The sequence below is a fragment of the Podarcis muralis genome, chromosome W, assembly GCF_964188315.1.
Source record: "Podarcis muralis chromosome W, rPodMur119.hap1.1, whole genome shotgun sequence".
Lineage (NCBI taxonomy): Eukaryota > Metazoa > Chordata > Lepidosauria > Squamata > Lacertidae > Podarcis > Podarcis muralis.
The window spans coordinates 15,486,419-15,558,507 of NC_135674.1; the positions used below are offsets into that span (position 1 = coordinate 15,486,419).

At 44.3% G+C, this 72,089-nt stretch overlaps 1 protein-coding gene across 1 annotated transcript; it reads left to right on the forward strand.

The window, feature by feature from the left end:
• The first annotated feature begins 9,768 nt into the window (after positions 1-9,768).
• On the forward strand, positions 9,769-51,345 carry LOC114588873 (nuclear pore complex protein Nup214-like). Its single transcript, XM_077922855.1, has 13 exons — positions 9,769-10,020; positions 14,367-14,562; positions 20,525-20,676; positions 21,596-21,785; positions 22,270-22,340; positions 30,718-30,781; positions 32,186-32,289; positions 37,490-37,578; positions 38,908-38,925; positions 39,083-39,149; positions 40,327-40,453; positions 41,138-41,299; positions 50,888-51,345. The coding sequence occupies exons 1-13, from the start codon at positions 9,979-9,981 to the stop codon at positions 51,343-51,345; spliced, it is 1,740 nt and encodes a 579-aa protein (XP_077778981.1). The 5' UTR covers positions 9,769-9,978.
• Positions 51,346-72,089: the final 20,744 nt, after the last annotated feature.

The following is a 72,089-nucleotide window of genomic DNA, read 5'->3' on the forward strand; positions in this document are numbered from 1 at the left end:
GCCGGCCATTTGTTCATTTTTGCTTTTCTTGAGTTCACTCTGAAGATTTTCTCTGTCTGTTCTATTATGTCTTTTTCCTGTAGATGTAGCCACTTTGCTAAAGTTTCAATCATCTTCTTCCAAATATCCTCCTTCTCCTCTTCTGGAACATTTCTGAATCTCAAAGTCTTCTCTTTAATCTGCATCTGTATCATTGCTAGCGCATCCCCAGTAGCTTCCTGGATTGCTTTTTGTTCCTCCATCTCCTTTTTCAATTTGTCCATTTCTTTTCTTTGTTCCCTTTGTTCTTTGCTAATTTTCTTCACCATCTCATCCATTTGTTGATTCTTATTCTTAATTTCTTGCACTTTCTTATCTGTCTCCTTCATTCCTTCTAAAACTTCTGTTAATTTTTCCTTTATTTCTTCATTTTCTTTTTCATTTTTTTTCATTGTGTTTTCTAATTTTTCCAATTTCCCATCAATTGTGTTGATTTTTTCTTCCAACTCTTTTCTCAATCCTCCCAAGTCCAATTTCAAACTGATAATAAGCTCCCTCAAGTCCATTTCTTCAAGGCCTGAATTTCTTCTTAATTGTTGCTGTTGACTTCCAGTTCCAGTCTGTTTTTTAATTGCATGAGACATTTTGCGTTCTCTTTTCCAACCACCAGATGTCCTTCTATTGTTCCAATTTTCCTTTGTTACTGCTTTTCCTACTTTGTCCACTGGGTGTCACTGTGTTCTTATTGACTCAGCTTGCCAGCTTCTGCCCTCCTTTAATCCTCTCTTTCACTATTTTGTCTTCGTCACTTCCTCCTTCTTCCTCCTTCTTGATGATTACTCAGCGTCTTCAGACCCGTGACACCATCTTATCTTATCTGTGAAATTCCCCTCCTTTCCCCCACAGCGTTCCTTATTCCTTTGTCCTTATCTTTCCTTCAAGGACATTCAGTTTCAAAGCAGCTGCTTTACTCCACCCAGCTCCAACAACAGGCAGCCTGCACCGCTTTGCCCTTTGTAGTAAGTCCGTTTTCAGATAGTGTGCTTTTCAAATAGTTTAATTGCAATCTGAGTGATTTCTTTACATTCTTTCCATATATATATATCTTGTTCTTCTGTCTTCCCTTTACTTTTGTGGTAGCATTACTTCTCCTCCGCTATTTGTACTCTTTATCTTGTTTTGGGTTTACTCACTCCGTGAGGGATTCCCCCTCCTGGGTTCCCTTTTTTCCCCTTTGTCTTATTTCCTTTTAGGTTTTATTACTACTGCTACCACTTTACGTTTATTTTGCTATAGAAATAGAGATTTTACCATCTTGTCGCTGCTTCAGTGATGTGAGGCTTTTCACCGGTCTGTTTGATGTTCTTCTCTGTGCCTGGATTCCCCCCCACCTCAGCCGTTTTTTCTTCAGCGAGGGGTGCCGGGACTCCAAAAAGACACTGCCGAAGTTCCTTTGACTTGAGCTTCCTTCCAAGCCTTTTCAGGGGTCGTGTAGCCAAACGTTGCCCCTCACAGTACCGGTGTATGCCCCGACCTGCTTACTGCAGTCAGAGCTCACACTGTTGCAGCTGTGGTAAAAGATCTTCTTGATGTAAAAGAGATTAAATCAGATTTTGGGTAGGGGGGAGATACCCACCACTTGGCCTTAATTATCCCATTCCAGTTGGCGGCTGTACGTGCATTAAAGTCACCACCCATTATCGATGGAATATTAGGGAACATAACATAGCATGCCAATAAATGATCTTCCAGAGAATCCCATCTATAATGAAGGTGTGATATAAGTCCACCTGGAGGAAGATAAACATTGGTGATTAATAGTGAGAATTTTTCACTTGAAATCAGACCAGTAAAAGCAAAAGGAGGGAAGGTCTGAACTAGCAAGAGTTTAGCTCTCATTTTAAGCGATATGGTGATTGCAAGACCGCCTCTGGACCGGCCACCTTTCTGGGAGGGGATAGCTGGAAGTGATATCAATTCAAAGCCATTTATATCTATTTTATCTTCTTCCCATGTTTCTTGCAAAAGGATTATCTGAAAAGAGTTTATATAGGACAGAAATTCGGGATCTAATCTTTTCCTTTTCCAGCCAGCAATGTTCCAACTTAGGACTGCTAGCTGGGGACTTCTGTGTTGTTCTTTTAACAGTCAAAACGGAGGGGGGGGGGGCAGACTTTCTGTTAAAGACAGAAGATGTAACAAAAAAGTCAGTTATTTTACTTTGGGAAGATGGTAACTGTGAGGAGCCCTCCAAATTAAAGTTTTTAACAATTTGGTTCGACTGTTGGCACACCGTGGATGATCCACTGAAAGTAGATCCCTGAACAGGAAGTCTCTTCATTTCGAAATTCTTGGTACAACTTGACAGAGAAATACCCAGGGAGGGAGAAATTGAGTCCGTCAGAGTAAACCCTCTCGCAGATTTATCATCCGACATTCAGATGATTTTATTGATGCGTCCCATCGGGTCTCCAATCATTTCCAACGGCGGGTCCCGAGGTGTAACATTCGCAGTTTCCTTTGAAGGAGGTAATTGAGGGGGCATCACGGGGGTGGGAATTGCGGAAGACTCTCTCAGGGGCATCACTTGTGGACTACTTCTATATCTGGTCGAAACTGGAGAAGATTCTAGCTCTGGCATAGATGAGTGAGTTAAAGAGGGATTTGAGTCAAGCAGGGAAATCAGAATTTCGTCCTTAGGTATGTTGGTCAATGAATATAGATGAAGGTTCAGTGAGGATGGCAGAGCCTGGTCGTCTCGTGATGTAGCGCACGGGGCAGAAACAACTTGAAGATTTGAGTCTTGTCGGATGGTTTTTGATTTCAGAGTGGGGCTGAGCTGAAGAAGGTCAACCACTTCTGTCCGGTGAGCCCTAGTGGGATTATTTGAGACATCGTTAGTATCTTCCCCTCTATGTTGGATTTGCAAAAGCTGAGATTTAAGCATGTCAAATCTTTGCATCATCACCGACTGTTCTTTCGGAGGGAGGGCTCTGAACGAATCAATAAGTTCCCTTTCGTCAAGGGCAGTCTGCAGATTATCGTCCTCATATATGGCTGTTTGAGAGGGTATCGAGTTTGGTCGAGGATGGCACGCTACAGAGTCATCGCGGTTGGGCCTGACAGTATTTTGAAGTAAGGCAGAGTCTCTTGTCCTAATGTCCTCACCGCCAGGGCACCTATTTAGAAGGGGTTTGATCTTGCTGTCTGTAAAAACCCTCGTTGCTACGATGTCGGCCATGGACAAAAGCGTTTTCCTCCTAACAATAATAGATGGTATCTTTTCAGAGTGGAACGCAAGTATCACCTTCAAGAAGTTGGTCTGCCGGAGAAGGGGCATCACAGCATATAGGTCAATCTGATGTTTCTTAATTTTTAAAAGTTTGCTTAAACAGTCTTTAGCCCCTTCTAGCGTTGACCATCTTCCTATTTCCGACCTGACAGAAAGGCAACTTTTCTTGGGTTGCAGAGTTAATATCTGATTGTTCAATTGGGAATTTAAGATATCTTTAATTTTAGTCTCCTTTATTTTATCTGAATTGGGGTGAGGCAATAAGTTTTTGACCTCACAAACTGAAGATTGTGTTGTTGATTCAAGTTTTTCGATTTTCAGCAGGATATTGGATAATTGTGAAGATACCTCGTCCAGCCTTTTAAAAATACAGTGAAGGGTCTTAATTACTAAGTGTAACTGCTCACAACCGGGGAACTCCCCCATATCAGATGCCAAACCATCTTCCTGTGATGAGAGTTTTTCTTTCGTATTCTCCTTTACAGGCTTTACTTTTGAAACATTTTGAGTCATTGGAATTGGAGTCGCTTCTAAATCAATTAGAGGTAGGAAGCGATTTTGGGTTTCCACTGCAAAGCACTGCTCGGCATGGTCACTCCCTCCTCTATTCTGGTGTGGCACCAACCTTGATAGTTTTGGTTTAGGGGATGATAGGGGCTCGTCAAAGTCTCTCAAGCGTTTTTTCTGACCCATGCTTTCCTCAGGCCAGGGATTATACGATTCTTAAAATAACATAACACTTGACACGCAATTAAGATAATGGCGTTCTCAACTCTTTTAGCAGCTAAGGCCGGCCCGCTGATAAGAGAGAAACAAAGAGCAGCCTGCAACAGTCTGGAGCAGGGCCAAATCTCTCAGAGAGTTTCCAAAGCATGCGGCTGCAGCAATTATAAAATACTTCAAAAACTGACTGGGTCAGTTAAGATAAAAATATAAAAGATTAAAAGAAGATTAAAAGAAGTCCGAAGAGCACCGGTAAGCGCGTCTTACCTCGGCGCCATGTTGGCTCCTCCCATCCAACTCCAAGCACGCCTGGAAGAAGCGGACCATTTGGATCCCTTCCAGTCGGGATTCAGGCCTCATAATGGGACTGAAACTGTCTTGGTCGCACTGGTTGATGATCTCCGGCAGGCTAGGGACAAAGGTGAGAGCTGTTTCCTAGTTCTGCTGGATCTCTCAGCGGCTTTTGATACCATCAATCATAACTGTGATGGCCTGGGAATCCGATTCAGAGGCTGAACCGGAGAAACCCCAGCCTGCACAGGAGTCCCTGCCTCCAGGGCCGGCTGAGCTGGGGCAGGGCCTTGGATCTGAAGCGCTTGCACCTGTGCCGGATCCTCAGGAGCAGGCACCAGGTGATTCCACTCTGGCTCCGGAGGTGATTGAGGACACAGTGCCTACAGGTGCGCCTCTCCCAGCCCTGTCAGGGGAAGGTGAGTCTCCCCCTGGGTCCAGTAACCCTCCAGCCTCTCCTGAGCTGCAGAGGCTCAGGGCAGAGAGGCAGAGGGAACTGGTTTCTCCCAGGAGGAGTGCTCGCCTTAAGGCCAGGAGAGGCGGGTCTCCTGGGGGCCGGGACCACCCCTGGCCTCAGAGAAGACAAAGGCCAGTCAGCCCGGTCCCAGGTTGCGGGAGCAATGGCATTGAATACCTGCTTCTGCCCAGACCCAGACCTGTCCTTCCAGAGTTCCCGTCCCCGCCCGGCTTCCTGCTTCGGACCCCACCTCGCTCCTTGTGAACTGTTTCCAGACTCGTGACCCACGACCGGACTTTGACCATGCCAACGGTAACCTTCCCCCCGGGACCAGCACAATAACATCCTTCTGGACCGCCTAGAGGGGCTGGGAGCTGGGGGAACTGTTATACAGTGGTTCCGTTCCTTCCTCCTGGGCTGTGTTCAGAAAGTGGTGGGGGGGGGTGAATGTTCAGACCCCTGGGCTCTCACTTGTGGGGTGCCTCAGGGTTCTGTCCTCTCCCCCATGCTTTTCCACATCTACATGCAGCCGCTGGGAGAGATCATCAGGGGGTTTGGGCTGGGTGTTCATCAGTACGCGGCTGATACCCAGCTCTACCTGTCTTTCAAATCGGAACCAGTGAAGGCGGTGAAGGTCCTGTGTGAGTGTCTGGAGGCGGTTGGAGGATGGATGGCGGTTAACAGATTGAGGTTAAATCCTGACAAGACAGAAATACTGTTTTTGGGGGACAGGAGATGGTGTTGACCTTTAAAGCCCTAAACGGCCTCGGCCCAGTATACCTGAAGGAGTGTCTCCACCCCCATCGTTCTGCCCGGACGCTGTGGTCCAGCGCCGAGGGCCTTCTGGCGGTTCCCTCATTGCGAGAAACAAAGCTACAGGGAACTAGGCAGAGGGCCTTCTCGGTAGTGGCGCCCGCCCTGTGGAACACCCTCCCATTAGATGTCAAAGCGATAAATAACTACCTGACATTCAGAATACACCTTAAGGCAGCCCTGTTCAGGGAAGTTTTTAATCTGTGATATTTTAGTGTATTTTTGGTTTCTATGGAAGCCACCCAGAGTGGCTGGGGAAACCCAGCCAGATGGGTGGGGTACAAATAATAAATTATTATTATTATTATTATTATTATTATTATTATTATTATTATTATTACAATCTACAAGAACCACCACTGCAGGTTTACAAGGAAGGCGACAGTCGACAGCTGAAATAGACCCAAATGTTGACCTGAAATAATTAATTGTTGGAATGAACAAGACCATAAATGATAAACTGAACTCAATGGATATTAAGATAGAACAAAATTCAAAACTAATAATGGATCTTTCAGGTCAGTTAAAAGTTGACCATCAAAAACAAGGAATTAGATAAATCAGTACAAGAATGTAAAGGCACGTCTAATAAGCAAGAGGAAATACCAATAAAATTCAAAATGAGAATAAAGAACTGAAAAAACCAGGACATAATAATGAAATGAAATGACAGAATTAAAGAAAGCTCAGGAGGAGACATTGGACCAGGTAGCCATTCTTGAAATACACCAAAGAGAACTTATACTGCATCTTTGAGGAGTACCAGAATCCAGGATGAACACATCAAAAACAAAATACAGTGGTACCTCGGGTTACATACACTTCAGGTTACATACTGTCAGGGGCTCAGGGACTGAGCCACAGGAGAAGGAGGAGATGGAGAGCGAAGGGGAACAATCGGAGGGGAGCACAGGAGGGTGTGACAGTGACCAGAGAGATTCCCTGAGTCTCTCCAGCGAATCAGAAGATTCCCAGAAGGAGGCCCCCAGGGTCAGGGCAAGGGGGGCCAGTGGGGAGTCGCCAAGCGGCAGCTGGAAATCAGGGCTAGCTTCCCCACCAGAGCGCAGCGGGGGGGAAGAATCCCACAGATTAGAACAGAAGCCTCCTCCTGCAGGAGGAGAGAGTGAGGCAGGACTGACCACGCCTCCGTCAGAGAGTGGAGGGGCGGAGGAGAGAGCAGGGCCGGCCAGCCTCCCTGAAGGAGAAAGCAGTGAAGGGAGCAGTGTAGCCGTTAGGAGGAAAGTGGGCGGCTGGGTGCGCGCGCCAAGTTCAAATGTAGAGGCGCGAGGGACAGCAGAAAATCCGGATTGGGAGCCAGGTCCCAAAGCCCGCCGGAGACAGGGGGAGGAGTCAGAAGAATCCGCCTCCGAAGAGTCCAGGAGGGTTGGGACCCCAGAGGGCAGGAGGACCCGGAGGCGAAAGGAGCAGAGGGAGGAAAGGAAGAGGTGGAGCAAAGCTCGGGTATTGAACTGGTGTAAAGGAGGGGCGGAGTCAGACGGGACTTCGCCGGTCTAAGGACTCAGATGCGCGCCAGGAATGTCAAACCAACAATGAACCACAATAAAGACTTTTGTTTATAAAGAGCAACTGGCGTTGGTCCTTTGTAAGCTGGGACCTGAGGCAGCCGCTGACACATACGCTTCAGGTTACAGACTCCGCTAACCCAGAAATATTACCTTGGGTTAAGAACCTCGGGTGCTCAACCAGAGACAGGTGCGATGGGCACAGGAGTTCTCCAAGTTTTTCTTCGAGATTCGGTACGTGCCGGGAGAGGAAAACATAAGAGCAGATGCTCTCTCCCGGAAGCTGGAGTACATGGAAGGAGAAGGACCGCCAGAAGTCAGACACGTGATCTCCGAGAACCGATGGGTGTGTGGGGGAGTGTTGGTCGGGAGACGAGAACTAGCCGGACTTACGAGAGACGACGGGTTCGCTCAAACCAAAATCAGGGAACTCAGGGAAGCAGGGGAAAACCATGGCGGTTTTGAGGAGAAGGAAGGGGTACTGTATTACAAGGGAGCACTGTACGTACCGGGGGAGAACTTGAGGGGAAGGGTACTCAAACAACTCCACGACAACCCGACGGCGGGGCATTTTGGTCAACACAAAACCATGTTGCTTGTCACCAGGCAGTTCTGGTGGCCAAGAGTGAGGGAAGATGTACGAGAATATGTACGGGGGTGCGACCACTGCCAGCGGGCAAAGGGGGAGAGGGCTGCACCCGCAGGGTTACTGGAACCCTTACCCACGCCGGAAAGACCATGGGAGGTGGTATCCATAGATTTTATGACCGATTTGCCCAAGTCAAGGGGGAAAACGGCAGTCATGGTGGTAGTCGATCTACTAACAAAAATGTGCCATTTCATCGCTTGCTCGCATGCGGTGACGGCAGAGGAAACAGCCAGGTTGTTTGTGGATCACATCTTCAGGCTGCATGGCGCCCCCTTGAGGGTTTTATCCGACCGCGGGAAACAATTTACTTCCCGGTTCTGGAGGAAGCTCATGAGCCTGCTGCAAGTCGAGGTGAGCTTCTCGACGGCGAGACACCCGGAGACCAACGGGCAAGCGGAAAGAGCGAACAGTATACTCCAACAATACCTACGCTGCTACGTCAGCGAGAGGCAGAACGATTGGGTGGAGAAACTAGCGATGGCCGAATTTGCATACAATAACGCTGAACATGTGTCCACGGGAATGAGCCCTTTCATGGCTAATTATGGGTGTCACCCCAGGGCCTTCCCGGGGAAAGGGGAGGAAGGGTGGAGCGTACCGGCGGCAGAGCAGTTTGTGGAAGAAATGGAGGCCTTACACCAGCAACTTAAGATGAACTTGGAACGGGCCAATGAAATTTACAAGAGGCAGGCAGACAAGCACCGTAGGGAAGGGGAAACCATACGGGTTGGGGATCGGGTGTGGTTGTCAACCCAAGGGTTACCTTTTAAGGGAGGGTGAAAGAAGTTGCGGCCAAGGCGACTAGGACCTTTTGAGGTAACACAGCAGGTGAACCCCGTGGCATTTAAGCTCAAGTTGCCGGCCAGCATGAAATTACACCATAGGTCTCTACTCTCACCATACAGGGAGGGGCGGGAATTTCCGGGGCGAGAGGGAGAAGTCCCCACACACCCGCAGGTGGAGGAGAGGGAACTTCACAGTCAAGCGACGGAAATACTTGATTCAAGATGGCGAGGGCGCCAGGTGGAGTACCTGGTGGCTTGGGAGGGCGAACCCGAGTCAGAAAACATGTGGGTTCCCGAGGAGGCCATCAGGGATGAGTATCTTAGGGAGGAGTTTCACAGCAGGTTCCCAAGGAAACCCAAACCACTAGCGAGATTCTGGGAGGAGCAATTTGGAATCACAGAAGATGAAGAGGATTTTGTGGGTTTTTCGGCCTCCAAAGAGGAGGGAGGAGAGGTGTCAGAGGGAGAGGAATCGGACTGGGAAGATTACCCCACAGGAAGAGATAGGAGCAGGTGGGAAGCAGTGTTTGAATCATCAGAGGATGGGGGCAGCTCCTTCCGGGGATTCCCCGCATCATCGGCCGAGGAAAGGGACAAAATTGGGTCAAAGGAGCGGGCCGGAGGTGGAGGGGGTCCTGGGGGGGAGGTGGATGTCAGGGAACTGCCATCGGAGCCAGGAGTGGAGGCAAGGCTCCCAAGCAATGCAGGAGAAGGGCACAGCAGGGAGAGAGGGGACTCATCGGCCGGGGAAGGAAATCAGCGTGACACCAGGGAGAAAGGGGGGCAGAGGCGGGCTTCGGAGAGATGGCTCCAGGACTCTTCGCCAGAGCACGGGTCCTCCGCTGCCCACACCCACCCTGCGCAGACTTCCGCGCAGGGAGGCTAGGTGGAGACTTGGCGTCAAAGAACTTTTATACTGGAAGAAGTTCAGGAAACGCCCACTGACGGATTCTGCCAGTGACTGAGACAGCCGCGGAGTCAGGGCTGTCCAGCCAGGGAAAGGTTTAACCAGGCAACCTTGCCAAGAGTGGCGGCAACTTACGCACGAGCAACCCCAATTTCCATTACACCAGGCCTAATACGTCACCGGAATTGAGGTAACAGAACTGCATCACTTTCTGACCAGGCTATCGGTGCCTTAGCCCCAGCTCCCACAGGCCGGGCGCCTTCCCAAAACATGGTAATGGGCGCAAAGACTCATGTTTGCTCTGCACCTAACTTCCCACCCGCTCTCGTTCTTGACATAGAGGCTTCGAGCAAAGGAACCAAGACGGCAGGTACACGCCTAGAACGTCGCCGGAAGTGCCCGTTGTGGGCTTCATCTGTTCCCCGAAAGCGGATGTTTCCCCTCCTTCGCTTCCCATCCTGGTTTATAAGAAGCAGGGAATGTGATTTGAGGTTGCGCACGCGAAGTCCTCCTGTCGTACCGGTTGGCTTCGTTGTAAGTCTTCATCCGAGGCTCTGTCATGGGGGACAGCATGGATGTAATCCCTGAGAGGGAGATGAAGGTGAGTCGGAAGGGGGGGGGGGGCAACCTGTTATGCACCTGTTATGTTAATATTGTATTTTACCCTGTTGTGTTTTTGCCGGCAGTACTTACGTTAAAATAAGTGGCCTACCTTACAGGGATGTTGTGAAAGTTCATAACGCTTAGAAAGCGTAGGTAATTTTAGTCTGTTTCAGTTTTTTAATTTTTGAAATTGTGTCTGTGTCAGGAAATTCAGAGCACGTTATGTAAACCAGCCATGCATTTAAGCGCTATCCGGGAATGGATAACGTTTTTAAAATATATATTTTTATTTATTTTCAATAATAATAGCTAGGTGTAGAATAATAAAAGAAAATGTCTTCAGCAGTACAGATACTAATGGAGAACTTATGTGGTCGTCCAAACAGGTGTCTTGTGGGATTGCAACTACTACCATCTCTGGCCTTGCATATTGGGGGCTGGTGGGAGTGGGAGCCCAGCAATACCTGCAGGACCAACGTGGGCTCCCTGCCATTGCTGCAGGTGACCAGAAATGGCATGAAGTTGAAGGAGTGGACCAGCCAAAGTGCCTCTCCTGCATGCCCAGCTTAGAAACCAAAACAGCTTTTAGAGGAGGGAAAGTTCCCTTCTTAGATGGCTTTGAAAGCAGACCAGGCTAATGCATCAGGGACAGTGCCTGGTACCCATGGTGTCTGTTCTACCTCTACTGTCTGGAGTCATTATGCCTCATAATACCAGTTGCTGGAAACCACAGAAGAGAATAGTTGCTTTTGTGATCAAGTGCTGCTTACCAATTAACTCTTGGAGTATCTGGTTGGCCACTGTGAGAACAGGATGCTGGGCTAGATGGACTACTGGCCTGATCCAGCTTGTTTTATGTTCTTATACCCTTCACTTCCACTGGAAATACTGCACTCTGTTTCTCCTCTGCCCAGGCCCCAAGAGACTAGTAAAATAATTGGCAGGCTAGTAAGTTCTGTGGGTCTGTTTACAAGACAGCTATAAGTGTTTCATTATTGCAGCCTTGTAAATAAGGCTGGATGTCAGGGAACTGCCATCAGCTCAGAGGCGAGAGGTAGAAGGGCAGTTGTGTTACAGGGAGCCTCCGAAGATCTTGTGAAGCAGTTCTTCCTCTGGCGAGGAGGGAAGCCCCGCCTCCAGTGGGGAACGAGCGCAGGGATCAGAAGATGCTAGGGAGAGCTCAACACCGAGCCTGAGCAAAGCAGAGGGGAGGCAAGTCCCCCTTTGCCAGTGCCCACTCTGCACAGTAGGTTTGGGCGCAGAGAGGGGAGGAGAAGGATGGGGGGTCACACGACTGTTATGCTGGGGAAGGTATAAGGACCGCCCACTCTCAGATTCTGCTAGCGACTGAGCAGACATGGACTTGCGACGCTCTGCACTGTAAATAGTTTTGTACAGATAATAAAGCCTGGAAAAGACAGGTTGGAGTCTTGCCTGTTTGCTCTCGAGCAACCACACCAGCACCTGACACCATAGAAATTTGTTCAGGCATTGATTTCATTTCCACACACCCCAGTATATTTCTTCTGTGCTATAGGTTGCTCTGAGTGCTCTACCAAGAGAAGATTGGAGCAATGTCTAAGACAACCTTGTAAAAGAGCTTCCAAAAGTTACTAGCCTGTTGGACTTCCGGGTTGGCGCGTCTGGCTAATGGCGGATTCCCTCCGAGCTCCGGAGGGAATCGGCTCAGCAGGGGATCGGGTCTTACCGTGCCGGTGACACGGGGACCCTCACAAACCACGTACACGGGGTACGTGGACATGGTGACTCGGCGGGCATCGTAAGCGCCCCCCCGACCCGTGAAAGAGCCTTTTTAAAGGCTAAGGATCGGGTGCCTGGGAGCGGCGTGGTGCTGTGAGTCTTCTGCTACCCCTGCCGAGCGAAGCCACATGCCATTCTTCAGTCAGCGCTAACTTCTTCCTGCTAAATTTGGACTTAAAACTAAGAGCAACAACCCGTGAGTAATTTGAAAATTGGATTATAAATTTTTTCGGTTTGGATTTGGTACGAACGGAGGAGATGAAAAAAAAGGGAAGTCCGTCTCCTCCATATTGTTAACAGTGCAAGCAAGGATTTGACAACTAAAGTTGCGGGAAAATTTGTGAGATTGGATAAAAAATACAAACCTCACGGATTTAAAAGACCTAAGTTAAGGTGCTGGAGGACAAGAGATTATTTTGTTTGAAATTAAGTATCACCCTACTCAAGCCCGGGAGCAACCCGAGTTAAGAGCCTGCTGAGACATAGATACTTTTGACAGCTGTCAAACTAGCTGTCAAAGTTGAAAGAACTGAAAATTGAAACTTTAACCGATTAAATCGCTACAAAATATTACAAATAAGGAAAGATCGACACAAACAAGTCTGACTTTTGGATCGGAGAGGGAAAGATCACTAAAACCAGAATCCCTCTAGAGGGGACTCTTGGACATTGCAAGAATGGAACTAAAACAAGGAATACAGGAAATACGTGCTGGCTTGAAGGAGCTGATCTCTCTTGTGGGAAAATTGATACAGAGGAATGAGAAAGGCCTTGTTTTGTCTACGAGCCCACCAGACCCGAAGCTATCTGAAAATACACTAACTGACTTGGAAAGGGACTCGTTGGTTAAAACACAGGCAGCTGGACAAGGGAAAGAACCCAAGATTGTGGAGGAAAAGACACCTGCCAAACAAAAGGAGCTGAAGGAAGGGAAGGCTGAGACACCATATAAAGGAGAGGAGAGACCAAGATCTGCTAAGAAGAAACCTAAACTGACCAAGGTGAAAACAGGACTATTTGGGACATATAGATTTATGAAACAGTGTTGGAATATGGGACATAAGCAAACAGGCCTAACTGAAAGAATCACCGCCAACATTGAGAAAACAAGTCTTCGATCCTGGGAGTTAAGCATGAGAGACTTTCGAAGAAATCGGCTGAAAGGGACTGTGAGAGATCTGCGCGCCTCGGACGTGAGATCACCAGGCTAGAAAGATGGACTAAATGTACTTTGATTAAGGATTGAAACCGGGGGAGAAGGGTGGGACTTAACAGTCCGAAGGGGGTTGAAGTTCTTTTTTTTACCTTTTGATTTTTATAGAATAAAGAATATTTCATAAGAATGGGGAATCCGTGGGAGGGAAAGGGTGGCAATTTTAGGAAAGGTATCTTTTTTTTCTTTTTTTAGAAACATGCTTATATTCTTTTCTGCTCTTTTATTCTTATATAGAGGATTAAGGGATATATGTTAATAAAATGCTAGCACAACAATGAACTAAAGTATAATTTTATAATTAAAATGAATTTAATCAAACTAGGGTTAAGTAATTTTAATAAAATAAGGTACAGGATGTCTAGGGGGAAAACTTGCTAGAATAAATAAACTGGAGTTGGGAAACAATAGGAGGAGACGTGGGGAAGTCCTGAAAAGAAGTTATTGAAAATAAGTGGGAAGAGGTGAACCTCTTTTTCTTTTTTCTTTTTTTCTTTTTTTGGATGTAAGTTTCTATGTTTCTGAGTTTTGATTCTTAATGTAACCTTTTTGGAAAATTAATAAAGATTATTTAAAAAAAAAAAAAAAAGTTACTAGCCTGTTGTTGCTTTTAGTTGGCATGGTAAGAGGCTAGTGGCCTCCATTTATGTGCTAACTGCAGCATTGGGGAAAGCCCTTCATCTTTAGCTATTATCTGATTTTGACAAAACACAGCCTATAGTGAGGAAATTTAAACCACAGGATAAAGCTTTAAAACTGAAACAGTCAATATAAAACAGAAATCTAGAATTTTGAACAGTTTATCATCACAAACTAAAGGGCTAGGTATTTTCTAAGTTTGCTAAATCAGTTGTATGAGCAAAAACAAGGAACCATTCAGTAGACTGTGTTATCTTTTCAGACATGATGCTAAACTATGAATTGACACTGGGACTCAAATGCACTCCCCTTCCCTCTTCCTTTACTGTGATGTAAGAAGGAGAGTGGACACTTCCTCCTTTAAACTAATCAGAGTTTCCTGTTGTGTTTGAACTTGGAGGGGGGGGCTGTTAATTTAAGCTATGGTTAATTCAAACAAGCCAGGTTCAAATCATAATTTATGATCCCTAGCTGCCTTGAACTAACCACAGTTTCCCCAACTTTAGATGTAACAAAGAGCTCCAGTTAGATTCAAAGCAAGTAGATGCTTCCAGTCTCCTTTTAGTAGCTGGTTCACTGAGGAATGGGGAGCAAATAAGTCTGAGAATCATTTGTGTAATTAAATGTGATTAAATAATCAAGGTTTTGGTTGAGTTCTGTGGTGTATTTGAATAAACTGATGCATTTAGATTTAGCCTGCACAGATTTTTTAATCTATGAATGTGCCACAGGATTTTAAGTTCAGAGCATTGAAGAAAGTACGAATCTTTGATGCTCCTGATGAACTCCCCAAAGAGCGTTCCAGTCTTCTTGCTGTATCCAACAAATATGGATTACTGTTTGCTGGCTGTGCAGCTGCACTGCAGATCTTCGAGACAAAAAACCTTCTAATGCAGATTCCAGTGGGGGATTCTCCTAATAAAATAGGCAAGTTTTTTCTCTTTCCTCACCCTCATCCCCAGCCTTCCTTAATTTTTATCTATAGAGCTGTATTTTTTAGCATTAAGCATAAACTCACTTGTTCTGCTTTTAATACCCATCAAAAGCTTTGGGGTGGCAAGTATCCTTTGCAAATTATAGGGCTGGGATTTTTTTACCTATTTGGGCTCATGTAGCATAGTGGATAAGGGACAGCTAAACATCTGGAAGTCTGCATTCAACTGTCGCCTCATTCATTAACTTGGTTGCCCTAAGTAAGTCTCCATTTTCTTTTTTTCTTTTTTCCTTTTGGATTTTTACAATTTTATATTCAGTCAAACAACACAATATAACATTTGTCATATATAAGAAAAAGAACCACCCCCTCTGTGACTTCCCTCAACTTCCCCTTCTGGTTCTTTAAATATTTACTGCTTGTTGTTGTTGTTTAGTCATTTAGTTGTGTCCGACTCTTCGTGACCCCATGGACCAGAGCACGCCAGGCACTCCTGTCTTCCACTGCCTCCCGCAGTTTGTTCAAACTCATGCTGGTAGCTTCGAGAACACTATCCAACCATCTCGTCCTCTGTCGTCCCCTTCTCCTTGTGCCCTCCATCTTTCCCAACATCAGGTTCTTTTCCAGGGAGTCTTCTCTTCTCATGAGGTGGCCAAAGTATTGGAGTCTCAGCTTCACGATCTGTCCTTCCAGTGAGCACTCAGGGCTGATTTCCTTCAGAATGGGGAGGTTTGATCTTCTTGCAGTCCATGGGACTCTCAAGAGTCTCCTCCAGCACCATAATTCAAAAGCATCAATTCTTCGGCGATCAGCCTTCTTTATGGTCCAGCTCTCACTTCCATACATCACTACTGGGAAAACCATGGCTTTAACTATACGGACCTTTGTTGGCAAGGTGATGTCTCTGCTTTTTAAGATGCTGTCTAGGTTTGCCATCGCCTTTCTCCCAAGGAGCAGGGGTCTTTTAATTTCGTGACTGCTGTCACCATCTGCAGTGATCATGGAGCCCAAGAAAGTAAAATCTGTCACTGCCTCCATTTCTTCCCCTTCTATTTGCCAGGAGGTGATGGGACCAGTGGCCGTGATCTTCGTTTTTTTGATGTTGAGCTTCAGACCATATTTTGCGTTCTCCTCTTTCACCCTCATTAAAAGGTTCTTTAATTCCTCCTCACTTTCTGCCATCAATGTTCTGTCATCTGCATATCTGAGGTTGTTGATATTTCTTCCGGCAATCTTAATTCCAGCTAGGGATTCATCCAGCCCAGCCTTTCGCATGATGAATTCTGCATATAAGTTAAATAAGCAGGGAGACAATATACAGCCTTGTCGTACTCCTTTCCCAATTTTGAACCAATCAGTTGTTCCATATCCAGTTCTAACTGTAGCTTCTTGTTCCACATAGAGATTTCTCAGGAGACAGATGAGGTGATCAGGCACTCCCATTTCTTTAAGAACTTGCCATAGTTTGCTGTGGTCGACACAGTCAAAGGCTTTTACATAGTCAATGAAGCAGAAGTAGATGTCTTTCTGGAACTCTCTAGCTTTCTCCATAATCCAGTGCATGTTTGCAATTTGGTCTCTGGTTCCTCTGCCTCTTCTAAATCCAGCTTGCACTTCTGGGAGTTCTTGGTCCACATACTGCTTGAGCCTACCTTGTAGAATTTTAAGCATAACCTTGCTAGCGTGTGCAATGAGTGCAATTGTGCGGTAGTTGGAGCATTCTTTGGCACTGCCCTTCTTTGGGATTGGGATGTAGACTGATCTTCTCAATCCTCTGGCCACTGGCCACGGCAAGGCAGTGATCCCCCTTCATGGATCACTGCCTTGCCGTGGCGAAGAGGCTTGAATAACTCACAGAAGCTATGAACTATGCCGAGCAGGGCACCCAAGATGGACAGGTCATAGTGGAGAGTTTTGACCAAACGTGATCCTGGAGCAGGAAACTCCATGGACAAAGACAACTGGCATTTACTGCTACTAATTATTATCTTATTTTTATAATTTTATACCTTAATACTCTTATTTTCTTATCAGTTTTATACCAAATTTTCCTTCATGATTACATCTTACAGTCAATTTCATTCCATGTTGTCCTTACTTAACCTTTGATCTTCTTTTCTTACTTGTAAGTGTTTAATCAAACCCTGCTAGTGATTCCATATCTTTACAGTATTTCTGTAAATACAACACAAAAGGTTCCCAGTCTTTTTAAAATTCTACATTATCATTGTCTCTTATTCTTTCCATTAGTTTCACCATTTCTGCATATTCCATAAGGTTTACTTGCCATTCTTCTTTCATTGGTATCTTGTCGTCCTTCCATTTTTGGGCTAGTAGTATCCAAGCCGCCGTTGTAGTATACATAAACAACTTCTTCTGCTTTTTTGGTAGTTCCTGTCCTATTATACCCAACAGAAAAGCTTCTGGTTTTTTAACAAAGGTTATTTTAAACATCTTCTTCAGTTCATTATGTATCATTTGCCAATAACTTTTAATTACTTTACAATTCCACCACATGTGGTAAAGCGTACCTTCTTTCTCTTTACACTTCCAGCACTTATTAGCGCTTGTTCTATACATTTTTGCCAGTTTGACAGGAGTTAAATACCATCGGTACATCATTTTCATATAATTCTCTTTCAAAGTTGTATATGCGGTGAATTTTAAATCAACTTTCCATAATTTTTCCCAGTCTTTCATTTGTAAGTTATATCCTACATCTTGTGCCTGTTTAATCATTACACATTTAACCTCTTCATCTTTGGTTTCCCATTTTAATAATAAATTATACATCTTCTTCAATAATTTGGTATTATCCTCTACAATTTCTCTTTGAAATCTAGATAAATTATAATTAAATCCTTTCTTTTTATCTTCTTTGAAGACCTCATTTACTTGAAAATATTGTAACCAGTCATTAACATGTTCTCTGATCTCTTCAAATTCTTTCATTTTTAATTTCCCTTCTGTTTCTATTAATAGATCTCTATTTGTAAGCCATTTTCCTCTCCTATTTATTTTTTTAATCGATGTTGCTTCCATTGGAGACAACCACCATGGAGTCTTCTGTTCTAATAAATCTTTGTACCTTTCCTTTGTACCTTTGTACTTTTAAGATCTGGAAGGGAAAAACCACCTCTATCTTTACTGTCTGTAAGTAATTTATGTTTTATTATTGGTTTTTCCCTTTCCAGATGAATTTTGTAATATCCATTTGTCATTTCTTGAAGCATGCTGCATTACCTATAACCGGTACTGACTGGAATAAAAATAACATTTTTGGCAATATGTTCATATTGATCACTTCATATTTATCACTTCCTAACAGTGATAAATTCATTCTTCCCCATACTTCTAGATTCCTTTTTATTTCATTCCATTTTTTTCATAATTATCTTTAAGCATGTTAGTATTTTTGGTTGTCAACCAAACTCCTAAATATTTAACTTTTTTATGAACCTCTGTTTCTATATTTTGCTGTAATTCCCCCCCCCCCTTTTTTTTTTCTGGTACATTTTTCACTATCAGCTTTGTCTTATTTTTGTTCAACTTAAAACCTGCCACCTGCCCAAAGTTCTGTATTTTTTCTAAGACTTTCGGCAGAGAGTTCTTAGGGTCCTCCACTGTTACTACAAGATCATCTGCATATGCTTTTAATTTATATGTTCCCCGTCCCCCACCATGATTCCTCTGGGTTTTGTTTTTTTTACCTACTTGGGCTCATGTAGCATAGTGGGTAAGGGACAGCTAAACATCTGGAAGTCTGCATTCAACTGTTGCCTCATTCAATAACTTGGTTGCCCTAAGTAAGTCTGCATTTTCTAACCTGCCAAACTGGTGCAGGGGAAATAGCATTGGCCAACTATCTACAGTCGTTGTAATGCTTACTGAGACAATGTGTGTGAATCACTGTGAATACCAGTTGCTGGGAATCACAAAAGGGGAGAGTGTGTAGTTCCTAGTTTAGCGTTGTCTTAGAATGCTGGGATCAGGGGTTTATTATGTATCTCTGTATTTATTTTCCTTTACTTATATCCTAACCTTCCCAACAGGAGCATGGCTGGGCGATGCAGTTTACAAATACAGCACAACAATAAATAACATTAACAACACATATAGTAGTGGCATTGGCAGAAGGTATATTACATTCCAAAGGCTTGAGTAAACCATAAAGGTTTTCACATTGTGACACATTCCATTTGCAAGGGAGTTCTATATACTATGAGGGTGCCATTCAGAATGTCTTGCATTAACAGTGCCTGCCCGGTAGGGCTGGGCGATATATCAGAGCATTGCCCCAAACTGGTTTGAAGTCCAGATCATGATAACAGTTTCAGAATTTTTCACCTGGCAATATATCATGAATCCTTGCTCACTCCTTGACTGCCACCAGCACTGCACATTTCACTCTCGAATGACACTTGCAAGTCTGTCTGATGTTCACCCACAGTGAGAGGCCCAATTCCTCCCTCTGCAGCCCAGCTGCCAGCCTTGGCAGAGGGAACTTGAGAAGGTGCTTGCCTGCCTGTCTGCACCTTCACCCAAGCAAGTGGGCTGCCTCATCCCTCCCTCCAGATTAGAACACTAGGGCTGGGCAATGTATCATCCAAAACCAGTTTGAAGTACCGTATTTTTCCCTCTATAACACGCAGATTTTTTTCTCCTATAAAGGGAGGGGAAATGTCTGTGCGTGTTATTGAGCGAATGTGTGGGCCCTGGAGCCGACTGGGGCAAGTGGAGGCAAAAAAAATCAGGCAAAAATCAAATCGCGACTCTCGGAGAAGGGAAGCCTGAAAAGAGGAAGCGGCTGCTTTCCTGCATTCTGCCTCAGGGTCTTACTGCCCACCCTCCTCTGTTTCCTTGCTGTGTTTGCTCAAACGGAACAAAGAGCAGGGAAAGCCCCTCCCCTCCAGGCAAGCAGAGGGGAAAGAGAGCGTCCTTCATTCTAATTCCTCTCCGTGAAAACATGCAGGAGGGAGAGAGAGAGAGAGCGCACAAGCCGGCTGGCTTGGGTGGGTGAGTGAGTGGGGGAAAACTTTTGCCTTCCTTTCCTCCCTCTCGTTATACCCCTCTCCTGCATTCTTAGCCAGCTGCTTCTCTGCACACCCCTCTCGTGCTCCTTTTCCCTTCTGTGTTTTTCCTTCCCTCCCCACTTAAAATGTGGTTACAAAGCATGGATCCACATGGATCCTCAGGATCTTTGCATTGGGTCAGCCCAAATTCACCATCAGAGCACATAGCATGTCCATGGCTACAGCCTGCCCCCCCCCCCAAAAATCACGCACCCACTGTTGCCTGGGGCTGCAATGGTGCAAAAATGTGGTTAAAAAGCATAGATCCACATGGATCCTCAGGATCTTTTCATTGAGTCACCCCAAATTCACCATCAGATCACATAGCATGTCCATGGCTACAGCCTGCCCCCCAAAAATCACGTACCCACTGTTGCCTGGGGCTGCAATGGTGCAAAAATGTGGTTACAAAGCATGAATCCACAGGGATTCTCAGGATTTTTGCATTGGGTCACCCCAAATTCACCATCAGATCACATGTCTGTGGCCACAGCATGAAGCACAAAAATGATACATCCACTGTTTCATTCAGAATGTTTTTTCCCTTGTTTTCCTCCTCTAAAAACGATGTGCGTGTTATGGTCAGGTGCGTGTTATAGAGCGAAAAATACGGTATATATCCAGGAGTCAACATGTGGCTGCTTCTTCCTTCCTACCTTATTTGCTCCTTTCTTCTTATTTCAGACATTGGTATATTGCGATGTTGAAAACCAGATATCGCCCAGCTCTACTGCCCAGCAGGTTGAAATAACAAGCAGGGCATCGCCAGCTGATCTTAACAGACGAATAGGGCAGTATTGGATTAGTTCAGGCCTCTAACTACCTTTTAAATAATTTATTGTTTTTCCCCCCTCCCTGGTGCGCCTCTTCATTTTTTTTTAAGTTGAGAATGTCCAGAGTCTCTTCGTTCCCACCAAGTTCTTTGTGCATCACTTGGCACTCAGCTGTGATAACCTCACACTCTCTGTCTGCATGGCCTCCAGTGAAGCTGGGTCCTTCATTGGCTTTTTTGATGTTTGCACCTTTGTGAATCAGGTAAGTTGCATGGTTTAAAAACAAACTTGGAACCCCCCACAACCCTCGCTCCAGGGTGTGCTTTGCTATGAGTTTTGAAACTGGAGAGCTTTAGCAAGCCCTAATGAAGCATAACCACACTTAAGGATTCAGATGTAATGCTATACCATGGTTAATTAAAAATTGGGAGGAACACTACCACAGTATAGTATTCATGTGCGATAGTAAACTGCGGTTAATCAAAAAGGGAGCAGAAGATTCCAGTCTCTTCCTTGTGGCTGTGCCGGCAGGGGGGATGAAGTGTGTGAGGCTGAGGTTCGCTGTGACTCGTATCCTCTCTATCTGACCCTCAAAGCTCTCCCCAGGCCACACTCCTCACCAGCCTTGCTCAGCATTCTCCTTGAGTGCTTTTTCCTGGCTGGAAGTTGTCCATGAACTGTGATAATGACTCTTGCTTGCATGGCTGAAGATACAGGGGGCAGCACATGTAAAAGGCTCTGACTTTTGCATGGCTAGGATGTAGCCCACTGTATATATCCATTACTCTGTGCGCGTTTGCCTCAAGCCATGCCCACTACTGATACATGCCCCCTGGAATGTTGTCCATAATGTAATGTGGCCCCTGTATAAAAAGGTCCTCCAGTGCTACAATAATCTGTAGCTCATCATTACTTCTGAACTCTACCACTGATAGGAGCTTAGGCTAGTGAAAACATCTCTTTCCTTCAGGTCTTGGAGAGTATGGTATAGAGTATGTATTTTAGTGTTTTGTTGGGCGCGGTATAAATAATAAATTATTGTTATTATTATTGTTATTATTATTATTATTATTTATTATTTATTATACTGAGCTTGGTGGGCCAGTGATTTGACTCTACTGAAGGCAGGTGTCTTTGCTCATATGGATACGATCTAACAAACGTCCATTTCCTTCTAATAGGCTAAGCAGCAAAAACGCCCCTTTGCCTATCAGAAGATGGCTGGGGCGATGGTCATTGACCTGAAATGGAACCCAGTGAATGCCTCCATGCTGGCCGTCTGTCTGTCTGATGGAAGCCTCTCTGTCCTGCAGGTGGCAGATTCCGTGAAGATCTATGCAACTCTCCCTGCTTCAGTGGCTGTTACATCAGGTTAGTAGCATGACTTTTAGACTGATGCAAAAAAATCCTGTTATAAATCAGTTGAATTGGAGTTCCGATTTACATATATTTTAGAGGTACAGCTCAAAGTAAGCCTGATTGCACCATATGGACTATTGCAAACAAGGGTATCTCATAAGGAACCTTTGGCCCTCCCAATGTTGCTGAACTCCAACTACCACCCACCCCTGGCCATTGGCTGTGCTTGCTAAGCTGATGGGAGCTGCTGTTCAGCAGCATCTAGAGGGCCAACATTTCCCCTCTCCTACTCTAGGGTATGCTCTCCTGAGACCATCGTTGGCTGCACCTTCATGTTGAATGGACATTCTATTGCATTCCAAATTTGAGATTGTCGTGTTTGAATAACACTTGTGAGGGCAATTTAAGCCATTTGCCAAATTGCACTGGTTGGTTTTGTTGCTATTTCCTTTGCAACTGCTTAATGATGCCTGCTTGCTTCCCCCCCCCCCTTTAGTGTGTTGGAGTCCTAAAGGAAAGCAGCTGGCTGTAGGCAAGCAGAATGGCACAGTGGTCCAGTATCTGCCTGTAAGTCTGTTTTGTTCTATTTGGCCTATAATGATCTGCCTCCTCCTGCGTCTCCCTCTTGGTTCTTTCCTGTTTTGTTCTCCCAATTCACAGTTCAGAAGATGGAGTCTTAAGCATAAGGGTAGCAGAAGTACATGTCTGGGAATGGCTGTAGTCTAGAGCTTGAGCATCCATTTTGCATGCACTAGTCCCCAGGTTCAGTCACTGTCAGGTAGAATGAGAATTTTGATTTTGTATAATAAGCTAGTTTGTTCATGCCTTCACACTCCTCTCTATTCACCATCCAGGCAATCAAGAAGTTTAGGAGCACAGACTTCCGGGTTGGCGCGACTGGCTAATGGCGGATTCCCTCCGAGCTCCGGAGGGAATCAGCTCAGCAGGGGATCGGGTCTTACCGTGCCGGCGACACGGGGGCCCTCAAAAACCACGGACACGGAGGCCGTGGACATGGTGACTCAGCGGGCACCGTAAGCGCCCCCCGACTCGTGAAAGAGCCTTTTTAAAGGCTACGGATCGGGTGCCAGGGAGCGGCGTGGTGCTGTGAGTCTTCCGCTCCCCCTGCTGAGCGAAGCCGCATGCCATTCTTCAGTCAGCGCTGACTTCTTCCTGCTAAATTTGGACTTAAAAGCAAGAGCAACAACCCGTGAGTAATTTGAAAATTGGATTATAAATTTTTCGGTTTGGATTTGGTACGAACGGGGGAGCCGAAAAAAAAGGGAAGTCCGTCTCCTCCATATTGTTAACAGTGCAAAGCAAGGACCTGTCAACTAAAGTTGCGGGAAAAACTTGTGTGATTGGATAAAAGATATAAACCTCACGGATTTAAAAGAACTAAGCTAAGGTGCTGGAGGACAAGAGATTACTTTGTTTGAATAAAGTACCACCCTACTCAAGCCCGGGAGCAACCCGAGTTAAGAGCCTGCTGAGACATAGATACTTTTGACAGCTGTCAAACTAGCTGTCAAAGCTGAAAGAACTGAAAATTGAAACTTTAACCGACTAAATCGTTACAAAATATTGCAAATAAGGAAAGATTGTTACAAACAAATTTGACTTTTGGATCGGAGAGGGAAAGATTACTAAGTAACCGGAATCCCTCTAGAGGGGATTCTTGGACATTGCAAGAATGGAACTAAAACAAGGAATACAGGAAATACGTGCTGGCTTGGAGAAGCTGACCTCCCTCGTGGGAAAATTGTTACAGATGAATGAGAAAGGCCTTGTTTTGTCTACGAGCCCACCAAACCCGAAGCTATCTGAAAACACACTAACTGACTTGGAAAGGGACTCGCTGTTCAAAACACAGGCAGCTGGACAAGGAAAAGAACCTAAGATTGAGGAGGAAAATACACCTGCCAAGCAAGAGGAGCTGAAGGAAGTGAAGGCCGAGACACTACATAAGAGAGAAGAGAGACAGGCCCAAGCAGGCCCAGCTGAAAGAACCACGGCCAGCATTGAGAAAATAACTCTTCGATCCTGGGAGCTAAGTATGAAAGACTTTCAAAGAAATCGGCTGAAAGGAATTGTGAGAGATTTGCGTGCCTCGGACGTGAGATCACCAGGCTAAAAAGATGGACTAAATGTACTTTGATTAAGGATTGAAACCGGGGGGAGAAGGGTGGGATTTAACAGTCCGAAGGGGGCTTGGAATTTTCTTCTTTTTTTTATTTTCTATAGAATAAAGATTAGCATTATAAGAATGGGGAATCCGTGGGAGGGAAATAGTGGCAATCTTAGGAAAGGTATCTCTTTTTTAGATCTATGCTTATATCTTTGTTTGTTCTTTCATTTTTATATAGAGGGTTAAGGTATATACGCTAATAAAATGTTAAAGTACAATAATGAACTAAAGTATAACTTCATAACTAAAATGAATCTAATTAAATTAGGGTTAAGTAATTTTAATAAAATAAGGTACAGGATGTTTAGGGGAAAAACTTGCTAGAATAAATAAACTGGAGTTGGAAAACAACAGGAGGAGATGTGGGGAAGTTGTGAAAAGAAGTTATTGAAAATAAGCGTGAAGAGGTGAATCTCTTTTTCTTTTTCTTTTTCTCTGTGTGTTGTATGTTTTTATGTTTTTGAGTTTTGATTTTTTGTTGTTTTTTTTACTTTATGTAACCTTTTGGAAAATTAATAAAGATTATTTAAAAAAAAAAAGAAGAAGTTTAGGAGCACAAGGCTGCATATGCACTATACATTTAAAACACATGATTTCTTCCCCCCTTCCCCAAGGAATCATGGGAACTGTGGTTCTGTTGGGGTAAACTATGGTTCTAAGGATTCTTAGCGATAAGCCATGTGCTATGAATGCATGGCTGTGCACCTAGCCAGGCAAAAACACAAAGGGGGAAAGAGGGCTAGTAAGGGGTGTGGCTTGAGGTGAACCCTGAGGACAAAATAGAGGCTTGGAGGACTGCATTTGATCCCTGGGCCTAAGATTAATCAATTTTCATTCATTTTATTTGTTTGCTGCTCTTCTACAAAAAAATCATGCTCAAAGCAGCTTACAACAAAGAAACAGCATTTCGAACGAACACTACTAAAACCTTCATAATAACACAGCACAACAAAAATATATCATACCAAAACTCCACATTTCAGTACTATAAATATAACAAGATTACTTAAGCACCATGCAGCATGCAATAGCAAAAACAAGGAAGCAGCATAGTTTCACCTTAGTCCTAGAAGCACCACTCCTATGATGTTGCTTACAGTCCCTCTCCTGTAGCAGCAGCTTATAAGGCTTATAAGCAGCTTATAAGGCTTCCAAGGGCAAAGGATGGGATTGCTGGAAACACCTCTCCAATGATGATGTTCATCTCTGATATAAGTGAGTTGGGACCATGCCCATAATTAAGCGGGAGGTTAAGAGTGCCCACATTTGACTGCCAACAATCTCTCCTTAGAGGGATCTTTGGCTACAAAATGCCTGTGCCTGAAATCTTGGAGCATTGTTCCCATTGAGAGCAGATTAGGGATAGGGAACTCATAGCCCTCCAGCTGTTGTTGTATTCCATGGGTAGGCAAACTAAGGCCCGGGGGCCGGATCCGGCCCAATCGCCTTCTCAATCCGGCCTGCAGACGGTTCGGGGATCAGCGTGTTTTTACATGAGTAGAATGTGTGCTTTTATTTAAAATGCATCTCTGGGTTATTTGTGGGGCATAGGAATTTGTTCATTTCCCCCCAAAAAATATAGTCTGTGTTGGAGGGGGATTTCCAGCCGGTGGCAGAGGACAGAGTGACTCCAGGAGACATAGGTGTAAAAACCCAAACTAAAACGAAGACTTTATTACTAAGCAAATAAACACAAACTCTGGTGGATGTTATTCCTGCAGGCAAGCAACAAAACTCAGCTTTTTTCCTTTATAGCAACGGTCACCTGCAGCCAATTAATCCCAGAAACTTCTTAAAGGTATACACACATGTTTCTGTGCCGAATGTCCTCTAACACCCCCTCTCATTCAAACAGAAACAATAGTGTTTTAAACAGAACAGAACATATTTACATATCACACACAGCAACTCCCAACTTTGCTACCAGTCGTGCATGTTTTTCAAAAGTTAACGCTTTTGTAAATACATCCGCCACATTTTGTGTACTTTCACAATACTTCAGCATTATTTGGTTCTGTTTTACATTTTCAGCTACATTTTGATATTTAATTTCCAAATGCTTTGATTTGTTTCTAAACTGGTCAGATCCAGACAAGGTTATTACGGCTTGATTATCTTCTATAATTTGAACGGGATAATCACACTGTACGTTTATATCCTTGAGGATCTGAACATAAAATTTTATTTCATTACATAACTCCGACAATGCACAGTATTCGGCCTCAGTTGATGATGTGGCCACGATACTTTGTTTTTTGGATTTCCAACCTATTAAAGAATCTCCAAATTGAAATACCATTCCAGAAATTGATTTTTTATCAGGCAGGTTGGCCCAATCGCTGTCAACGTAACACTGCAATTTGGTGGAACCTGAAGATGGTAATCTTAAACAATAATCAAGTGTTTGCTTTAGATACCGGAAAATACGTTTTAAACCTTTCCAGGCGTTTTCTGTAGGACAGCTTACTAGTCTGCTTAGTATTCCAACTGCATAACTCAAATCTGGTCTGCTCCACAATGAAATGTATAATAAACTTCCAATTATTGAATGGTACATTTCAGGATTTACAGGTTCTGTGCATTCTCCTTCATTTTTGAAAAAACCTATTTCCATTGGGGTTTTTACTCCCTTGCAGTTTTGCATATTGTTTCTTTCAAGTAACTCCATTATTTTGCCTTTTTGACTCAACAAAAAACTTCCATCGTTTGTTCTTTGAATTTCTAAACCGAGATAATTTTTTACTGGACCCAAATCTCTTACTTTAAATTCCTTTCTTAGTTGTTCTGCAAATTTTTCCACTTGCTTGTCACTTTTTGTAGAGTAAAGCAAATCATCAACATAACACAAACACAATTCTTGTTTATCACCCTTTCCTTTAGTGTACAAGCAGTTATCAGCTAAGCTTCTTTTAAAGCCAAGATTTTTTAAAGCATTATCAAGACACTCGTTCCAATTTCTAGCTGACTGTTTGAGCCCATAAATTGCTTTGTTCAGCCTATATACAGAATTCTGTTCTCCTGCCTCAAAACCTGGCGCTTGATTCATAAAAATTTCTTCTTGCAGATTTGCGTTAAGATAAGCTGTTTCAATATCAAAATGGTTTACCTTAAACCCACGTTGTGCTGCAAGAGCTAGCAATAAACGTACACTTTCACTCCTTGCAGTAGGAGAAAAGGTTTCATCAAAGCTTTCACCTTTTCTTTGAGTAAAGCCTCGTGCTACCAGTCTGGCTTTGTACTTAAAATCACCATCTGCCAAGTGTTTTATTTTATACACCCATCTACAGCCCACTGCCTTTTTTCCTTCAGGCAATGGCTCAATGGTAAAGACATTGTGTTCTGCTAAAGATTTCATTTCTGCTTTCATTGCATTTTTCCACCTTACTATTTCCTGGTGTGGTAACTTTAAAACTTCCTCATAATCACGAGGTTCCTTTTTCACATCAACAGTTTTAGCTTCTTGTATAGTAAACCTTTCTGGAGGTACCCCCTTATTGCTTCTTTGTGACCTTCTAACTTGAACACTCTCCCCCTCTGAACTATCTTCCCCTTCTGATTCATCCTGCTCAGGAGAAATTGGTTCAGCTTTAGGAGATTGTGTACTGGGATCCTTATCCCCTGAATCCTCATCACTGTCACTTTCAGAACCTTCTTTAATTTGTGGCTTTTCTTCCTCAGATTTCACAAATTTATCTGTATCATCAGAAGATAACACAACTTCTGAATTTCCATGTAAACGAACCCAACCATCTTGCTCACAAAACTCTGCATGTCTTGATATTACAACTCTGCCACGCCCTAGTGCAAAACGATACCCCTTTGACCAAGTTTGATAGCCAACAAACCTAAGTTTCTTTGCCTTGGGCTCTCCTTTCCTTCTCTGTCCTTTTGGGATGTGAACCCAAGCCCAGCAACCAAAAGTTTTAACATGGTCCAAAAAGGGTTTTTTTCCATAAAGCAAAAAATGAGGGGTGTTGTTTATGGTAGAATGAAACAATCTGTTCTGTATGTAGTTAGCACACAGAATTCCTTCTCCCCAATACTTCCTGGATAGGCCAGAATCACATAGCATTGAATCTAGCATTGTTTGTAAAGATCTTATCTTGCGTTCTGCAACTGAATTTTCTTCAGGCGAAAAAGGACACGATTTACGGTGACTAATACCACGCTTTTTCAACCAAACTTGGAGGGCTTCAGACATGAACTCGCCTCCACGGTCACTTTGCAACTGGGTAACTTTGTAGGGAAACTGCCTTTCTATATAGTTGACCCAATTCTTAATCAGTTGACCAGTTTCACTTTTGTGTTTTAACAAATATACCCAAGTATACCGGCTATAATCATCCACAAGAACCAAAAAAAACTTTGCTCCTCCTTCAGACTCTGCAAATGGCCCACAAAGGTCTGAATGTACTAAAGCAAATGGCCTCTTGCTAATTCTAGTACTTTCAGGATAAGACCCTCGCTTACTTTTAGACTCCTTGCAGGTATTGCAGTCTAGAAAAACTGAACATTTTTTCATTTTAATTCCCTTGCTTAATTCTGGCATTTTTGCAATACTGCGGAAATTGGCATGCCCCAAACGACGATGCCACAGATGCTGGCACTCATCATGCAAGGCTCTATTACAGGCTTTAACACATGCCCCAGACTCACTTACTAGCTGGTCTTTCAAAACAAACAAACCATTTTGTAGTGACGCTGTAACCACTTTTCCAGCTTTCTCTATTCTACAGCCTGAACCAGAAAAGGTTACTTTAAATCCCTGCTTAACAAGACTTGTAACTGAAAGCAAATTATTTTCTAAACTTGGTACACATAAAACATTGGTAAACTTGGTACTTAAACAGTTGATATTCACACTACCCTTTCCAGCTGACTCATGCACTGTTCCATCAGCTAGTACTACATTTACAGATTTACAAGGCTGCTTTTCTACAAGGGTTTGTGCAGACTTAACAAAAATGTTTGTCGCTGCTGAGTCTAAAATCCAGTCTTGTCCAACGTCGTGACTGGTGCCTCGAACTGCTGCAGAAACATACTGGACTCGACTCTTCCTGTCTCCTCGCTTCCCAGCAAACGCAGGCCGCCCTTGTCTTGTATTTTCTCCCACAGACACAGTGCACTGTCGTACTAAATGCTTGGTTGACCCACAACGATAGCATCTTCTAACTGTGAACGCTGCTTCATCTCTGTGGTCTACAACCTCTTTAGGTTGCCGCTCCTCATCAGTTGCATATCTTTTACTGGACTGCCTCCCATTTCTGGAGTTACAGTGAGGGGTTGTGGCCTTCCTCTCATGGCGTCTTTCCTCCTCATCAAGCAAACGCCCAGTTAAGAAATGCATTGTTAATTGGCTTTCTGGGATTGCTTCCAGAGTCATCACTAAATTGTCCCATGACTCAGGAAGTGAAGACAGCACAATATAAACTTTTCTCTGTTCAGAAAAATGTTCCCCAAGTTCATTTAACTGTGAAAATAAATCACGCATTCTTTGAAGATGTGTTGAAACACATTCACCCTCACTTAGTCTGGCTCGGTACAGAGCTCTCATTAGAGTAATTTTGCTGCCAGCAGTGTCTCTAATATGTATTGCTCTCAGTGCTTGCCAAATCTCACTTGCTGTTTCAAGGTCTCGCACATGAGATAACTGAGACTTCTCTAAACTCAAAATTAAATTGGCATAGGCTTTGTCCTCCAGCCTTTGGTCTGCTTCATCTACTTCTTCATCCTCCTCTTTTACAGGAGGGTTAACAATAACAGTCCAACATTGTTCTTTCTTTAAAAACGCCTGCATCTGTAAACTCCATGACATATAATTGGACTCTCCCAGTTTCTCTACTGGAAAATAGGAAGCTCCCCCTTGAGCACCAGCTCCAAGTCCAGCCATGGCGCCACCCAGCTTTCAGCTTTCCACTCAGTTCTTACTCACACGTGGCTTGAAGAAATGTTCGGCTCCTGGTCCCAAACAGACACTCCCTGCCGATGCCTTCACACAGCCAGCTGCTTGAGAAACGCTGAGTTGCTTCCAGTCTCTGGGTTCTTTTCACGCTCTGTCTCTGCCCACTCAGGACTGGGGACTGGGCCCATAACCTGTTGGAGGGGGATTTCCAGCCGGTGGCAGAGGACAGAGTGACTCCAGGAGACATAGGTGTAAAAACCCAAACTAAAACGAAGACTTTATTACTAAGCAAATAAACACAAACTCTGGTGGATGTTATTCCTGCAGGCAAGCAACAAAACTCAGCTTTTTTCCTTTATAGCAACGGTCACCTGCAGCCAATTAATCCCAGAAACTTCTTAAAGGTATACACACATGTTTCTGTGCCGAATGTCCTCTAACAGTCTGGCCCCCCACAAGGTCTGAGGGACAGTGGACCGGCCCCTTGCTGAAAAGGTTTGCTGACCCCTGTTGTATTCCATCTCCCATCAGCTCCATCTAGCATGGCCAATGGTCAGGGGATACTGGGAGTTGTAGTCCAAGAACATCTGGAGGGCTTCAGGTTCATCATTCACAGAACAGACAGTACTGAGTGAAATGTACCATGTCATCAGATCACTGAACCATGGTAGCTTCAGATGAAACACTTTGGACATTTTTTTGAAAGTTCTTGTATAAATTCAGAGTGTTTGTGTTTTATTATTGCATGTGTGATGTGAAGTGTTGCATTGTAGATAGAATACTGTGAAGAAACAAACCCCCCATATGATTAAACTTAGGGTATTCTAATCACTCTCATTCTTCTATTTTTTCAGAACCTGCAGGAGAAGAAAACAATTCCCTGTCCTCCATTCTATGATTCAGATAATCCTGTCAAAGGTACTGTGTTTCCTAAAATTTGGCGTTTTGACCGGTTGGTATTACAGTAGTACAGATGGATCATGTAATCACAGTGTTTCACTTACGTGCCTAGAATTTGCCCATCCATGAAATCCAGGCATATTGTGGAATGTGAGATGCTTGTTTTTGACTAGTCGTTGAAAAATAAATCTGGCAGGTGTTTTGCTCAAAATACTAAGTAGTATTTTATACCAATCCCATTTACAGTATGGATTAATATTTAATCTCCTGTAATTTAGTTGTCAGGGTTGTTAATGCAGCACAGTTACATAATTATAGTGCAAAGATTTGATAATGCCTTCCTTTCTTTTGAAAAAAAGTGCAGTCCTTGGGCATATTATCACATCTGTTACGTTAAATTTTTAATTCGTATATTTGTAATTGAAACTTGAAGCTCTTTATATGTCATGTTCCCTAAGATTAATACAGCAACAAAACTGTTGTGCTCACAGCAGCCCCTTTGAAATTGATGGAGATGACAAAATTAGGCAGATTAACTTCAGTGTGTCTACTTGAGAAGAACTTTGCTGGATGTAGCCCTCTGTAGGGAAGGTTTCCAGTGTCCTAGATCCTTCTGTCTTCACGCAGTACACAGTGTTAAGGAACACATAAAGGAACTAACCAGCTGCATTATACCAAGTCAGACTGTTAATCCACAAAGTTTAGTATTGCTTACTTTAACTGGCAGCAACTGTCTGGGATTTCAGGCTGGGGTGCCTCCCAGCCATACCTGGAAATGCTGGGGATTCAACCTGGGGCTTTCTGCATGCAAAGCAGGTGCTGTACCACCAATATATCCCTCTTTGTCCCTCTTTGTATATAGCTCATTGGATGGACATATGCTTTTGACTCCAGAAATCCCATGTTCATCTCCCAGGTGGGGCTGGGAGAGACTGAAACCCTGGAGTGCTGCTGCCAATTATTGTAGGCAGCACTCAGTTACCTGGATCAATGATCTGACATGATATTGGGAAGCTTCCTAGCATGAGGGGAAAGCAGCATAACTCAGTGGAAGGGCATCTGCTTTGCATGCAGATGGTCCCAAGCTCAGTCCCCCAGTATCTCCAGGTGGGGCTGTGAATGTCTCCTGGCTGAAATCCTGGAAAATCCCTGCCAGACAATATTGAGCTATATGGACCAGTGATCTGACTTGACATAAGGCAGCTTCCAGTGGGATGCATCCAACTGACTTCAACACAGGTTGATTTATTTCAGTGGGCCTACTCTGAGTAGAACCACGCTTGCATACAACCCTATGTTCCTGTGTAAGTAATAATAATAATAATAATAATAATAATAATAATAATAATAATAAGTGGTTCTTGAGAAAAACAAAAGCAAAAAACCCGACAACCCAAGTTTACCCACATTTCTGTTTTCCAGTCTTGGACGTGTTGTGGGTCAGCACTTACATCTTCACTATCGTATATGCGGCTGCGGATGGGATCTTGGAAACTGCACCAGAAGTGGTGATGGCTGTGCTTCCTGTATGTGAAGAGAGGAAGCGCTGGGGAAGCAACTTCTATTTCTCTTGTGTTTGCTTTCTAAGTCTGTGCTGGCTACTGTCATTCTCACAATTTTGCTAGGTCTTTGCCCCTGGTTTGTGCTGCTGTGTCTTCCTGCATTTTAGGCTCTGGCTTCGGAATGATAAAAAAAGTAGATGTAGAATCCCACTTCATAGAAACCATTTAGTCAAACCTTGCATGGAAATTGAAGCATTCACCAACCACAGCAGCCTCCACACTTCTGCTGCGAGTGTCAGTTTTGCTTGCCAAGTCCCCATACAAACATGTGTTAGATGCCTACCTCTTAGATGCACAGGTTTAACTTGTGTGTTTGGAACTTTCTTTCTGCCTGAGGGCCACTTCTGTCCTGAGCAGCTTTCCAGGGACCACATGCCAGTGGTGAGCAGCAGGGTTGCAGGCAAAAGCGAGCAGAGCAATGGATGTACATTTTGCCTCCGGATAGTAGGCTAGTTTCTACGGACACTCATAATAGTCCTTGCTGTCCTCCAGTCAGACAATCAAGAGGCATTATCAGAATTCCAGGATGCATCCCAGCCAGGCAAAACGGTTTAGGAGTGCATATCATTTTGTGGTTATTGAAACATTTCATCATACTTTTGGCCAGAGGTGTGGGACCCTTGACCTTCCACACACTGTAGGGACTCCAACTTCCATTAGCCCCAGCCAGCATGGCCTGTGTTCAGGAATGATGGCAGTTTGTTTTATATAATAATGCATTCTTTATATCTTGCTTTTTCTCTACACTGTAGCTCAAGGCGGATTTCAGAAATTAAAGCGAAACAGATAAAATACAGAAAGCTAAAATATACAGAAGATAATAGTTTAAAAAGAATTAAACTGTAATAGAATTATGTGGGAGTCATAAAGCCATGGCAGAGGTTTGTAAATACTGCAGGGTACCTCCGGACCTCGTGACCAGCACTCTGAGCTTTACAAGGTATTGGAATGCATTGACCTTATAAGGAGTTATGTTCCCTCCCCCTCTGGGCAGTGTAACCCTATATCGTTTGTGGGTGGGTTAAAGCTTGACCGGATGAGGTAACGTGAGACATTGGAATGCAGCCATGCGGCTGGACAGAACAAAGGATAATAAAAAGTGATCAGAGGAGAGGAGAAGTCTCAATGAGCTCTCTCTCTTATTATGGAATATTACTCGCTCTCTATGTCTTTATTTTATATTAAAGAAGTGCCACTTGTAACGGCTGGCCCGACAAGTGGTGCCCCGTGTGAGGCTGAATAAAAGAATACGACTGAGGTTTTTAAAAGAGAAAAAAAGAAGCAACTTAAGCAAACAGTCTGAGGCAGACTAAGAGGATTCTAACAGAAACTGTGAGAGGATTTTCGATCCAAGCAGTGGATATCATCGGCCCCCTACGTCCGGCAAGGATTGCAAAGCGCTGAAGCATCTTTAAAAAGATCCCAGGGTGAGTCCGATCCCTTTTCTTCTTTTTTTTATCAATATTTTAGAGACATGGGTAGCTCCCTATCTTCTCCACAACAGAAATTTTTAAAAGACTTAAAATTTCTCCTCTCCTCCAACAAATTGGAAGTTCCTGATGGTGATGTGATACAGCTCATTCTGGCTATTGATGAACATTTTCCCTGGTTTCCTTTGAATGGAACATGTGAATTAAAACATTGGGACAAGATTGGTGAACATTTTCATGGGCTCCCCAGCAGTAGTGCCCGGATTTTAAATGCTTGGTGCAAGGTTCGATATGCTATGGGCTCTTTATCACCAAAAAATATCTCTATGGCTGTATTGCCAACACAACCTTCAGCTTCTTTAATTCAGCCTGCTGTCCTGCCATGTGTTCCAGCACTTGCTTTGCCAGCACCCCCAGACCCCAAACCTCCAGACTACAGTTCCTCACCAGAGGACCCAATCCTGCAAAAATACAGTGGTCTGGCTGGAAATGACCCTGCTCTTTCAGCAGAACCAGCTACCCCCTTTCAACGTGCAGTCCTTGCCTGCTCCTTATCTCAGGATACCATGGCATTCCCTGGTGCTCCAGCAGGAACTCAAGCCCAGCACCAACCTTTTGACTTTAAAATCTTGAAAGAGCTGCAATTGTCAGTAAGGACAAATGGACTGCAAGCTCCATTTAAACAAGCAAGAGGGAATAATCCTAATCTTACCCTCGCAGATGTGATGGATGCTATGATGGGGCATGGCCCCTTTGCTCAGGCTTCAGTACAAGCCACACTGCTGCAGATCTTATTGAGGGATACTGCTCTTGCTGCTCAACAAGCAATGAGAAAAATCCCGGAACCCACCAGTATCCAGTCTAGGTGGGGTTCAATCAGACAAGAACGGTGGCCTCCACCAAAAGAAAAATCCGCAGCACCAGCTTGTTTCTGAACAGCTTATTTCTGAACAATTGACTTTTGGCCACATTGAACCATCTTCATCCCACTGGCACCAGCAGACAGGAACGGTTTGCTTTTATATTGCCAATATAACAATTTGCAGCCCAACCAGTGATGTCAGTGGATTGTCCTGCCTCACAGCATGTGGAACTCCCCTACACTTTGTCAGCATTTTGTGGATGAAGCATCAAAACCTTTCCGCATGCGCCACCTAGAGGTGCTGAACACCAGCTGCATCTGACAGTATTTGCTACACCATTGTTGCCAACAGGAATTTGGCAAGAAGAAGACTATCTGCATTATAGAATGGTTACATCTACCACATACCCCTCCAAAGAACATTTATTCCGTAATTGAATCCACATCAGACATTGTTATCAAAGGACGTTCACGAGCAATAGCTTTGAGCGGTTTTGATGTTGCATCAATTTATTTGCCTTTCTCACAGACTGAACAGCAGCATTTATTGATCACAAATGCTGCCGTGCAAATTGTTTTGGCAGATTTTATAGGTGTCATCATTTTTAACCCTCCAAAGGATGACCGTTTGACATTTCTGACGCAGGTCACCTATGTTTTGGCTATCCCCTTGTCTCTCACACCTCTCCCCTCTGCACTAACCCTCTTCACGGATGGAACGAAAAGTAGGGGGGTGGTGACGTGGGAGGAGGGAGGAAAATGGAAATGTTATTTACCCCTCCACAGTCTTCTGCCCAGCTTGCCTTTCAATCCTTTCCTACTCAAACTTTCAATCTTATTGTGGATATGACTCAGTATGTATATCGCCTTTTTGCTATTTTACCAGTATCTTATATAACTCCTTCCTTGAATTCTGACTTGTTTTCCTTGTTTCTTGCCCTGCAAGCTTTACTTCAGCACAGAGAGTTCCCTTATTATGTTGCACATCTTCGCTCCCACACATCGCACCCAGGGTATTTAGCAGAGGGCAATGCAAGAGCAGATGCAGCCTTGAGGGACATTTCTGCCTTTTCTCTCTTTTCTGATCCTGTACTAGGTCATAACACCTTTCATCTCCCTGCGAAAGCATTGGCTAAGCAGTTTTCTATTCCTTTGGCCCAAGCTAGGGATATTGTGTCCCAAGGTGCTTTCTGTTCCCAAGGATGGCGTGCGGCCATGGCGAGCATCTTCAACCACGGAAGCACCTTCCTAACCATTTGCCTTGCCATCCTCTCCTGCACCGTTGTACAAGGAAGAGAAGCAGACGATCCAGTCCAGTTGAAACCACCATATTTCACCTTATCAGCTGGCAAGCCGCTGTCATCAGAATCCTACTCTGGCTGGCAGCATCCACGGCTCAGCCACTCTCAAACTATAAGAACAGCTTTGTTGAATAAGACTTATAGGGGAGAAAATTATCATAAGATATGGAGGAATAATATTTTTGTACAAGATATGATTAAGTTTACTAGCTTATTGCATGCTTCTAAATGTTGGTTATGTATGCACATGCCGCCCTTTGCCAGTCATTCAGGCATAATGCTTCATGGTGTGCCTGTCAATGGATCTTTTCAATTTACTAATAGCATATCCCCTAAGCAAACCTTTTGGCCTCCAGTACAATTGACCCTCCATGAGCCTGCCCCCATTTGTTTTCAAATTAAAGAGGGGAAAGAATCATGGGGCATATATCCAAACTGTCAATATACATTGAAATTCATGTTTAATAGCTCTTGTTCTCTTACAGCGATACCAGTGCATGGTTATAAACCAGAAAGGAAGCCTACCATGCAGCTTGGAATCAGAATTCTTATATTCTTGGCTTCCGGATGGAAGTTGGCTTCGACATTTATTGATTATAGTGATTATTATAGTAGTTATTTGCATTATTTTGTGTTGCTATATACAATGTATTCCTTCTTTAATTTCTGTATGTACTGCATGGTTCTCCAGTCCGCGGCCCGCTTCCGGTCTCACAAGAGTCGCCTATCGCTCTCGACATAACCATTGGTACTGATATATATGGCTCTTATTAAAATATAAAGAAAGAGGGCATGTGGGAGTCATAAAGCCATGGCAGAGGTTTGTAAATACTGCAGGGTACCTCCGGACCTCGTGACCAGCACTCTGAGCTTTACAAGGTATTGGAATGCATTGACCTTATAAGGAGTTATGTTCCCTCCCCCTCTGGGCAGTGTAACCCTATATCGTTTGTGGGTGGGTTAAAGCTTGACCGGATGAGGTAACGTGAGACATTGGAATGCAGCCATGCGGCTGGACAGAACAAAGGATAATAAAAAGTGATCAGAGGAGAGGAGAAGTCTCAATGAGCTCTCTCTCTTATTATGGAATATTACTCGCTCTCTATGTCTTTATTTTATATTAAAGAAGTGCCACTTGTAACGGCTGGCCCGACAGAATTAAAAATATATAAACACAAATTATGAAAATATTGATAGCAAAAAATAGCAAAGCACTATTCAAATCACTTTCCTTAAAAGCAGTCAGTTCCCCAAAGCGCATGGGAACAAGGCAGCCTTCACGTCCCAGGGGAGAACAGCAAGGAAGGAGCCAGTCTAGCTTCTCTAGGAAGGAAGCCACAAAATCTGGGAGCAGGCTATTATGAAGGCCCCTATCATGAAGGCCCCCTCCTTGTAATTATGAAACAGTTGCAACCATAAAACAGTTATGTATGTTATAAATGATGCAAACATTTTAAAACAGTCCAGTGTCTGCAGGGTCATTTGTTAGCTGCCCCTCCCTTAAGGCGCTTTTTCTCATATGTTGCATCTCCCATTTTACACACTATTTCCCATTCTGTCTCCCCATTCAGAAAAAGGAAGACAAGTGGCCTGAGCTGTTTGTGAATTTTATGGAGCCCTGTTATGGCAGCTGTTCTGAGAGGCTACATCACTACTTCCTTAACTGTGGCATCTGAATATAGACTGCATTTTTAATCAAGACTTATATTGGCTTATATCTTGATCAGGTTCCTAAATTAAATGGGCTTAGATTTTCAAATGTTTCATGCCAGGCAGAGAAAACCTTGGCCATTCTCCTAAGACAAGGGGCCCCCCTTGATTTATAGCAGAAAACAATTCTCAAAGTCGTAAAAGCTGGAATTACAGACTAAGAGCGAGGACATTGACCCTACATGTTACAGAAGATAAAAAAAGCAGAGATAAACATAATTAGGAATGGGCAAATAGTAAAATGATACCATGGGCCTCTCTTAAACCTTGAGCTGTATTTTCTAAGGCCAGAGGCAAATGGGGAAAAAAAACATCTAGCTGACAGAAAAAGAGAGCATTTTTAGGAAATCTTCTAAAAGCAGTTTCTTTTTTAAACTGAGAGAGTTAAAAAGGGCAATAAATGTTGGGAAAGGCAACTGGCTTGGCTGGGGAAGAAGAAGCTTCTTCCTATTTTATTTTGAGGCTGGAAAGGAGGGTGAAAGGGGGAGGTGTAAACTAAAGAGGCTTCTTTAAAAACTGTTTTTTACTGAGTTCCTTCCTTTCTACTTTGAGAAGCTTTATTCTTTTAAAAGGTTACCTATGATAATGTATGAAATATATTAGCTTAAATATATTGGCTTAAATGTAATTATGCAAAGGATTTAAGAAATGCTAGATTCTTATTTCATATAGTTGTAAGAGTTGTATTTATCCTGAAATTAAGTCAGCCACCAGCCTAGCCCCCTTGCCAGACAAGAAGACGCCATCCAAGCAGTCCTGATATATAGTTGTCAGGCATTTGTTTAGAAACCTTCAAATGAAGGAGATCTTTCAATGTTGATGTGAAACTCAAGATCCTTGACATATGTTTAAGATAAAAATTTAAGATTAACCATTTGTTTTAGAAGGCAATAGGGCAAGGAGGGCAAGAGGTGAGCTGGTAATTAAGATTCCATGTAAGATATATTATTACTTATTTGTCATTTATATATAGCTCTTTGTCTCCCTTATAAGGATAGAAGGAAATGGGTGTATCTATTGTGATTGGTTCTAGCAAACAGCCAATAGGAAATCCAACCAGGCTGATTGGACAGAGGCAGCCCAAGGAGGAGCAAAGGGGGCTGGATTAAGGGAATATAAGTGCTGGCCATAATGGCAGGAGGGCAGGCCAGAGCTTGGTAACCATATACCACTGTGCCTCTCATTTATTTGTCTGACAAATAAATTATTATTTTAATTTCTCTATTGCTGCGTTGAATATTTCATTCCAGCTAAGCGTTAACCACAAGCAGGGTGCTACAAACTACGTTGAAGAATGGTGAGTAATGGCGATCATACAACACTGAATAGTTCCCTTTTAACATTAATTAGGTGAGCAAAGGGCTGGGTGTATTTAAAGACTGTTATTTGAAACTAACAGGGCAATGCTGCTTGAAGTGGGTTATGGATTTGTGGTTGTTGTTTCCTTCCTCAAGGGATCTGGTCCTTGCAGCATCTGCTGCTTCCACAGAGGTCAGCATCCTCGCAAGGCAAGGAGACAAGGTAATCCCATTTCCTATTTCCCCAGCAAGTGCCTCTTATAAGAAGATCAGAGGTCCCAGTGAGAGTTCCAGAGGGGTAGTTCTTATTATTAGTCAGCTGCAGCAAGAAATAGCAAAGTCTCATGTCACCTTGAACCCCCCCATGCACTTACTGGGACAGAATATTTTATTATCGTTTATTATTATTATTTATTTATTGCACTTATACCCTACCTTTTTTCCTCCAAGGAGCTCAAGGTGGTGTACATGGTTCTCCCCCTCATTTAATCCCCACAACAACCCTGTGAGGTAGCTTAGGCTGAGAGGCACAGACTGGCCCAGTGAACTTGATCAATTTGAACCCTGGGCTTCCAGCTCCAAGCCCGATCTGCTAACAGTTACATTATTCAGGCTCTTGCTTTTGTGGACCGTGGACTCACCCCCGCCAATGATAGTGGACCAGATATACCCTTTTGACTTTAAGGCATCTCTTGAAGACCTTTTTATGCCAACAAGCCCATGCAACTGCCTAAACATTTTTTATTATTCAGTCGTTTAAATGTTTATTTCATAATGTTTCACTTGTACTTGTACATATTGTTGTATACAGTGGTACCTCGGCTTAAGTACTTAATTCGTTCCGGAGGTCCGTTCTTAACCTGAAACTGTTCTTAACCTGAAGCACCACTTTAGCTAATGGGGCCTCCTGCTGCCGCCGCACCGCCGGAGCACAATTTCTGTTCTTATCCTGAAGCAAAGTTCTTAACCTGAAGCACTATTTCTGGGTTAGCGGAGTCTGTAACCTGAAGCGTATGTAACCTGAGGTACCACTGTGCTGCCTCAATACTTTATATGAGTTGGTTGTACACAAAAATCTTTATAAATGAACCAAGGAATAATAGTAATTTTCCTCTCCACTGCATGTGCCACAGTGATTTTTTAAAGTGAAAAAAAGCCCTTATTACTACAAGTTGACCTCCCTGGCTGGAACGATTCCAGAGGTTGCCAAAGCACAGAGCCATTGGGGAGCGGCCATAGCTCAGTAGCAGAGCATCTCTTTAGCAAGCATAAGGCCCCAGGTTCAGTTCCCAGCATTTCCAGGTAGCGTTGGGAGTTGCTGTTAGTCAGTGTAGACAATAATGTGCTAGATAGACCAAGATCCTGATTCCTAGTACTAATTAAACTAACCCTTCTTACAGAACAACTGGGAGCTGTGGGTTCTGGAAGACTCCAGCCGAGCAGAACTTCCGGTCACAGATAAGAGCGATGACACTTTGCCCGTAGGCGTGGCCATTGATTACACCAGCAACATGCCCATAACCATTAGTAAGTATATGAATGTTGCTCTTGGGTTAAGCATAAAGCAAACAACAGTGCTCTCTATAGCAGGTGTGGGGAACCTTTTGCCCTCCAGATGTTGCTGAACCATGTCTCCCATCAGCCCTAGCAAGCATGGCCAGGGATGCTGAGAGTTGTAGTTCAGCAACATCTGGAGGGCTAAAGCTTCTTCATGCCTGCTGTAGAGGGAGCTTTAGTGCTGGTCATTAGTCCTGAGAAGATGCTATTAATATACTTGGAAGTGCTATTTTCCCACCTTCTAACTGTGATTCTTGAGGCTATTCAGAGTGGGCAGACCTGCGACCTCGGGGCCAATTGTGACCCTCCAGGCCTCCATCTGGCCCATGGGACTCTCCCCAGCTGACACTGTTTTTTGCCTGGCTGGAATGTGTCCTGTATAAGTAAAAGAAAAAAAGGGTAGACTAGAAATGCATGGAACAGAGTTGTAATACATGTTGCATTATTCAAGAGAAGTCATCTTGGGCACTTAGTTCCCTTTGTAAAGTTTTAAACTCTTGCCATTCTAACATAACTTCCTGGTCCCTTCCCGGACTTGGTCTGAGGGCTGCTTACACAGTGGAGGTACTGCTGAACATGTCTGGTCATGTTGTGTGTGTGTGTGTGTGTGTGTGTGTGTGTGTGTGTGTGTGTGTGTTTGTGGCATTTTTGCAGGTAAGGATAAAACCACGGACCCAGCACCGGTCCTGCTGCTGCTGTCAACTGATGGAGTCCTCTGCCCCTTTTACATGGTCAATCAAAACCCTGGTGTGAGGTCTCTGATGGTGATGCCGGAGCCTCTCTCTCCAGAAGGAGACAGAGGAACAAAATCAGCTGGTAGGTGCTTGCTTGCTTTTGGGGGGAGTTTTGGTCCAGCAACACCCGAGGATCCAAGGTTGTAGAACACTTATCCTAAAACACCTTGAATGCAAATGGAGCAGCCTAGTGCCCTCTAGGTGTTACAGAACTCCCAGCAGTCAGTGACCAAGAATAATGAGAGTCAGAATTCAACAATGTATGGGTGGCACCGTGCCAGAGAAGGCTGGTGTAGAGTGATAAGGAGGGCGTGGCAAGCGACATGCACAACTGGAGATCAAAAAGACATACCTGTGCCCCTTACCCTCCCTTTTCAATCTTTTGGTTTTGCTCATCAGCATTTCCACCTTGATAGATATTTGTTTATGTGGTTAGGATTGCTCTGTAAGGCTGCAGTCTTGGGAACGCTTCACAGCGTTCCATAGGAGAGTAGGAAACAGACCTCATGCCAGGTTGGACCATCAGTATTATCTGCACTGACTGGCAGCATCTCTCCAGGTTTCAGGCAAGGGTCTCTCTCTGTCCCACCTAGAGAAGCTGGGTGTTGAAGCTGGGTCTTTCTGTGTGCAGTGCAGAGGCTACCAAACTGTCCCACTTTGCGTATATGATTGGTTGAAACTACGCTTTGGATGCAAGGAGTCCTGTGTTCAGTAGTTGGCATCTCCACATGGGGCCGGGAGAGACCCTGGTCTGGAAACCCGGGAAGCTGCTGCCTGTCTGTGTAGACAGCACTCAGTTAGCTGGACCAACAATCTGACATGAAATAAGGAATCTTCCTAATAGGTGGGGCGGGGGAGCAGTGTAGTTCAGACGTAGAGAAACCTGCTTTGCATGCAGAAGGTCTCAGGTGTGATCCCTGGCATTTCCAGGTAGGGCAGGGAATGTCTCCTGCCTGAACCCTGGAGAGCTACTGGAGATGTCAGGGATTGAACCTGGGACTTTCTGCATGCAACACAGGTTCTTTCCCACTGAGCTGCCAATATATGGTCAGTATATTGGTAGTAAATATTGAATTCAAAGGGCGAAGAGAACTATTTGTGTATTATCTGTTTTGGCCAGAGATGAAGGTTCACTGCAAAGCCCTGTTCACTTTTCATCTGTGTAATTGCATTTCCTGTTCAATATGGAACACCTTAGTTTTGGCAAAGGCTTTTCTTTCCAGCTCTACTTGGCTTGCTTGTCAGCAGGATGTTTGATTCAGACTGACATGATCCTTGCCAAAAATCGATGGGGGATTGTAGAAGGCCTTGTGCTCTCAATTCCCAGCTCAATTAAAATCCAGCCGACCTGGGAAATTGTAGTATTGATTTAAGGGCCTTCCCTTTAGGCAGGGATCTTGGAGGTCCGATCTGTGAGTCTGAAAAGATCTATTGTGCATTTTTATTAAATTACTGTGTATGTCTATCCTGCCATATCCTTAAACGGCAGAGCTAATATCAGTATTCTAAGCATGTATCTGTGCATATACACAAATCTTGTCTGGGCTTGATAGAGAGTTAAAATGTGTGCTGACTCTGGCCCTCCCCTGTGGGGCTAAATGGGGGAAGGAGAATCTTGTATGATGGCATGCTGAGCTGTGGAGTTAAGTCCAAGTGCTTCTGAGGTACATCTCAATTGTGTGGGAAAGCCTCTCCACAACACCAAACTGTGTGGCAGTTGAGGGTCTTCTTCCTGGCAGATCACTTCCTGGTGCAACTGGACTTCTCCGTGACCCTTCCCCTCTGCAGGGAGGTGGGACCAATTCGGATAGTCCGCCCCCGCCACTTAATGGATCCAAATGGTTTCCAGAGAGTGGTAGGGGATGCTTTTGTTGGGAAACTGCCAGGGAGATATTGTCCATCATGGCCCCAAGCCGGCTGCCGGACGTCCATCGATCTCCCATAGCCAGGCAGATCCAGCAGTTAGCGACACGAAGCCTTAGAAATAGATTGCCACATTCTAGGCTTGTGCACACTGTTCTTTATCAGCAGAAAACACAGCCAGAAAGCTTGCACCGCAGAAGAGCATAATTTACAGACTTTATTTAGCGTTGAACAGAACAAAGGAAAAACATGACCGTTCTGTGCCAGTGTCTCTGACCGACTGAAATCGAAAGGAAACAGCAAACATAAACATCCTGTGACTAGGACATGCGCAGACTCTGTGACTCTCAAAGCCTGCTCCCTTTTAAGGTGGAATGGAAATATCCCAACATCCTCCCCCTTTCCGTGTAACCTGTAGTACCTGTGGTTAACCCAATTGCAACCTCTGTGTGTAAACCTTTAGTTGTTCTTTGTTAACAACCTTAGACAACAGATCAGCAGGAATTTCATTTCCTGCCATGTAGGACACCCGAATCAGTCCCTTTTGAATACACTCTCTTGCACGATGTAGCTTAATCTGCAAGTAATTGGTTCTTTGCTTGCAACTCTCGGAGTTCAGCAAAGCCAAACATGATCTATTGTCTTGATACACTTGTATAGGACATTTCACAGAAACCCCGATGTCCTTAAACAGTTGCATCAACCATTCACAATCCATGAGTGAAAATGACAGAGCATTGAGTTCTGCTTCACAGGAACTTAGGCTAACTGTCGTCTGCTTCTTGCACAACCAGTCAAACAGGCAGTGGTTGTGCATGTAGCATACTCCAGAAGTGCTTGTACCATCTGTGGTGTCACTTCCAAAACTTGCATCTGCAAAGATTTCAAGACCTCCAGTCTTCTGACTGGTGAACCTCAGCCTGTAGTGCATAGTCCCTTTCAAATAGCGGGCTATGCGCTTCAGAGCTTTCCAATCCTGAACCGTAGGATTGTTGGCATGTCTGCTAAGCAGATTACAGCTTACAGCTATGTCAGGTCTTGAACATCTGGCAATGAAATTCAGCTTGCCTAGAACGCATCTGTATAGCATTGTGTCAGAAAACGCTTCAGCAGTACTGTCTACCTGGTAACCTGTCACCATCGGTGTGTCTGCTGGGTTTGCATCAACCAAATTCAACCTGGTTAATACATCAGCAATTTTCTGTGTTTGGTGTACCAGAAAATTACCTGCTTGGTCCTTCTCCACCTGCAGAGAAAGATAGTTGGATACCTCACCAAGATCCTTCATGTCAAAGTGCTCCTTCAGCTGAGCTAGGGTGCTTTGATAGAAAGCCTGATTCTTCCAAAACATCAGAAGATCATCAACAAAACATAAACAATACAGTTTGTTTTGCCCCTCCTCCTTGACAAACACACATGGATCAGCTTTGCCCTGGTGAAAACCTAGAGAAAGCAACGTTTCAGTGAGTTTTGTGTTCCAACACCTAGCACTCTGCTTGAGACCATATAAGGATTTCCGCAGTTTACAGACCATTCCCTTCTGTATCTGCATCCCGTCAGGTGGAAGCATAAACAGCTCCTCGTTCAAAATCCCGTACAAAAAAGCTGTATTAATGTCATGATGGGAAACATGCAGTTTCTCCTCCGCAGCGATCTTGAGCATCAGCCGAATGCTCTCATATTTGACTGTGGGTGAGTAGGTCTCGTGGTAATCCTGTCCTGGTACCTGTGAAAAACCTCTGGCAACCAATCTGGCTTTGTGTCTGACTACCTTGCCATTCTGGTCTGTCTTGGCCTTGAAGACCCATTTGCTGCCAACCAGTCTCATTCCTGGGACTACCGGTACCAGCTCCCAAGTTTGGTTCCTGTTCAAGGAATCAACTTCAGCCTTCATGGCATTAAGCCAAGGCTCAGCATCTTTAGAGGTTAACTCCTGAACCTCTTTGAAGCTTGAAGGTTCCCACACCTTCTCTGAGCTACTAAGAACAGCAGTTGCAGTCTTAGCAAACTCATCAGCAAATCTCTTTGGAGGTCTGCCTTTGGTCGCCCTTTCAGACCTGCGTACTAGACGCAAGTCTTCTGGACTCATCTCCTCTTTTTTAGGAGAAAAATGACCAATGGTGAACAGTGGTTCTTCCAGTTCATTGTCAGACGCATCAGATGGTCTGACTGAGGCCTTTGCACTCTTGTAGTCTGCTGTGTCATCACTCTCACTGACATCAGCAGCAGCGCCGCCCACTGAACTGGAATCCGAACTCTGATCATCATCATCATCATCATCATCATCATCCTCATCCTCAGTTTTCTCGGCATCATCTGCCTTTTTCTCATCACCTTCATCTTCCTCTGGGTAAGATACACATTTCATGTGAAACTTACAAGGTTTGATGTTCAAACCTTCAACCAATCCAGGCATCTTGGCCAGCGCCTGCCAAGACATGTGACAAAATCTTCGATGTGCATCATGAATGCATCCTGCATGAAGAACCTTGTTAGTTTGTGCAACACAACAAGAATCAGCATTAGACACAACAGCATTGTCATCATAAGTTATACAGAATAAACCATCTATAAACTTTGCATGCAAAATGTCCTCTTTGCCTTTTCTGATGACACAGACGCTCCTCTTGAAGGATATCTCAAAGCCACGCCCAGTCAGCTGTGGGACGCTAAGCAAATTGTCCGCAGCTCCAGGAACATACAGTACATTACTGATGGTTGTATGCAAACTTGCAAGTTTCACAGTCCCTTCTCCTGCAATTTGCAACGTCCTTCCATCAGCCAGGTGGATCTCTCCTTCTTGAGGCGAGAAGGAGATAAACAGGTGCTTATCCTTTGAAAGATGGCGGCTCGCACCAGAGTCCACAATAAACCTGGCTTTAGCCTTTGGAGCAGTCTTTGCAGCAAGCAAAACCTTGTTTTCCACCGGCGTGGGCTTTTGCAGCTTGCCCCCCTGCTCCTGGCCATGAGACTTGCCTTTAGCCTTTGGTGAAGCAGTGCCAGCTAACAAAGCCTTGTTTTCCACTGGCGTGGGCTCTTCACCCCCCTTCTGCTTCGGGCCATCTGCAGGCATCTGTCTTTGTTTACCTCTGGCCTTCCGGCCTCTGCAAAGACGATGACCTTGGTTCCCATGAGAAACAGAGCTCTCAGCTGCCGACTCCTTGGCTCCCCCTGGAGGCTGGAATGCTGCCTGGGATGACATCACAGTCTGCTCCCCCTGCAGCTTGCAACCGGTGCCCTCAGCATCCCTGCATTCACTCGCATTCTGGGAAACAGCCAGGACCTCCGATGCAGTCAAACTCTGGGCATTACAACTCTGAGCTGGGATGACTGGCATGTGGGCTATCTTCAAAGCATTCCACATCTTACGTGCCGTCACGTTGCCAGCAAGCGTAGCAATTTCCTCCAGAGAGACGGATAAGACTATTATGTCAATGGCCCTCGAATTCTGGGCCTCCCATTTCTCTGTCAGAGGATCTGGGGGGGCTTGAGACACAGTATGCCAGACTCCATACTGACGCAGCAAACTCTCACACCATTTTGCCCAGGTCTGATAATTGTGCCGATTTAACTTTGGGCACTCAGTGGCCTCTGAAGCTTCAAAAGCGTGGAAAAACTCCATTCCAGCTTTTTACTTGAGCCGTGAGCCTTTATGCCTTCAAAGACTCCTTATCGTGGCAGCTCATTAATCATGATGCCTTTTGGCTCGGCTCCCAGGCCAATTAAGCCTTGCCGGACATCAAAAGCTCTTGCCGGGGCCCACAGAAAAGCCTCTGCTCTCGCTGCTTTCGCTTTTCACATACCTCAGCAGTCTGACGCAGTTGTCTTACTCTCCTGTAAGTGCCGTGATTCTGGGCCCGAAACCTTGTTGTTGGGAAACTGCCAGGGAGATATTGTCCATCATGGCCCCAAGCCGGCTGCCGGACGTCCATCGATCTCCCATAGCCAGGCAGATCCAGCAGTTAGCGACACGAAGCCTTAGAAATAGATTGCCACATTCTAGGCTTGTGCACACTGTTCTTTATCAGCAGAAAACACAGCCAGAAAGCTTGCACCGCAGAAGAGCATAATTTACAGACTTTATTTAGCGTTGAACAGAACAAAGGAAAAACATGACCGTTCTGTGCCAGTGTCTCTGACCGACTGAAATCGAAAGGAAACAGCAAACATAAACATCCTGTGACTAGGACATGTGCAGAATCTGTGACTCTCAAAGCCTGCTCCCTTTTAAGGTGGAATGGAAATATCCCAACAGCTTTATCCCATGTTGATGTCCTTTCAGCTGATTCCCTGGTGGCCCACTGGAATGCGGAGTTAACCAGGGCTATCGACTGTCTGGCTCCGAAGCGCCCTCTCCGATTGCATGGAGCCCGGACAGCCCCGTGGTTTTCTTCGGAGCTGAGGGCGATGAAACAATCGCTGAGACGGCTAGAGCGTCGGTGGCAGAAAACTCACTCCGAATCTGACCGGACACAGGTTAGAGCTCAACATCTAGCCTACCAAGTGGCGATAGCGACGGCGAAGAAGACTTTCTTCACCGCCTCTATTGCATCTGCAGAAAATAGTAGCAGGAGACTCTTTCGGGGTGGTTTGCAATTTAACGGAACCACCTTTACCACCGGGGCCTTGTAAAGACCCCAAGATCTCCTGCAACGATTTTGCAAAGTTTTTTGCAGATAAAATCACTCATATTTGGAAGGAGCTAGACACCACCGTGGGAGCAGGGCTTGGGCGGGAGAGTGCTAGAGATCTGTCTGGTCAAGTTGCATGGAATCAATTTCAATCCGTTACCCCCGAGGATGTGGACAGGCTGTCCACCTGTCTCCTTGCCCATCCTGGCTAATAAAAGCAAGCCGGGAAGGGCTGGGCGATGGGCTCTGCGGGGTGGTGAATGCTTCCCTCTGTGAGGGAACATTCCCAGATCCACTGAAAGAGGCGGTCATTAAACCGCTTCTTAAAAAACCATCTTTAGACCCGGCCAGTATGGCCAACTATCGCCCAGTCTCAAATCTTCCATTCTTGGGCAAGGTGATAGAGCGCGTGGTTGCTGAACAACTCCAGGCACGCCTGGAGGATGCGGACCATTTGGATCCCTTCCAATCGGGATTCAGGCCTCATAATGGGACTGAAACTGCCTTGGTCGCGCTGGTTGATGATCTCAGGCGAGCTAGGGACAAAGGTGAGAGTTGTTTCCTAGTTCTGCTGGATCTCTCAGCGGCCTTTGTTACAATCGACCATAACATCCTTCTGGACCATCTAGAGGGGCTGGGAGCTGGGGGCACTGTTATACAGTGGTTTCGCTCCTTCCTCCTGGGCCGTGTTCAGAAAGTGGTGGTGGGGGATGAGTGTTCAGACCCCTGGGCCCTCACTTGTGGGGTGCCTCAGGGTTCCGTCCTCGCCCCCATGCTTTTTAACATCTATATGAAGCCGCTGGGAGAGATCATCAGGGGGTTTGGACTGGGTGTCCATCAATATGCAGATGATACCCAGCTCTACCTCTCTTTCAAATCAGAACCAGTGAAGGCAGTGAAGGTCCTGTGTGAGTGCCTGGAGGCGGTTGGAGGATGGATGGCGGCTAATGGATTGAAGTTGAATCCTGACAAGACAGAAGTACTGTTTTTGGGGGACAGTGGGCGGGCTGGTGTGGAGGACTCCCTGGTCCTGAATAGGGTAACTGTGCCCCTGAAGGACCAGGTTTGGAGCCTGGGAGTCATTTTGGACTCACAGCTGTCCATGGAGGCACAGGTCAATTCTGTATCCAGGGCAGCTGTCTACCAACTCCACCTGGTACGCAGGCTGAGACCCTACCTGCCCGCGGACTGTCTCGCCAGAGTGGTGCATGCTCTAGTTATCTCCCGCTTGGACTACTGCAATGTGCTCTACGTGGGGCTACCTTTGAAGGTGACTTGGAAACTACAACTAATCCAGAATGCGGCAGCTAGACTGGTGACTGGGGGCGGCCGCCGAGACCACATAACACCGGTCTTGAAAGACCTACATTGGCTCCCAGTACGTTTCCGAGCACAATTCAAAGTGCTGGTGTTGACCTTTAAAGCCCTAAATGGCCTCGGCCCAGTATACCTGAAGGAGCGTCTCCACCCCCATCGTTCTGCCCGGACGCTGAGGTCCAGCGCCGAGGGCCTTCTGGCGGTTCCCTCATTGCGAGAAGCAAAGCTACAGGGAACCAGGCAGAGGGCCTTCTCGGTAGTGGCGCCTGCCCTGTGGAACGCCCTCCCATTAGATGTCAAAGCGATAAATAACTGCCTGACATTCAGAAGACATCTTAAGGCAGCCCTGTTCAGGGAAGTTTTTAATCTGTGATATTTTAGTGTATTTTTGGTTTCTATGGAAGCCGCCCAGAGTGGCTGGGGAAACCCAGCCAGATGGGCGGGGTACAAATAATAAATTATTATTATTATTATTATTATTATTATTATTATTATTATTATTATTATTATTATTATTATTATTTATTATTATATTCTCCCTTTTGCAGTGAACCTCTCTCGGCCTCAGTGTGTTATCAGGATCACCCCACATCTTTCTTCTCCCTAGAGACCATAGACAGCAGCTGCCAGTCCAAGCAAGCAAGATTAAGTCAAATGGACAAATAATGTGCTAGTGTGAAGCAGCATACACCCAGTGACGGTTAAAAGCTTTCCATCAGCCTGCATAACTGTAACTCCACCAAGATGTCAATTATAGCATCCTTGCCTGGTTTTATAGCCCGGCTGAGTTAGAAGCACAGCCCATTTCCTTATTCCTCATCTCCTGTTGCACCTCCCAGGTAGCTCACCCTGTTCTGGAATCGTTCTGCTCTGGGTTAGTGCTCTCCATTGTCTTGGCACACAACACCATTCTAGCTGTGGCCCCTGAGTGATGTCTGGCTTCTTCCTAATGGGTCATTCCATGTCAGTTCAACGCGGTCATGCCACCCACCATCTCGGATTTTGATGAAACTTGGTGTACACCCTTCCCTTATGGTTGAAAGAAAGAAACCCCCTTAATTTTTTTTCCCTCTTGAGAACCTTGGCCTTCTGTACATTTTATCCCCCCCCCCAATAATCAATGATCAGATCTCTTTGAAATTTTACACAGAGCTTAATAAGAGGATGAGGATTTCAGGAAAAAATACACCAGCACTCAAAAGTTTTTATAAATGCCTAAAAAAAATGTATAAATGTAGGTTTTTTGGTGAAAAAACTAGGTTTAGAAAACCTAAATTTCCAGCATGTTGGCACGATGGAATCAGAAGTTTTTGATGGTGAAAATTATTGCAAAGACATGCTCTTTCTCAACAAATTATAAGATTTAATGGCCTCTTATGTCTTGTAACAAAATTTTACATTTTTTTGACATCATAGGGAAAAAATGGCTACTGGGTACAACTTTCCTACAATTCATAGCTGTAATAGAAAAAATTAATGAAACAAAGTTGTTCATCTTAAAATCTGAAATAATATTGGTTATTACAGGGGTTCTTTTTCAAAAGTGCAGACTTCTTTTTCAGTTTTGGGGTATTTAAAACTATGAAAATTGGCTATATCGTGAAATCAATCTAAAAAAATTGGTCAGAAACTTTGAATGCTGACATGTAAGGAAATAAGACCTAGAAAGAAAAAGATTAAAAGAATTTAAAATTATGCATTATTTTCAATTTTGCAACCATAAGGGAAGAGTGTACACCAAGTTTCATCAAAATCCGAGACAGTGGGTGGCGAAACCCTTGTTTTTTGTGTTGATTTGATGTGGAAGGGCCTTAATGACACATAGTAACTTTTAACAAAACCTCTCCCATCGCTTCCAGGAAGCACTCCCCCATCATCCGCTTTCGCTTCTGCTGCTCCTCCAAAAGTCGAAGCTTCCTTGGCCGTTGTCCCAGCCACATCTTCAGTTTCCAGCAAAGGGGCACCCACTTTGTCTTTTGCGTCCTTCACTCTGAAATCCACCAGATCTGCTGCTGATACCCCGCCTCAGTATCCTGGCATGTCGGAGAACCCCAAGCCTCCCCTTGGTTCTAACCTGAGCGGAGCAGCCGGGTTCCCCTTCTCTCCAACCACCAGCATCTCCAAAGCGCCTCCAACTCCATCGCTGCTGTCCAGCCCCATTGCAGCTTCTCCTCCCTCCTTCTCTTTTGGTTCCATGAGTTATAAAGCGGGCATGGACAGCTCAGCCAGGGCCCCTCCCTTCGCGAGTCCTGTTGGGCTAAAGCAAGGTTTTGCCTCGTCACCTTCCTCCGTCAAAACTAACCTCACTGAAAAGTAAGTCTCCCTTTGGATCTTTTTAGCAATGTATGTGTGGTGGTTTTGAAGCAGTTCTTGAATGTGTTAAACACATTGTTTTAAAGTTGGTGGGGCTCTAGATGTCTCGCTGGATTCAGGGTTCCCATTGTCCGATGGAACATGCTGACTGGGCTGGTGGGAGCTGGAGTCCAATATCCGGAGGGGCACCACAGGTTCTGCACCAGGGGCCCCATCTGCACTGTACATTTAAAGCAATACCATTTTAAACAGGTCCTCCCTCCAAGGAATCTTAGGAACTGTTTTTTCAGGGGGATGAGAGCTGTTAGGAGACCCAGAGTTCCTGGCAAGAAGGATTGACTGTTAAGCCACTGTGGAAATTATATCTCTGTGAGAGGGAATAGGGGTCTCCTAAACTATCACTGTGGTCTAAACCACAGAGCCTAGGGCTTGCCGATCAAAAGGTCGGCAGTTCGAATCCCTGTGACGGGGTGAGCTCCTGTTGCTCGGTTCCTTCTCCTGCCAACCTAGCAGTTCTGTAGGAATAACAGAGGAAGACGGGAGGTTGGATGCAGTGAGCTGTGTGTAAGCAAGTTCAAGAACAAGCTTTGCAGAGCCTCTTTTTATTAGCAGAAGTCAACAGTTGGAAACAGTAGTGAAACCACTCTGAACATGACGTATTAAAATCTAAGCACATTTCCAGCCTTATCAAATACACGTATTAGCAGGTGTTTTCCTAAAATGTTCCCCGATACTTGATTACATCTGCGACGCTGTTGCATGCCGGGTGCGAGGTGTGCCTCAGCACAAGCGGAACGTTACCTCCACACCCCCTTTTTTCCTAAATATTAAGAGAGGGGTGTATTCTGAGTCTGAATTGGTAAGGGCCAAAACATGAGGCCCAGAGCGTGGTTTGCAAAGCTGGAGCAGAGAGGGTCATGATGTGGGGGGCAAGGCAGACCTTGCAAAGTTGAAAAAAATGAGGAAACACATTGTATAGTTTGCAGTAAGCTGGGCAAAGATGTGGCAGCAAAAAATGAATCTAATGTCTCTGGTTGTTGGGCTCAAGAGAGCTGATGTTGTCCAGCGGGAATGAGGGCTTTGGTGTCACCCCAAGTGACTAGACGTGGTTCTTTCCTGGTCTGCACTGGGTGGCACTATGTCTCCCTTGGGTGGTGCTTTACTGGCATCTCCTGTAGGGTTAGCTGGAAGTTTGGAAACAGATTGGTCAGGTCCTGATGCCAGGCCATGCTGGACAGATGATTGGACTGCTGACAGCACACACGGAACTGGAACTCACAACGGACCTGTAGGGGTAAAAAGTAACAGCATAGCCCCGCCCCCAGGCTATCAGGGCCACAGGGCCACGAAACTGCAGATCCGGGAGCTGTTGACACAGTAGGTTGTTAAGGTCGAGGTCCTTGGATTTGCAGAAATGCCTGTCTGCTGGTGCAAGCTGATCTGAATTAGAAGCAAGATGGTTAATTGAAAACAACAAAGTGTTAGATTTACATTGAAATCCACCTAGGGTCCTGCACTTCTCCCCATTTCCTAACTGTTTTTCCAAAAGGTGCCTTCCAGGGAGCGATTGGCAGGTTTGACTTGTTGAATTCACCATCGTTGCGGTTTCAGATCGCTGGTGGTAGCCCAGATAAAACCAGAGAAGGTATCTATGGTGACGTGAACCGTGGAATTAGGGCTTAACATGTGTTACAGATGTCACATCCATTTGCCACAACTGCATGAGGAAATGACTGAGGCATTTTGGAACAGTGAGGGCAGGTGCGAACTAAAGCCTGCGCCTGTGCAGTTTGAACTGTTTTGCTAGAACATTTGCACATTGGTGAAAAAACCCCACATATAATGTCCACTGGGTCTAAGAATGAGGAAGTTACAGTTAGCTCTTGCAAGGCAGCATCTGCTCAGGCATTTCCTGCTGTTAAGAGCCCAGGCAGATTTTACGTGCAGAGAGAGAAACAAAGCCAACAAATTCTCATCGATTTGATTGGTTATCAAAGCCATAGGCAATTGTTCAATAAGCTGCTATACAAAAATGGCTATCTGCTATCAGAGCAGACAGAACAGCTGGAAAAAGCTAGATAGACTGAGAGCCGAGGAGGGATGTACTTTACACACCAGCCTTGATTCTCAGAAAGTTTGTAGCTCCTCGTGTTGGATTGCCATCAGTAAAGAGAGCTATGGCATGAGGGATTGGCATTGGCTGACAGAACAGGCGGACCAAGAAAGGAACACGCTGAGTCACAACTGTCCAAAGATTTTTGGGTGAGTTACTAAAGGTTACTAAATCAGAGTTAGTGAACTGCAGGGCATGAGACCATCCCTTTAGGGAGGCATTAAAATCAGCTCAGCATGTGCTATGTTTTCCAGTCATGGAAATGATGTCCGAGGGTTTTAACAACTCAAAAAAGCTGTAATGGTGCTGTGGGTAACTTATAATGGTTGCGTGGCGAGTTCCCGCCTCCCCCCGAGGAAATAAAGACAAAGGACACAAGAATTCAGGTTAATGGGTCAAATTAGGCCACCACTTTATTGATTACAGGAATTGAGCAGTATTGGCTTAGGCATTGGTCCTAACTCTAACCGGCTAGAGGCCGGAAGGGTTAATCACCAGAGGGAGGAGTCCTGCTGAGGCACGTTAACTAGGACCTCCCCCGGGCGTCACCGCGTGGGGGCGTGCCGTGGGCCCACACCTCCTTAGGCTTAGGACAAGGCCATGCCCCCCGGAATCCTTTACCGGACTACCCTTGCTTGGGGGAAGGTGATGGCACTCCTTCCCCCTTCATTTGCATAATAGGACAGTACCCCTACCAATGCCTAACTGCCAATACCGAAGAGTTGTGACGGTTTGCTACGAGGTAGGCGAAAACCAAATGGCTGGAGCCAATCTGCCATTTGGGAAAATTCCTACCAGGCCCCTTGACGGCGACCAACCGTAGTTCATAGCAACGTCAGAGAACCTATCCTAACAGGGTGGGATGGGTGGGAAAACCGGGTCAGCTGCAGCAGCGGAGGAAAGAGGAGGAGCCTAGGCTGCAGCAGATTTCTTTTTTAAAGATATTTATTAAGGTTTTCAAATTTAATACAATAGAAAAAATCAAAAAAGCAAAAGCAAAAAAGTTTAAAATCACATAAAGTTCACAATACTTATTTTTCAATGACATATTTCCCTGACCTCCTCATACCTCCCCTTCTTGTATTCCAATTCAAATTGTTAGTTCAGCAAATCCTTATCTGTGATTTTTAACCTATTTCTATTTGGTTCATTTTAGAAAACCAGTTTTGCCTTATCCAAACTTAGACATCAATACTTATACATCAATACTCATTCTTAAAACATTTTTTCTAAAGTCGACCCAAATTCCCTTCCACGAATTCCCCCATTTTCATACAAATAACAAAACAGAATAAAAACAGAACATATTGTAATTATATACCCTTTGGATTCCCAAGCTCCACCCCCCTTTCCCGGTTTCAGTCCCCAACAATACAATACAATTTCCTTTATTCGACCGATAGTCAGAAATAAAACATTACACAATAATTATAAACTATAACATCATAGGGGTACATAAATCTCTTATTGAAATCTGGGATAGGTATAAAAACCTATTGGAACCAAAAACACCACATTGGTTGTCTCCATTAGAAATGATGTGTGTAAAAAAGGTCAATATGAGTGGGAAGTGGATAACATATGGGGAATTAGCAATTAAAGAAGGAGGAAAATGGAAATTGAAACCATACGAAGAAGTGAAAGAGTATGTTAATGATTGGTTACATTATTATCAGGTGAATGAAATGTTTAAACAAGATATCAAAGAAAATGGTTTCTGTGAAAAAGAATCGAGGTTTCAACAAGAAATATTGAATAATGATTTTAAAATTCTGTCAAAAATGTATAAATTACTGCTTGAATGGCACTTGAAAGATGAGGAGGTAAAATCAGTTATGATTCATTGGGCAAAAGACTTAGGATACAACAACAACAACAACAATTTCCTTTATTCGACCGATGGTCAGAAATAAACATTACACAATACAGAATTATAAACTAAAACATCATAGGGGTACATAAAAAGGTAGGGCCACAGTACTAGACCTCTCACAGATAACCCACATCAAAGCATTCAGTTATACGTTTCCGACACTTGAGTGCCAGGAAAAGGAATTTAGCCACTGACAAAGTTGTTTTCCCAGAAGACTTATTTAGCAGATATGCTGTCTGCTTTCCTCTTTGTCGGGAACTGAGCTGGGGTAAGTATGGAGTTATAAGATACTGTCTTAAATCGTTGTAGAAGGGCCAGCTCAGTAAAATGTGCTCTGTGGATTCTACCTCACCCAATGCACAGTGGCATAATCTCTGGTCATATGGGACTCCTCCATATCTTCCCTTCAGAACCGCCGAGTCAAGAACATTCAGCCTAGCCGCAGTAAATAGTCTGCGGTATTCCACGTAGTGGATATCCGCCAGGTAGCGAGCTGGAGCAGCCCGATACAACTGCTCCCCCAGAAACAACCCAGGTTTCACACGGGCTATGTCCTCCTGTCTGGCAATATCCCTTAATCTTTGAGCGATCACCGCCTTTGCATGGCTATACGTCATGGACTCTATATAAAGGGAGGACAACCCGCACTTCTGCACTTCCTCCACTATCTCCCCTTCCCATGGAGATTTAAAGTTATCCCTCAGAATCAAGGGGGCCAAACCCACCGGTCTGAGACAGAGCTTGAGCCATAGCCATAACTTCGCTTTCAGGGCCACATACCTAAAGGCTTGACAACCGGTTTCCAATCTCATGATCGCGCCTGCCACGGAGGGGGGGATCCTGAGTATGGCTCTGAGGAATTGGGTTTGGATAGATTCCAATTTTTCAAAGTCCCTACGTGAGCCCAAGGCAATGCCCACTAGCAGAAGAGGGAGGACTTTCATTTTAAAGAGTCGCAAGGCAACTTTGACAGTTTGTGCCTGTTTCTTGGAGTACAGGGTTCTAATCACCAAGGCTGCTTTGGATGCGTTCGAGGCTATGTATTCTCTGTGCGCCAAGAAGGACCTATTTGATCTTACAACCTGACCCAGGTATTTGAAGCCGCTGACCTGCTCTAAAGGAATACCATTAATTGACCATAAATTAGGTTTCAATCGAGCAGCAAAGACCATTATGTTGGTCTTGGCATAATTTAGTTGGAGCTCGTGTTGGGTCTCATATTCATGGAGAGCTCGAAGCATCCTCCTTAATCCGATGGGGGAGGTAGCTAATAGGGCGGCATCGTCCGCATACAGTAGGACATTCAAGGCTCGTCCTGCCAGTTTTGGTGGATGGAAATCAGCATTTGCCATATGGACCACTAGCGAATTAATATAGAAATTAAACAGAGCAGGGGCAAGCAAACAGCCCTGTCTTACCCCCCTAGTGGTGGCAACCGGATTGGAGACTAGCCCCTTACTATCTAGCCTAATCCTCAGGAGGGTATTTGTATGCAAATTAATAATCAGCAGGAGAAGGCGGCGGTCAATAGATGTCGCTGCCAATTTTGTCCATAGCTGGTTCCTGGGAATTAGATCAAAGGCCTGCTTAAAGTCTATAAAGGCGACGTGGAGGGCTTTTAGGCCATTGCCAGCGTACTTGGTGGCCAAGTGATTTAGGATTAAGATTTGGTCTGTTGTTGATCTTCCGGGGCGGAAGCCCGCCTGTTCCTCTGCTATGATATTGTTGCTTTCCATCCAGGTCGTTAATTTATTAAGTAGAAATCTTGAATAGATCTTCCCGATAACATTTAGCAGGCTAATTGGTCTAAAATTGGCCGGGTCTGTGCGCGGCCCTTTCTTGTGAATTAACACAATCAGTGCCGAGTTCCAGCTTGGAGGAAATTGTGCTGTTTTGTTTATATAAGTAAAAAGAGCTGCTAGGGGTGGACACCACCAATCCTTATTGGCTTTAATAACATCTATGGAAATAAGATCGTCTCCGGGTGCCTTGCCCGCCTCAAATTGGCCTATAAGTGTTTCCACTTCAGAGAAGGTAACAGGATCCCACTCAGGCAAGGGGGCCAATTCTATCCTTCCTCCGCTGGCAGCGTGAGCTGCATATAAATCAGAGAAGAAGCTTTCCCAGGTGTCAGCTGAAATTTGAGGTTCTATCCTTGACAACGGTCTACCCAGGTATTGTGAAATTTGGTGCCAAAAGGAGGTGGGATTTCTATGTTCTGCAGCTTTTAGAAGGTTCTTCCAATCATTTCTTTCTGCCGCAAGCTTCTTTGCCTTTAATAGTGCTTTATACCTTCTCTTGAGGTTCATAAGGTGACTGCTAGGTGCGGGGTCATTTGATGCCCTATATGCCAAGAATTCATTATATAGGTTGTTCTTGAAGCGTCTACATTCCTCGTCAAACCACTTTTTATGAGAGAAATGGTTACTATTCATTACCGGGGCCTTAGCCAACGAAGGTTTTAGCAGTTCTACTAAATTGTCATATATTGGCAGTGGCTCAACTGCCTGGATAAGGGAGTCCCTTGCCTCTTGAAGTTGGTCAGACCAGAGGAGTTCATTTATCCGTTGAGCCATATTGTCGGTCCATTTTAAGGCAGTGGGCCTCATCTGAAGCTGGTTATTTGTAATAGGCACACAGGGATAGGTAGCCAATTCTCCATCCAGGGTCAGAGAGAGTTCTAATGGAAAATGGTCACTTTCCAGCCTCGTTACCACCCTAAAGTTGGAAATTTTGGGAATTAGGTCTACTGATGTCCAAATAAAGTCTATGGTAGAGGCTCGGGAGCCTGACCAGAAAGTAAATTCGGCAGGGTAATCAGAACTGAGACCTCCGTTTAGGAGGTGAAAATTAAGAGCCATCAAAGTTTGTCTACATTTAAAACCTGCGTATGTAGCAACACTGTCTTTAAAATTCCTGGGTAAAAGGTCTGAGGTTAAAATGGGTAGTGAGGGGTATTTATAATAATAATAATAATAATAATTTATTATTTATACCCCGCCCATCTGGCTGGGTTTCCCCAGCCACTCTGGGCGGCTTCCAACTGAATATTAAAAACAGTACAGCATCAAACATTAAAAACTTCCCTAAAGAGGGCTGCCTTCAGATGACTTTTAAAAGTAAAATAGTTGTTTATTGCTTTGACATCTGCTGGGAGGGCGTTCCACAGGGCAGGAGCCACTACCGAGAAGGCCCTCTGCCTGGTTCCCTGTAACCTTACTTCTCGCAATGAGGGAACCGCCAGAAGGCCCTCGGCGCTGGATCTCAGTGTTCGGGCTGAACGATGGGGGTGGAGACGCTCCTTCAGATATACTGGACCGAGGCCGTTTAGGGCTTTAAAGGTCAGCACCAACACTTTGAATTGTGCTCGGAAACGTACTGGGAGCCAATGCAGATCTCTCAGAACTGGTGTTATGTGGTCCCGGCGGCCACTCCCAGTCACCAGTCTAGCGGCCGCATTCTGGATTAATTGCAGTTTCCGGGTCACCTTCAAAGGTAGCCCCACGTAGAGCGCGTTGCAGTAGTCCAAGCGGGAGATAACTAGAGCATGCACCACTCTGGCAAGACAGTCTGCGGGCAGGTAGGGTCTTAGCCTGCGTACCAGGTGGAGCTGGTAGACAGCTGCCCTGGACACAGAATTAACCTGTGCCTCCATGGACAGCTGTGAGTCCAAAATGACTCCCAGGCTGCGCACCTGGTCCTTCAGGGGCACAGTTACCCCATTCAGGACCAGGGAATCCCCCACACCCGCCCGCCCCCTTGTTCCCCAAAAACAGTACTTCTGTCTTGTCAGGATTCAGCCTCAATCTGTTAGCCGCCATCCATCCTCCAACAGCCTCCAGGCACTCACACAGGACCTTCACCGCCTTCACTGGTTCTGATTTAAAGGAGAGGTAGAGCTGGGTGTCATCTGCATACTGATGAACACCCACCCCAAACCCCCTGATGATCTCTCCCAGCGGCTTCATATAGATATTAAAAAGCATGGGGGAGAGGACGGAACCCTGAGGCACCCCACAAGTGAGAGCCCAGGGGTCTGAACACTCATCCCCCACCACCACTTTCTGGACACGGCCCAGGAGAAAGGAGCGGAACCACCGTATAACAGTGCCCCCAGCTCCCAGCCCCTCTAGACGGTCCAGAAGGATGTTATGGTCGATGGTGTCAAAGGCCGCTGAGAGATCCAGCAGAACTAGGAAACAGCTCTCACCTTTGTCCCTAGCCCGCCGGAGATCATCAACCAGCGCGACCAAGGCAGTTTCAGTCCCATGGTGAGGCCTGAATCCCGATTGGAAGGGATCCAAATGGTCCGCATCCTCCAGGCGTGCTTGGAGTTGTCTGGCAACCACCCGCTCAATCACCTTGCCCAAGAATGGTAAATTTGAGACTGGGCGATAGTTGGCCAAATTGGCTGGGTCTAAAGATGTTTTTTTAAGAAGCGGTTTAATGACCGCCTCTTTCAGCGGGTCTGGGAAGGCTCCCTCATAGAGGGAAGCATTCACCACCCCGCAGAGCCCATCGCCCAGCCCTTCCCGGCTCGCTTTTATCAGCCAGGATGGGCAAGGATCCAGGAGACAGGTGGTCGGTTTCACTTGTCCAAGCAGCCTGTCCACATCCTCGGAGGTAACAGATTGGAATTGATCCCATGTAACAGGACCAGACAGAACTCTAGCACTCTCCCACCCTGGCCCTGCTCCCACGGTGGAGTCTACCTCCTTCTGAATCTGAGCGACTTTATCTGCAAAAAACTTTGCAAAAGCATTGCAGGAGATCTTGGGGTCCCTACCAGGCCCCGGTGGTGCAGGTGGTTCCGATAGATTGCGAACTACCTGAAAAAGTCTCCTGCTGCTGTTTTCTGCAGATGCAATGGAGGCGGTGAAGAAGGCCCTCTTCGCCGTCGCCATTGCCACTTGGTAGGCTCGACGTTGAGCTCTAGCCCGTGTCCGGTCTGATTCAGAATGAGTTTTCCGCCACCGGCGCTCTAGCCGTCTCAACGATTGTTTCATCACCCTCAGCTCCGGGGAAAACCACGGGGCTGTCCGGGCTCCATGCAATCGGAGAGGGCGCTTCGGAGCCAGACAGTCAATAGCCCTGGTTAACTCCGCATTCCAGCGGGCCACCAGGGAATCAGCTGAAAGGCCATCAACTTGGGATAAAACATCCCCTACCACTCTCTGGAAGCCAATTGGATCCATTAAGTGGCGGGGGCGGACCATCCGAATCGGTCCCACCTCCCTGCAGAGGGGAAGGGTCGCGGAGAAGTCCAGTTGCACCAGGAAGTGATCTGACCATGGCACTTCTTTTGTTTCGCTTTTAGATAATGTCAGATCACCAACATCTGTAGAGGTAAACACCAAGTCTAAGGCATGTCCGCGGCTATGAGTTGGGCCAAACTTATTCAGGGACAGCCCCATGGAGGCCATGCTTTCCACGAAGTCCCGAGCGGCCCCTTGTATTTATTATATTTAGCAAATAATGATTTATCAGAGTGAGACAATCGACTGTTGAAATCTCCTGCAACTAGGAAGGTGGCTTCAGGATATTTCTCTAGGAGAGTTTCAAGAGTCAGTTGAATTCCCCTCCATCTTTGGTCCACCAGGTTTTTCTTATAGGTTGGGTGCAAATAAACATTAATCACCACGAACACTTCCTCCGCTGTTTGTAGCTTTACACCCAGCATGGATGACGACTGGATGTCGATTTGTTCCACCTGCAGATTTAAGGCCAAAGAAACTAAGGTAGCCAACCCACCTTGTGGTCTGCCAGGTGATAGTAAATTCTGTTGTGCATTCAGGTAGAAGCCCTTATACCCTGATAGGGAGAAGCCCTCACAAGCCCAGGTCTCTTGCAGCAAAAGAATATGACTGCCTTTTATGTAGGCGGCAAAGGATGGATCCATCAGCTTAGATTTAATGCCAGCTACATTCCAGGATAAGAAAGTAAGTGATCTCCTGGTCTCCCCTTCGAGTCATGCTGGGCCTTGCGGAAGCGGAACCAGCACGGCAGAATCCACCTGGGAATGCATGCGGCGAGGGGGGGCAATAGGCTGGAAGAAGGAAGTAATTGTAGTTTGCTTACCAGGCAATTTCCGAGCACCACTTACCGCAGCAGCAGCCATGGATTGAGGTTTAATTATTGGTAGCTGCAGGGATGGATTCTGGTGCACGGGAGTATCACTTAACGACAGGTCCATAGACTCTGCATTTAAAGTATGCTCTAAGATTGAGGGGGGTGGGCCTTTTGGGTCTGCGGTTGCTGTAGGGAACATGCAGTGGAAGGCAGGTGGAAGGCATCCTTTTCGGTTTGCCTCCAAAAGAGCATTCAGTCTTGCCACAGCTTCCGAGTTTGACCAGAGGGTTGTCGAATCTTCCACTGTATCCTGCCCAGGCTTGACATCCCGAGGCCATGTACAGCCGGGTTGCAGATCAAAGGTCGTTAAAACAGGTACCACTTGGGCTTGTGTAGACTGATCTACAATTGGTGAGGAATTCATCTTATTTACATGAGCATGATCTTCTGAGTTACGGAGACAGAGTAGCAACTCGTCCAATCTGTCCGTTATCTCTGTTCGCTCCAGTTTTGGCAATTGGGAGAAGGATAGAAGTAACTCACGCTCCGTAGAATTCTCCAGATGTATAGCCTTTGTCAGTGGAGGCAGGGGGGCGTCAATCCAGCTGATTAGATCTGCGGCCAGGGGAGTTGGGGTCGTGGCAATTGGCGGACCCTCAGACTTGTCTGCTTTCTTTTTGAACAAGCAGTTTGGTAAGAGGGGGCAGATCTTGGTATTGGTAAAGACTCTTGTAGCAAGGATTCCATAGTTAATTAGAAGGCTTCTTGAGGACATAATAAGTGCAGGGAGCTTTTTGGTTTTAAAGGAGAGCAGCACTCTCTGCCTCTGAGGTCTGCTGTTAATATGCTCAGTATGCTTCAGGTCAATAGAGCTAGGAATTACCCTCAGAAGCTCCGCTAGGTGTCTCCTTATATCACTCTTATAATGCCAGTTTATCACCTTGCCTCTAAAGGGGCAAACCGTTAGGCAGATTTTGGTAGCTTGCAGCAGCAGTTTGTGAGGAGGTGCAAAGTGTTGTTCCTTCTTATTTTGCTCACTTTGCTCACTTTTCTGGTTGCCAGCAGCTTGAGGAATTACACAGGAGGTATGAGGTAAACCGGGTGCTCTGGGCATTTGTATGGGCTTCATCTCAGGTGGTACATCAGGGGAAGTGTCTTTACCTGTTAGGGATACAAGCGAAATAATCTTCTCCAAGGATCTTCGGATGTCTTTTATGTATTTAAAGATATAGTCCACCGTTTTAGCAACTAGGTCTAGAGTAGTCGAGTGTTCAAATAGTATCTCATCAATGCAGCTTTCACGGGCTCTAGTGCAGTCATTCGAGTGGATACCAGCATTACCCTTGCTTGAAGGTTTAGTAGGCAGGTTATCAAAAGGCTCTCTCACAATGGTCTCCTCGCCATTCATCTCTGCTAGCAGTGTGAAAGAGTTCGAAACCGGAACATTAAAGATATCCTTTGTACCTTCAGATTCACTAATTTTTGTTTGTTTAGCAAGAGGCAGGCATCTCAGTTCCTCTGTGTCGTCTAAATCTCTGGAGCGTTTCCCAGTTCCTCTCCCACAAGCAGGGCTGTATAATTGCTTAGTCATTTCTCTCTTCATGCAGCCGCCCCAGTTTCAAGGTCAATGGTTGTCTCCCCGATAGAAAGAGGCATCCTCCTACTTACTAATTTAAAACTAAAACTAAAAACTAAAAACTAAAGTTAAAATTAATAGGTTTCTATACTCATTAAAATAGTCTTAAAAGATAAATCAGGGAGCTCACACTCACGCTGACTAAATGCCGTCCGCCATCTTGACTCTCTATAAAATAAAATGTAAATGCCCCCTAATAACAAAATAAACATTTAACAGTACTTTGGGCTCTAGTGCTTTTCTTGAAAAAAAAATCACTTGCTGGAAACATACTGGGCAGGATTCCAACTAATGAGTCCCATCCCAGTCCCCAACAAATGTCCATCAGTCTTAATCTACTATCAGCCTGGAGATCTCACATCCGAGGCTCTTAATTCTCTCTCAATTCCTCTCTGCCGGTTTTTTTGATAATCCTTAATATTGAACACCAAATCTCGGAGAAGCTCTGGCCCAACGGGATCCATGTTTCTTCCAGCCAGACCTCCATACTTAAAAGTGGAGCCCAAATCTTGTTTCTTACTCCTTTCAAGTCCAAATGTCCCCAAAGCTCCAGCTTCCACCTTAAGCAAATTTGTAATCCTTAGATCTTCAGATCTCCACCTAAGGAGATCTCTCCATTTTTCAATCTCCAATTCAGACCAGATTTTCCACATCAAGTTTTTATTTTCCTTTGTTGCCGTCATGTCAGGCCTCAAGCTCTCCTTTGTCATCTGCAAAATTACAGCTCCTCCTTCCTTTTCTTCAGAGACAACAGATATCTCCTCCAAATTCTCAAAACTCTCAAGTTTCTCTTTTTGTCCAGTTGAATAGACTTCCTGATTCAAATCCTTGTCCAATTCAATGATGTTGTTTACTGTTAAGTCCAGAGTTGTAACATTTGTAGCCAAAACATCAATTTGGCCTTGTAACTTTCCCAAGAGAACAAATACTCTGTCCAATTCAGCCTGAATTTTCCCTCCTCCAGCCATTCTTGTAATGTCCCAAAACCCCCTCTAGAGGGATTTTGGTTCCTTGATATTCCTTCCAGTTCAAATCCAAAAATCAAGTTAGTTTGTATCAGCTCTTCCTTATTTTCAACAAATTGTAACAAAATTGTAACAAATATAACCAGCAGAAGCAACAGAAACAAAGTTCTCTTTTTCCGTCTTGACAGCTAATTTGACAGCTGTCAAACTCTTCAATACCTCATCAACAGGCTCTCTCGCGGAGCACTCCCGGGTCCGGGGGGGTGGCACTTCAGCTCCCAAAATTAGCTCTTTCTCCTCCAGTAAGATTTCTTATACTGCCAAACCGTGAAATTAAAGTCTTTTACCCAAGTAGGGAAAAAAGAGGTTCTCTCGACCTTAGTTAGCAGGTCCTTGCTTTAAATTATTTACAAGGCGGGGAGGCGGACTTCCTGTTTGCACCTTCCCCGATCGTGCCTAATTCATAAAAAAAATTCTTTACAATTCCAATTTCCGTACTACTCACGGGTTGTTACTTTAAAGTCCAATTGCTCACAAGAAGAAGTTAGCGCTCTCTGACCATGGCAATGCGGCTTCACTCCACAGGAGAAGCAGTCGACTCTCAGCACCGCGCCACTCACCCCGTCCCCTGTTCCGAAGCCTTTAAAAAGGCTCCTTCGCAGGTCGGGGGGCGCAAATGGTGCCCGCCGAGTCACCACGCTCACAGGCTTCACCGACTGTGATTTTTAAGGGTCCCCGCGTCGCCGCAGCGGCAAGACCCGATCCTGCGGAGCCGATTCCCTCAGAGGGAATCCGCCAGAGGGAATCCGCCATTAGTCGATGGCGCTAACCCGGAAGTTCGGCTGCAGCAGATTTAAATAGCCGAGGCCCCGCCCCCGGAGCCAGCCGATTGGCTGGCCCAGGGTATGACACGGGCGGGGATTCCCTTAGGTATCGCAGGGGCTGGAACCAGCGTCCGTGAATGTGGGGAAGGGGTGTGCCGCCCGCAACCCCACCTCCTTGTTTATCGCGGAAGTGGCTTTGTGGAAACTCTAACTGGGGCAAACAGAAACAAATTCCAGGGGCTAGTCGGGACCTCTACATGCTGAGAGGCAAGTTGCTTTGCTACCAGGGCATATAAGGCTTTTAATTTTTACCCCGGGATTGGCCATTGGTCCACCCAAATAGGTTCCTGCATCTGCCACTTTAAGGGCAACACTGAGACAAAGTCAGACACCTAATTCAAGACTAGCATTAAGTTTTTGCAGTAAATCTTGAACCCCCATTCTCAGAGCATGTCTGCAGCCGCAGGCACAGAAAAAAGGAAGTAGCTGTGCAACAGACTGTCACATGCAGCTGAGTCCATGCTTGCATTCTGAATGCCTGTGTATTCAGACTCAATTGTCCACAAGAAAATAAAAAAATATTAAATCCAGCCCCGCACTGCCTTTGGTGGCAGGTTTTTTAAGGATGTTACTGGCTGTTCCCTGCTACTGGTTGTGGGGAAACCCCCCTTTTTTTGGTCCTGGGTCAGAGGGTGACCCGACTAGGCATCTCCCAAACTCCCACACTGACTTGTCCACTGGAAGACTTTATTGCAACATGGGCATTTTCCCAAGGGCTTAGAGTTGGTATTCTCTGGTAAACAGAGGGCTGCAGCAAGGACCGAAGCTTTATAAGTATGCGATCCTTCCGATTGGCATGCGCGAATCATCCCAGACATGCTCAAGATGTTGGAAGCTTGGGCAGCCAACAGGAGTTTTTTACAGCCAGTTTCAGTAAGATTTCATTGGCAGCGTCAAGGTTATCAATCTGCCGGCTCACCGCTTCTTGCAAGCGGGTAGTGAAATCAAGAAAAGGCTCAGAGGCTCCTTGCCTAATGCTGGCAAAGATCTTTTTTTTTTTTTGTATATAATTTTTATTAATTTTCCAATAAAGACAAATTTATAACACAATTAAACATTAAGAATTCATCACACATCTTTTTTCTTTTAGGCTTCCATCAACATGTCTGATAATTTTCCGTAGTTATTACATATCTTCACATTTCTTCATTTATATTGCACTATGTATATCTTATCTTACTATATTATTTAAACAATATTTCTAGCAAACCTCCTTACAGAGCTTCTTGGAAACTTACAAACTTACAAACGTTATATCATTATCACAAATATTTTTAATATATTCTGTAAATTTATTCCAGTCCTCAGTGAATCTTTGGTCCCGTCGGTTGCGAATCCTCCCTGTTAATCTGTCCAGTTCTGCATAATCCATTAATTTCGTTCTCCATTCTTCAATCGTGGGCATTTCTTCTTGTTTCCATTTCTGGGCCACCAGAGTTCTAGCTGCTGTTACTGCATACAAAAATACTTTCTGATCCTTCCTTTTTATCTCACCACCTAAAATTCCTAATAGGAATGCTTCTGGTTTTTAAAGAAATGTATATTTTAATATTTTCTTTATCTCATTATATATCATTTCCCAGAAGCACTTCATTTTTTTACATTCCCACCACATATGATAAAATGTCCCTTCTTTCTCCTTACATTTCCAACATTTATTACTCACCTTATACATCTTACTTAATTTGACTGGTGTTATATACCATCGATATATCATTTTCATAACATTTTCTTTAATTGTGATGCATGCTGTAAATCTCATCCCTTCCTTCCATAATTTTATCCAATCATCAAATTGAATGTTATGTCCAAAATCTTTGGCCCATTGAATCATAACTGATTTAATCTCTTCATCCTTCAAATGCCATTCTAATAATAATTTATACATCATAGATAAATTTTTAACTTCATTATTCAATACTTCTTGTTGAAACCTAGATTCTTTTTCAAAATAGCCTCTTTCTGCAACCGCTTTTCTAAACATTTCATTAATCTGAAAGTAATGCAGCCAATCATTTACATGTTCTTTCACTTCTTCATATGGTTTCATTTTCCGCTTACTTCCTTCTTTCTCGATTAAACTCCCATATGTTATCCACCTCCTAGTCATATTGATATTTTTAACACTCATCACCTCTAATGGTGATAGCCAATGTGGGATTTTTGGCTCCATTAGGTTTTTATACCTACCCCATACCTCGATCAGAGATCCTCTAATAATATGATTTTCAAAACCTTTATGCACTCGTTTCTTTTCGTACCATAAATACGCGTGCCAACCAAATCTATTATCATATTCTTCCAAATCTAACAAATCTGTATTTTCTAATTTCATCCATTCTTTCAACCAACATATACATGATGCTTCATAATATAACCTCAAATCTGGCAGGGCAAAGCCTCCCCTCTCTTTTAAATCTGTTAACAGCTTAAATTTTATTCTCGGCTTTTTGCCCTGCCAGATATATCTTGAAATTACTTTTTGCCATTCTTTAAATATTGCCACTCCTTTAATTATTTAAATTGCTTGGAATAAAAACAACATTTTCGGTAACACACTCATCTTTATCGTTGCAATTCTTCCCCAAAATGATAATTTCATTCTACCCCACACCTCTAAATCTCGTTTACCTTTATTCCATACTGGTACATAGTTATTTTGAAACAAATCAATATTCCTGGAAGTCAATACAATCCCTAAATATTTCACTTTCTTTACCACCTCAATCTCTGTCTGTTGCTGTATTCTTTCACTAATTTCTTGGTCTATGTTTCTCACCATTATTTTGGGGTTTTTCTTATTCAATTTAAACTCTGCCACCTGTCCAAATTCTTCCATTTCTTTTAGTACTTCTTTAATACTCTTTATAGGATCTTCTATCATTATAACCAAGTCATCAGCACACGCCTTTACTTTATATTGATTACGGCCAACTGATACCCCTTTTATCTGTTCATTGTTTCTCATTGAACTTAATAAGACTTCCAGGACCGATATGAATAGCAATGGTGATAGAGGACACCCTTGTCTTGTACCCTTGGTTATTGCAATATTTTCCGTTATTATGTTATTAACAATTAATTTTGCTCTTTTTTCGGAATATATTGCCTTTATACCATTTAGAAAAGATTGGCCCATATCCATCACTTCTAGGTTTTTTAACATAAATTCCCAAGAAATATTATCAAAGGCTTTCTCCGCATCCACAAAAATTAACATAGCTTGTTTATCCTTCCTGTTAGTCAGATATTCCATTATATCAATTATATTTCTTATATTGTCTTTCATCTGTCTACCAGGAAGGAAACCTGCTTGATCCTTCTGTATCGTTTCCTTTAAAATTCTTTTCATCCTATTTGCCAAAATGTTTGCGAACATTTTGTAATCATTATTTAATAATGAGATCGGCCTGTAATTCTTCACTTGGGTCAGATCTGAGTCCTGTTTGGGAATAAAAGTTATATAGGCTTCTTTCCAGGTTTCTGGTATTTCCTCCTTCTTTAAAATGTTATTCATCACTTCTTTTAATGGTACAGACAGGGTGTGTTTCATTTCTTTATAGTATCTTGCACTAAATCCATCTGGTCCCGGTGTCTTCCCACTTTTAAGTTCTCTTATTGCATTTATAATTTCATCCATTTCGATTGGCTCATTCAATTTATTTTTATTGCAACTCGATATTTTCTGCACCTCTTTCTTCTTTAAATAGTCCTCTATTTCTTTTGTATTACCTTTCCCCTTTATTTTATACAATTCTCTATAAAAATCTACAAATCCTTTCCTAATTCCCTTCGGATTTTCAATATCTTGATCTTCCACTTTTATTTTGTTTATTGTATTTTGCTCTTTCCTTTTTTTAATTTGCCAAGCCAGCCATTTTCCAGACTTATTTGCAAATTCAAAATTCCTCTGCTTCATTTTTTTAATATTCCATTCCACTTCCTTATTAATTATCATCGCAAATTGAGTTTGAAGCACTTTTATATTTTGTTTCACTTTTTCATCCTTGGGCCTAGTAGTTAATTTTTTCTCATTTTCCATAATTTGTTTTAGGATTTCCTTTTTCCCTTTTTCTCTCATTTTGTTTTTAATTGCATTTTGCTGAATAAAAAAACCCCTCATCACCACTTTACTAGCGTCCCACACCGTACACATTCTTGTGCCTTTATTCAAATTATTTACAAAGTAGTCCGTTAGGCATTTCTGTGCCCTTTCCACTATCTTCTGATCGTCCAGCAGGTTTTCATTTATTCTCCATCTGAAAGATTTTTCTTCATATCCTTTTAGAATACATTTAATTGCATTATGATCTGAGAAGACTTTTGGCTGTATTTCAATCTTTAAGGTTCTCGATGTTAGTTCATTGGATATCCATATCTGATCAATTCTTGACATTGATTGATTTGCATCTGAAATAAATGTGAATTGTTTTTATAATGGGTGTCTTAGTCTCCAGATGTCCGTCAAATTACAGGTCTCTGCCATTTCAAAGAATGATTTTGGAAGTTTCCCTTCTTTTGTTTTCCCAGATGCCCGTAGTCTATCCATTTCCATCGAAACTACCCCATTCATATCACCCATTATTATGATCTTTTGATCCAAATATTCAAATAATCTTTCCTCCAAGTCCTTAAAGAATTCCATTTTATTTCCATTCGGTGCATAAACTCCAATGATTATCAGTTTTTCGCCTTGCCAATTGACTTGGACTGCTATAATTCTCCCTTCTTCATCCTTAAATATTTGTTGCGCCTCCAGTTTATTTTTTATGTACAATACCACTCCTCTCTTTTTACTTTTATCAGATGAAACAAACTCATTTCCTAATTTTTTATTTATCAAAATTTTTCTGTGCGTCTTTTTAACATGCGTCTCTTGTAGGCATATAATGTCCAAATTCTTTTGTTTTAAATATTGTTCAATTTTATTTCGTTTTTTTTATCGTTCATTTCATTAACATTCCAAGTCCATAATTTTAACGCCATATTGTATTCCAATTAATATTTCAATATTACAAAAGATTTTACTCTTATAAATTCTTTTCTTCTCTTCTGGCAAACATCTTGGCAGGTTTCCCAGTTTCAGGAACCTTTTTAAAGCCATACAAGGCACATGCAGAAATGAAAGGAAAATAGGCTTGAGGCAGTTGGGTCTGCATATTTATTGCAGCAAACTGACCTTCACCTACTAAATGATCAAAAATGACTCCCTGGGCTGCATGAATGGTGGCTTGGTGCTTGGCAGTTTCATGAAATTCACTCTGCCATATCACAAATTGACCAGGATTTAAAATCATTTTCATGAGGGCTTTCCAATCAAATGGAATTAATACAAAGCCTGATGACGTGCCTTCCAAAAGTCATTTGACATAAGTACTGGTTAGACCAAAACCATTCATTGATTTCCTGAGTTCCCTAATTACAGAATAGGGAAGGCTGTCCCAGTGGCCTACCTGGCCACCTTGATTATCTGGTGTCCAAGTAACGGGACAAACTTCAATAAGTTCAGCAATCTCCTCTAGGTTTAAATGAGGAGATGCCTTTGCCTCTTTAACCATGTGCTGGACGGCAGAGAGGGTTTCCTTCCCTGCCTTAAGGAACTCAGATCCTTTTCTGCCTGAGTGAGAAATCTCTAGTACTAGTAACTGGAAAGGATTGTTACTAGAAATCTTAGGCTGAAGCCCAGGAGGTATCTGACGATTAATGTCAGAAAGTTCTAAATCTGATTTAGGAGAAACTATTTTTGATACCATAGGTGGTGTGGGTGGTGGATTCATCAGGGAAATTAAAGGCTGTCTTTCTGCTGGACTAAATTTCTGAACAGCATCTTGGCACAGATGCCATGTATGTAAAATCTTTTTTTAAATAAAAAATAAAATAATTTTTATTAGGTTTTTTACAAATATAGCACATACTACAACAAAGAAAAAAGAAACAGAATCACAAACATAGGCAAAAATAAAAAATAAAAAATAAAAACATAACAACAAACACCTAACAACATAAACAACACAAATTAATTAGTTGTTTAAACATCTAACCTTATAAACATATTTTGGACTTCCTCTGGGCCCTCCCATCTGAATTTCCTTGTATTTGAATGTAGCAGTTTTCTAATATCATTATTATAACACAGTATTCCAATTAAAGTCCAATTTCTTAACTTTTCTTAGAGTTCTAGATCTCATTTATTTAATTAACTCCTAATTTAATCCTAGGCCTATTTGGTACTTTCAAGCAATTTCTAATTTTTAATATCACAATATTTATTCAAATAGTCTTTAAATTTCTTCCACTCTTCTTGGTATTCCTATTCTTTCTGGTCGCGGATTCTTCCAGTAAGGTCAGCCAACTCCATATAGTCCATCATTTTCACCTGCCATTCTTCCACAGTTGGTAATTCTTGTTGTCAGGGGCTCAGGAGCAGAGGCACAGGAGAGGGAGGAAATAGAGACCGAGGGGGAGGAATCTGAAGGAAATGTTAGCGATGACAGCCGTCCGAGGTCTCTGAGTCTCTCCAGCGACTCGGAGGATTCACAGAAAGGGGCTCCCATGGTCAGAGCAAGGGGGTGCCTAGGGGGACACCCCAGGAAGAAGGGGCAAGAGGGGACTCAGAGAGCAGCAGTTGGAAATCAGGACCAGCTTCTCCACCAGAGCGCAGTAGGGGGGAGGAGTCCCAGGCATCGGGATCAGGCGGCGCACCGCCAGCGGGAGGACATGAGTCAGGATTGGCCACACCTCCATCGGAGAGCGAGGAAACGGTCAAAAGGAAGGTCGGAGACTGGGCGCGCGCGCCAAGTTCAAATGTACAAGAGGGCGGCGCAGTGGGCAGCCCGGATAGGGAGCCAGGTCCTAAAGCCCGCCGAAAGGAGGGAGGAGACTCAGGGGGGTCAGCGTCAGCGTCAGAAGAGTCCAGGACGGAAGGGACCCCGGGGGGTAGAAGGACCCAGAGGAGAAAGGAGAGACGGAAGAGGTGGAGTAAGGTTAGAGTCTTAAACTGGTGTACAGGGGGCGGAGACTCAGATGGAGCTTCGCCGGTCTAGCCTCTAAGACGTAGAGCTGGGGCGCTCCGGTTTGGAAATGGAAACTGTACTTCAATAAAGACTTTTGTACATTACTGCCGGCTAGCGTTGGTCCTCTGTGAGCTGGGACCTGGAGCCAGCTCTGACACTTGTGTTTTCCATTTCTTGGCTATTAAAATTTGGGCA

Excerpts from the sequence above, each read along its gene's own strand:
- LOC114588873 (XM_077922855.1), top strand. The coding sequence starts at position 9,979 with ATGGGGGACAGCATGGATGTAATCCCTGAGAGGGAGATGAAG. Across the intron at positions 20,677-21,595 it reads TTTGCACCTTTGTGAATCAG|GCTAAGCAGCAAAAACGCCC; the intron begins GTAAGTTGCATG and ends TCCTTCTAATAG. Across the intron at positions 39,150-40,326 it reads TCGCAAGGCAAGGAGACAAG|AACAACTGGGAGCTGTGGGT; the intron begins GTAATCCCATTT and ends CCCTTCTTACAG.